The following is a 72,089-nucleotide window of genomic DNA, read 5'->3' on the forward strand; positions in this document are numbered from 1 at the left end:
AAAAAAAAAAAAAACAGACATGAGGCGCCTTGGGGGCTGGCGCCTCACTTGTGCTATGGGCCGCCCCAGGGGCTGGCGCCCCATGGAGAATTTTGGGCCGCCCTGGACCCAGGCGGTCAGGGCATTTTTAAAAAAAAATGGGGAACAGGGGCATTTTTAAAATTTTGATTTTTTTTTAGGGATATTAATAAAAATGGCCGCAATCTACGGTTTGCCAAAAATATAATAATAAGAAATTAAACCCGAAACCATGCATCTTCGGTTTGACAAATAACAAAACCGGATATCATCCACGATTTGATTTTAAATATAATTTATATTGTGTAGCATTCAATACCGTGAATGATGGCCGATTTTCAAAATTCATACCGGAGATCATCTTCGGTGGAGATGATTTAAAAAAAATTATAATCAATTTTCAAAAAAAATTATTACATGAATCTAAATTTAAATTCAATAAGCACCTAACCAAATTCGACTAATCGTTCGATCTATATCTAGATTTGTAAGAACTTGATCTACATGAATCTAAATTTATTCTTATAAATTCTTAATGCTGATTAAATAGTTCTAACCGAGTACCAGATCACATTTGATCCAATACTTATCGTACGCCCCTCCAGCCAACCACAATTCTACACGCGAGAACGAATGAAACATCAATTTATAAAACAAGCAACACAGAAGGCAGCATAAATCACAGCGCTTAAAAATCTGAACTTAATTTTGCCTCGGCCAAGAAAAAGAGGAATTCTATTTTTTCCTTAGAAATTGATGGTTAGCTCTGCTTTGATCCTTCTCTTTTGAGGGCTCATGCCACTTCTTTCTATAAGGATCTGTTGGGATCCACATCAACTAGTGATATCTCACTTAATCCAAATTTGTGGTCTTTTTCCGAGAAGCTTTCGGTTTCTCAATATATAAGTCTTGAAGCCCCATTCACATTAAATGGAATTAAGTTGACATTATTTGATTGTAATCCTAATAAGTCTCCTGGACCGGATGGACTGTCATTTCTCTTTTATCAAACGTTTTGGGATACAGTTCAATTTGATTTGTTTAATTTATTTCAAGCTTTTTTCTCCAATTCTCTGGATCTCTCTAAGCTGAACCTTGCCTCTATTTGCCTCATTCCGAAGAAGGATGATCCCAAATTAGTGACTAATTATAGGCCGATTAGTCTTATCAATTGCTCTTTTAAATTGATTACAAAACTGCTCACAAATAGATTAGGTCAAGTTATGCCATCTCTGATTGATGAATCACAATCAGCTTTTATTAAGGGACGTTTAGTTACCGATCATATTGCAAGTGCGCATGAGCTTTTACACCACATTCATCAGAAGAAATTAAACAGTCTTCTTTTTAAACTTGATTATGAGAAAGCATTTGATAGGGTTAATTGGGATTTTTTGATTGAGGTACTTAAGGCAAGAGGGTTTGATAATCTTTTCATCACTTGGATAAAATCTATCCTCCATAGCGGACAAACATGTATTAATTTTAATGGTGTTTTAGGACCTTATTTTAAGTGTAAGAGAGGCTTGAGACAAGGTGATCCCTTGTCTCCATTATTATTTAACCTAGTGGCCGATGTACTTAACAAATCTTTACAACAAATTCAATTTGCTGGATTTATTTCTGGTGTAGGCAATTTGGCATCTATTGGTCCAGTTCTCAATTTGCAATTTGCAGATGATACACTTTTATTTCTTCAAGCTGATCCTAAAATGGTTGCAGCTCTTAAATTGCATCTTATTGCCTTTGAAAATCTTTCGGGTACGAAAATTAATTATAGTAAATCTGAAATGGTACCCTTCAATTTAACTGAACAAGAAGGTAATCATTTGGCTCAACTTTTTGGTTGTAAGGTGTCTTCTTTACCTATTACATATCTTGGTCTACCTTTGCATTATAAAAAACCAAGCATTCTTGATTGGCAATTAGTTATCGATAAAATTGAATCTCGGATTCAAGGTTGGAAAGATAAGCTTCTTTCTTATGGTGGTAGGGTAACCCTCTTGAACTCAGTTTTATCAGCCATACCAACTTATTGGTTATCTGTGTTTGTTATGCCATCTAAGATTCGAAGGAGAATTGACCAATTACGTAGACGATTTTTGTGGTTTGGTGGTAGTACAGTGCGAAAAAGATACTATTTGGTTTCATGGGATACTGTGTGTAAAAGCAAAAATCAAGGTGGTTTAGGGCTTTTGGATTTAAAAAGACTTAATCAAGCCTTATTGGCCAAATGGTGGGTTAGATTTCAGGATCCCACAGTTGTTGGGAAATGAAAGTTAATTGTCCTAGCCAAATATGGTCCTACTGGATTTTCTTCTAGAAGTTCACCCTTCTGGAAGGGTATTCTTAAGGGATCAGCTGTGGTTGAGGTTGGTTTTGCTAGGAAATTAGGTAACGGATCAACTATTCAATTCTGGCATGATAGATGGATTTCTGATCATTCTTTATCTAATTTGTTTCCTAATTTATATAATATTTCAACTGATCCTGATTTGCTTGTAATTGAAGCCTTCTCGCACGGTTCTTTACATCTTTCTTTTACTAGACAGCTAACTGGTATGTTACTTAATGATTGGACTGCATTATCTTCTTTATTACATGATTGCAACCCTGACTCTAGTTTAGCGGATTCTTTATTATGGCGATGGTCCTCTAACGGGACATTTTCTGTGCATTCTTATTATCTTTGGCTTGAGTATGGTGGGATGGTCAATACTGAATTTACTGCGATTTGGTCTTCCAAAATCCCTCTTAAAATTAAGATTTTCCTTTATTTGCTCAAACGAAACAAGGTTTTAACTAAGGAAAATCTGATTTCGAAAGGGTGGACTGGTGATACCTCATGTGTCTTTTTGTGGTGCTTTTGAATCCACTGATCATCTCTTTGTCCATTGCCCTTTCACTATTCAAATTTGGCGATGGATTTCAGCACATAACAACTTTATTTTTGAAGGTTATACAATGGAAGATATTTGGTATATTAATGCTTGTACCCCTCTCAAGAACAAGCCATTAGTCGAGCTTGTCCGTGGGGCTGTTCTATGGTGTATTTGGGTTGTGCGAAATCAAATATGTTTTCAAAATGTTTCAATTCCTTCTTTGCAGGCGGTGGGTTCTAAGATAATATCCTTATCTACCTTTTGGTGTAAATCATTGTATGATGGTTCTTTACTGCCTTTATCTTTAATTTTACCTTTACATACTAATGACATTCCCTGTCAGGTCATAATTCCCTTAGAGGAAGAGGTGGATTCATTAGAAGTGGATACAATCGAGAGGGATTCAATGGTGGCAGATTCAACGGTAGATATAACCCATATTCTTGGGTTAGAGCTCCTAAATAGTCTGTAGGCTGTTTGTTTTGGGTAGTTTTATGGTGTTGCATCACATGTTTAGTTTTCCTTTATTTTGGATACTTGTTAGGTGTACTGTGTTTTTGGTAGATGTGGTTGCTTTGGCTGTGATAAGGCTATTTTGTTGTACTGTTTTTAGTTTGACTGCTGGCTTGTCCCAGCTATTGTATCTGTTCTAGTTCCAATTTTTTGGAATTGGCACAGTAAGACAATTTGATTTCTAATGAAATCGGTGGGAATTATCCACTTTCTTAAAAAAAAAAAAATTTGCCGAGGCCCGAGTGGCATGAGACAAGTGAACCATTAGCACGAACAATGTTTTGTGGAACCCACCACGCCGATAATGCGGGAAACCGATGATGCTTTTCTAATTTCAGTGTAGTTACGCGGGAATCTCAACTTGGTTGTATGGCTCTGAGAACTGAGATGCAAAGGTTGGCACTGTTTTGGATTTATACCGGACTTTAAAGTTTATAGATTTGACGAGGAATAGTTTGTAAATTTTTCTGTCCAAGCAAACAAAAGGAAACGGGAGTGGAATCCCAATTTGATTTCACCAATAAATCATGATACATGTTTGAAATATTTTTAAGTCCTTTGATTTACTATTCGCGATACTTTGCTTAACCAAACTTCGCACTTTCATCAAGTCCAATGGCTATATATGTGGCTGAAAGTTTTTTAAGATGATGCTCAATAGTAAAAAACAGTTTATTGGATACAACGGTCTTTTTGGTGAATTGAAAAATTGAGGCTGTGTTGAAACATCATAATTTTGATCGGTTCATGCTCATACCAGTATTTACCAGCTGAAAACTTGTCCTATTGGGGTGAAAAACTTATCTCATCACAACCGTTTGATTAACGATTCAATCTAATCAACCCCGTTAATCTGTATTAAATCCGATAAGCAAACAGCTAGGAGGTGCAAGTTTGAAAACCTTTCAGCCTTATTGCCAGTCTTTTAGAATTAAATGCTCTTTTATTGCCTTAACCTGTTGTTTACATTGAATAAAGGAGACGAGAAAAAAATAGTTTGAAGCAATGGTATTATGCATAGCGCAGATAACGGATCAATATTTTTTTATTTTTAAAATTCTTACGATCAATTCAAACTGTTTAACATGGTCTCATCATGAAAAAAATATTACTATTTTTTAGATGGGTAGAAAATACTTAGTAATTTTAAAAAAAAACTATAAACTTAGTTTAGAAGTACATATTCATATATCGACTATGTTGAACATTTTGGATTGATCTTTAGAAATTTATAAATAAAAATATTGATACTATGGAATCCACGCTATGCATAGCACATTAACCACTCTCAAATAATTTTAAATTGAACAATGCAAAGAAGAATAAAGTGTCCTATATTAAATTTATATGCAAGTAAAGAATGATAAAAAACTAAGCATATATGACATATACATGCATATGTCCGAAACTTTATGCTTTAAGAGGGGCAGAATATTCTTAAATTGCGTTTGTTGTTGTCTGCATTCTGCAAAACACACACATTTTCAGGGCCTGTATCAGTAGTTTGGCACTGGCTAAATGGTTTCATGTGAATGAAATCGGTTGGATTGCCATTTTTATAAAAAAAAAAAAAATGCGTTTGTTGTTTGGAAACACCTTCTATCCTATTTGGGCCATGAGTGGTACTGATCCAGTCCAGTCTCCTTAAAATATGGACCTAAGACTTTTAAGCCTATTATGGGCTTCATTGGGCCTGATTCTGATAGAAACTCAAGAACCATCACTGTAATTCATCAAGAAAATTTTGGAAAAAATAAATAAATTAATGATATACACTGATAAAATGTACATCAACAAAGACTGGTTTTTATTTCATGTTCAAAAGAAGAAGCAAGTACGTTATTAGTTCATCCTCACATGGCACTGTAAGTGGACCCCGAATTCCAGTCCCAATCTCCTCCTCTGCCATCTCCAACAAAACTTGAAATATTGGATGGTGTAGGAATGTCAATGGCACCACAAATCGCTTGCCTCCTTTTGAATACACAACAAAATGCTCCTTGTCTCTTCTCCTGCTGCCACATGTCCCAAGCCTCAGCCAATTTGCAAAAGTTAGGTTGCTCATTTTTGGTCGTGTATGTTGTCGCTTTGTATGCGGTATATTTATATAGGGGGTTGGAGCGGGAATTATTTAATGTGATATGGCAGGATGAGTGAATGAGCGTATAGTCATGTTTTCTGTGTTATTCTAATTAATTGAGCATATAGTAATGTTTTTTGTTCGGGTATGAGGTGAATTAAACTTTAGTCATGTTTTCCCTCTTTCACACTATCACACCACGCCACGCAGGGATGGAGGGAAAGAAGATGTACGAGGTCATTTGATCTCTATGTTTTTTAATATATTTTGTATGATTTTTTATATAATTTAGAGTAAAATGTTATAAAATTATAAAAATAACTCCTATGTTCCGTACAAAAATTGTATATGACTAATTATTATATATATTTAATCCTTATAATTCGAAAATTTGAGTCCGCTTCTGACACTAGTCACACTACAAACTACACATGATTTGCAACTAAAGTTTCAAGTCATCTCATATTTTCTATCCTTGTTGTTTTTGTAAGAAAAAGAAATAAGAAACAATTAATCCGATTCCTGGAAAATTGTTTTTTTTTTTCTAAAATAAAGAAAATTGATATATGTTGGGTTGTACAGACTAAAAATAGTTTGGCGAGGCAGGAGGGGATGCACCTATGAAGGTGTCCGAATATGTTAAAATTCCAAGCATGATGATTTGATGAGAGAGAAAGAAGAGAGATGAGAGAGATAGGCAGAGAATGGGATTGTAGGTTCTGAACGGATGTGAATTCCCTATGAATTCCGAAGAATGACAACAACAAATAAAGAAACGGTCATTAAGAGATTTACTAACAAAGAAGAAAAATAAAAGCATGCACAGAAGAATTTTGAGGGACAAATTTGTCCACAAAATTTAAATTTTGAAATGTATTGTGTTAGTAACAAGTTTTGTTGTGTGAATATGATCCCGGGGCCTTTTGTTGCTAAATTTGTTCAACAAATATTGTTGGTAGTTTACAAATATAATACATAACTATTTAGATAAGCACAATATTGAAGTTGAAGAAGGTAAGTATCTTATATCCTTATACGAACTAATTCAATAATCAATAATATCCATAAAACAGTTTACATTTGCTTAGCATTTTAGTTTTTTTCTCAATATCAAATAAGTAGCAATTCTAAAATTTTGTTTCTATGTGGATGATTGTTTCTATCAGTGCAGAGATTTCTCTTTAGTAGTTTAGTTGGAAGCTTTATTTTTGAACATTTGCAATTTGCATGTGAATTTATTCGTACAATATTTACAGAGTGAGTCTATGGTACTATGCATGTGAATTTATTCGTACAATATTTGGTCTCCAAACACATTTGCAATTTGCATGTGGTTTAGAGTTTAGGGTTTAGGGTTTAGGGTTGTTACCGTGCTACGGCTCTATATTCGAGTTTTCAAATCCTAACGGTCGATCCGAACCGTTCATCTTGTTCTCCATATTAATATGTGTTTGGAGACCAAATTTTACATTTTTTGAAATTTTTTTACTATTTTTTTAGATATTTAGAAAATCACTTGATCTGAAAATTCTGGACCATCCAAAAACAGTGATTTTCAATAAATCTAAAAAAATAGTAAAAAAATTTCAAAAAATGTAAAATTTGGTCTCCAAACACATATTAATATGGAGAACAAGATGAACGGTTCGGATCGACCGTTAGGATTTGAAAACTCGAATATAGAGCCGTAGCACAGTGCCAAATCATAATATGCATAGAAAAGATGGAAATAGAGTTGAATATATTAAAAGAAATTTTAATCGGTTGGGAAAGGAACTACTCTCCGGTACCAAATCGAATAATATTAAGTTCACTTTGGTTGAAGCTGCTACCTCGTTGTTTTCAAAGAAGATTATAAGTATTGTACTTATGGGCCGTAAACGAATCAAACCGAATCAAATTTACCTTAGTTTGAGTTTGAGTTTGAATAAGATTCGAATCGAACTGGTTTGATTTGTTTCAAATTGAACTAATTTCGAATCGAATTAATTACGAACTACAAATTTTTCGAATCAAAGTCAATCGAATTACGAACTACAATTTTTTTTGACAACCCTAGTTATACCGATAATTTATGCAATAGTTTTCGGAACAAAATTCACACGGTTTCATTTTACCTTTCACGAATTCACACTAATAGATTATGGATCCGTTCAAGATTTTATTATCTTTTACGCTGCTGGATTGATTAAAATCACACCATGAATCTAGTCAAATATTACTTATTTCATTGTTAATTTGCTACGCTGCTGAAACATTTTCTTATTATAAGTGATCATTATATTAACAATTTTGAGCTATGATATAAGTGGTTCATGCATTATTAAAGGAGAAAAGGTTCCTGTCCATCATGTTTTGTCCACCATCTGTCCACAAACATTATCCACTCCCAATTTAACTGTCTATAACTATCTTCGTTCCCCACTGTTAGACCACCTTCTAACGGACTCTCATGCCTATTTAAACCTCTCCTTCCCCGATCGTTTATTTTCAATTTTTGAATCGATGAGATCAGATCGAGTCTCTCATCTACCTTTAGCTCTCCGATCAAACTCACGCTACCACAGTTTCCTCCTCTCTCCCTCTCTCTCTTTCTTTTCTCCTTGCTCTCCGATCTGATATGGTCCGGATCTATTATTTTGTGGGTGATATTATCGCCAGACGTCAGGTGGAGATTTTTTTATTTATAGAATTATTATTAAATAATAAAGGTAATAGAAAGAATATCTTGATTTTTGGATGTCATAGATAGATTCTTTTCCGGATCCAATTTTTTTTTCCCGAATGCCACATCTTTGAAATCATTCCTTTCTTTTCTCCTTGCTCGTTGTTTCCAGTTCGGCCACTTGCATCTCGCAACAGCATCGACGAACTTGATCCAGAAGACAGATCCGACAATCGGTCGGCTCGGATGTCGTGGAGCACGATCGAATAGAAGTTGTTTTTGTTGAAGAGCACGGCAAAATTCAAATTTAGTAATTATTTCTGTTGAATTTGTTGTTTTTGTTGTATGCAGTAACAGATCTAGCATTTCAAATAAAATCTGGAGGAAAGAGATGATAGTGAGGCGATATGGAGTATTGATCTGTTAATTTTACTGTATTGCCCTGTTAATTTTACTGTATTGCCCTGTTAATTTTACAGTATTCATCTTGTGAAAATCTGGAGGAAATAGATGATAGAGAGGCGATATGGAGTATTGATATGTTAATTTTACAATATTGCCTTGTTAATTTTACAGTATTCATCTTGTCATTTTTCAGTATTCATCTTGTGAAAATCTGGAAGAAAGAGATGATTTGTTAATTTTACAGTATTTATTTTGTAATTTTACAGTATTCATCTTGTAATTTTATAGTATTCATCTTGTGAAAATCTGGAGGAAAGAGACGATAGAGAGGCTTCTTACTCATCCGAACAATGAACACAAGAGGTTTTTAATGTAAAAGTTATTTGTCCATAGTTTTTGTTGTTGCTATTATGCTATTCTGAATGTTGCAGATATTTTTATCTTGTGTTGAACAGATGTTGTTTGTAGTGAACATATGTTGTTTTGTGGTGAACAGATTTTTTGTGCGATGATGGATATATGTATAGATTTAGCAATTTTAGAGTATACATGGTATTATTTTATGGTTTATATTTTTTTCATTTTTACAGTATACATGATTCTTTGTAGGTTGTAGTTTAAACTGAAATGTAGCATTTGTTACATTTTATCTTACAGTATAGATGGTATTATTTTATGATTTAGTTTTAGAAATTTTACAGTATACAAGATTCAATTGAAAATTTACAGTATTATGTGAAAATTTTACAGTATACAAGATTCAATTGAAAATTTACAGTATTATTTGAAAATTTTACAGTATACAAGATTCAATTTTACAGTATATATTTTACAGTATACAAGATAATTGAAAATTCTACTGTATACAAGATTTAATTTTTACAGTATACAAGATTCAATTGAAAATTCTACTGTATATAAGATTCAATTTTATAGTTCTGCTAATTCAATTTTACTGTATACAAGATTCAATTGTAAATTTTACTAGTGTAAAAGATTCAATTTTACAGTATACAAGATTCAATTGAAAATTTTACTATATACAAGATTCAATTTTACAGTATACAAGATTCAATCCAGTGCGGACGCTAATAATTAACTCTAACTGCCAATAACTTTCTATAACTGTAATTTTCAAAAGTACAGTTTGAAAGTATATTTATTTTGTCATGTTGTGCAAGTTGCAATCTTTTTCTAATTATTATGGGACCACTTCAAATAGTTGCTGGATGTTCTGTGATTAACTGATATATTTTATGTGATATATTGTATAATTATACAGTATGTAGAAGTAACAGGCAAGATTGTAACAGGACCGCTTTGCGTCAGGCCTGTGGGGAAATTGGTGGAGACGAGAGGAAGAGGAGGGAAATGAGAGCAGATGGCGACAGAGGGAGGGGAAGATTTTTGGAGCCATTTGAGGAAAGTGGATAGATGTATTTATGCGAGGAAAGTTTAGATAGCGAAGAGGATGAGGGAGGGAGTAAACAGGTGGTCAGAGGCGGAGGCTGGATAATTTGGAATGATATAAGCATACGTCAGCGAAGCACATACTGATCCTTTCATTTTCCATCAGACAGCACAAAAACGGAGTGCTACTGTTGATTTCACTTTCTGTCCTCTTGCTAGCAACTAACAAATTTTTCAACAAAAAAAAAATAATCCAAGTCTTCATCTTTCTTAATCTACGGGCTGCGCTGCGCCATCGTATTTAATTTCTTGCTTTGTGTAGACCAACGGAGGCACGTGCACGGAGCTGTCCAATTAATGTCTAAGCAATCGTCTTTGCCTTGCTTTCTTTTTTATTTTATTTAAAAAAATTTAGATAAATCCATCAATTTATTGTCAATAGAACTACAACCTGGTGGCTGGTGCTCGTTAATAGTTAGAGCAAGATACTAGATTAAAACACACAAAATTAACAAACCAGTTAAATCATAACCTGCCAATATGATATATAACATGGTAGGTATAAAAATCCAACTAACACAAAAACATCATTTCTGCTTAAACCCTCCAATTCATTTTGAACGGCTCGGATCTAAATGTAAATCCAATGAATTCAACACTGATGATGATCAGTCAATTCTAAATGACAAAATTTCTTTTAAGAACATGAACAAAACATGAGAAAGAGACTGAGAAAAGCAAAAGCAAGGATGATTATGTCGTTAGAAAAGCATCTCCATGACTCCATGTCACAATACTAGCGGTTAATAAATTGGATTGTTGCCACTTTTTCTTTTAAAATTGTCGTTTCATATTTCAAACCAGGACCAGCTTCTAGATATCGTTGAAATACATCGCTTCTTTTTATCTATATTTATTTGAAGGTCGATTTTACCTATATTTAAGTACATCTTTTTGTTCGTTTCTCTTATATGTTGCTTTTTGATTTTGGTGGAGTTTGTCTAGATCGAATGAAGACAGCATAATTTATTTATTTTTTAAAATATATTCCAAAGCCCCACAGCTAGTGAAATGTTTCAATTTAAGTTAAGCTTCATTTGACAAAATGCACCGATGATTAAATTATCTGTTCAATCACGGGCTTGCACAAAATTTACTTTACATCAAATAAATTTAAGTTGAATATATTAAGAGAAATTTTAATCGGTCGGGAAAGGAACTACTCTCTGGTACTAAATCGAATAAGAGGAGAGATGAAGTTACAACAATTTTGGAGTTACAACAAGTTACCACAATTATTTTCTATATTTTTAAAGTTTAAATCGTCGATTCAAACTGTTCAACATGATCTCTACAATAAAATGTGCTTCCATATCAAATTTTACATTTTTTTTTAATTTTTTTACTATTTATTAAGATGGGTACAAAATTCAATGGTCTAAATTTGACTAGTTTTTGTACCCATCTGAATAAATAGTAAAAAAATTCCAAAAATGTAACATTTGGTCTCCAAGCACATTTTATTGTAGAGATCACATCTAACGGTTTGGATCGACGATTTGGACTTTAAAAATGTAAAAAATAGTTGTGGTAACTTGTTGTAACTTGATCCCTCCTCATCGAATAATATTAAGTTCACTTTGGTTGAAGCTGCTACCTCGTTGTTTTCAAAGAAGATTATCAGTATTGTACTTATGGGCTGTAAATGAATCAAACCGAATCAAACTTACCTCAGTTTGAGTTTAAATAAGATTCGAATCGAACTGGTTTGATTTGTTTCAAATCAAACTAATTTCGAATTGAATTAATTGTGAACTACAAATTTTTCAAATCAAAGTGAATTGAATTACGAACTACAATTTTTTTTGACAACCCTAGTTATATCGATAGTTTATGTAATAGTTTTCTTCTTGCAGAACAAAATTCACACGATTTCCTTTTACCTTTCACGAATTCACACTAATAGATTATGGACCCGTTCAAGATTTCCTTATCTTTTATGCTGTTGGATTGATTAAAATCACAGCATGAACCTAGTCAAATATAACTTATTTCATTGTTAATTTGTTACGTTGCTGAAACATTTTTCTATTATAAGTAATCATTATATTAACAATTTTGAGCTGTGATATAAGTGGTTCTTGCATTATTAAAGATTAATGGTTGCACCCATTAGTTGCATTATTTGAGATCCGAACCTAAATAGTTCGTGAATCAATTTTCGAAAGAATTATACTCAGTTTGAGTTTGATTTAAATAAGATTCGAACATAATTGGTTTGATTTGTTTCAGAATGAACTAATTTCAAATCGAATTAAACTCAAATCGAATCACAAACTACGAATTGTTTTGCCACTCCTAATTGGACATGAGTTTTTTAAATGTAACTTTTATACAGAGCTGGTAATTGTAGGTAGAATATAGGGGAAGCGTTTCTATAATGGTAATCAGTGTACCTACCAGTATCCCCGCAGTTTAGTGATCTTAGAGCATCTATATCCCTAAAACTCAAAATGATTTCTAAATAACTGTTAACTACTTTTTAAAAATTATGGCCTTTAAAATTTCTAACTCTCACATCCCTAAAACTCATTTTAGAGTTTCTATTAAGCCACGTCGCAACAAATTAAAAAAGAGAAACAATTTGAGCCAATCATTTGGCCAGCATAGAGTTTATAAACAGTTTCTTAATAAGAAACTTTTCTGCATAGTTTCTATATAAGAAACTCTCCCACATCCCTGAAACTGGATTAGAAACTGCCACGTCAGTTTAGAAACTCTAATAGTTTCAGGGATGTAGATGCTCTTATCCCGACATTTTTATTTTTACCCAATTAAAAAATTATTTTAATAATAATAACTAAGGTGTAGGAATAATTTTAAAAATACTCAAACCGTGGAATTTTAATTCCAAACCGTGAAAAAAATCCACAGTTCCAAGCCTTTTAAAAAAAAAAAAAGAAATTTGTATTTATTTTTTATTTTTTGTATTGAAATATTAGAAATGTTGGATATATTTCTTTGAAAATAGATGGAATATAATATAATTTGATTTATTAGAAAGACTGTAACAAATAATCCGAATGAACATTTTGCCGGATTTTTAGCGGCTGTAAGAAAAATTAATATATTTCATTATGTGTTATTGTAAAAAAATAAAAATGCTTGGATTATGAGTTATTGATCCCGGTTCAAAAGTCACTTCTAGGTAATACAAAAAATATTGTCATCCTTCTAGTACATTTAATTTATAAAAAGTTGTATCCATTTCGAGAATTCTTTTTGAATAACAATCATTAAATAACTTAAAGTTTTTGTTTTTTTTCAAAAATAGATACAACTTTTTATAAATTAAATGCACTAGAAGGATGACAATATTTTCTGTATTACCTAGAAGTGACTTTTGAACCGGGATCAATAACTTCAGAATCCAACCATTTTTTTTTATAATAACAAATAATGAAATATATTAATTTTTCTTACAACCACGAAAAATCTGACTTGAAAAATATTGATCCGAGTTATTTGTTACAGTCTTTCTAATAAATCAAATTATATTATATTCCATTTATGTTCAAAGAAATATATCCAACATTTCTAATATTTCAATACAAAAAATAAAAAATAACTATAAATTTCTGTTTTGTAAAAAAAAAAAAGGCTTGCAACCTTTTTAAAATTATTCTTAAACCTTGCTTATTATTATTGAAATAATTTTTTAATTGAGTAAAAATAAAAATTTCGGGATCTTATCGGCCTGTAATGCTTCGTTGAAATTAATACATTGCTTCTTTTTATCTATATTTATTTGAAGGTCGATTTTATCTATATTTTAAGTACATCTTTTTGTTCGCTTCTCTTATATGTTGCTTTTTGATTTTGGTGGAGTTTGTCTAGATCGAATGAGACTGCATACATTATTTATTTTTGAAAATATATTCCAAAGCCCCAAAGCTAGTGAAATGTTTCAGTTTAAGTTAAGCTTCATTTTGACAAAATGCACCAATGATTAAATTATCTGTTCAACCACGGGCATGAACAAAATTTACTTTACATCAAATAGAACAAAATTTACTTTACATCAAATAAAACAAAATTATAGTGGCAGGAGTTATTTAAGATGGATAGAAAATAAATTTATTTTTGAATAAGAATGAGCATTCCAATACCTCATCATACTTCATATTTTATATTTTCGTTTTCAAAATTCAAATTGTCGATTCGAACCGCTCAACATGATATTTATACTAAAATATGCATGAGGACGAAATTTTATAATTTTTGAAATTTTTTTACTATTTTTAAATAGGTACAAAATCATTATTTTTGAATCGTTAAAAAAACAACGATTTTCCACATATCCTAAAAATTAGTAAAAAAATTTCAAAAATTATAAAATTTCATCCCAACTAAATTTTAGTATGGATTTCGTGTTGAACGGTTCGGATCGATAAGTTAGACTTTGAAAGTGAAGATATAAAATATGAGGTATGATGAGGCATGAAAGACTTAGACATTAGAACCCTTCTCCTTTCTTATATTCTTTTCCAAAATTTCTAGGAATATTAAGTTTCAAATATGTAGTTTTCTCCACAAAAAAAAAAAATCACGTTTACGTACTAACTATACTAAATATAGTTCTAGGATTAAAACAAAAATTACCCCGCATAAATTATAGACACCTTTAGTTGTGACTTGTGACAAATTGACAATACTTGAAAGAGTTATCACTGTCTTGTAGCATTATTTGTGCATTTGTGATGAGAAAATTCAACACATCCAGTGTTGTCAGTTGTCACAATATTGAATGCATTAAAATAATATGGCAGCTCATATAATAGAGTACAAAGTTTACTTAAAAATATTTAAGGCTGAGACAGTCACTACATTATAATGAATGCATTAAAATTAAAGAAATACAGTAAAAATATAAAAAAATATAAAAAGGGAAAAGAGCTTACGGCCCTTAATAGAAACTAGCATCGTAGCGTGCGTTGCAACGGAAACATATTATTTTATTATAAAATATTATAAAATGAAGAAGATCAAGCGTTTCATTATTTCATTATTTGCGTGATCTTTTTTAAAATTAACCGTTCAAATACGTGTTGCACAAATCTCAAAGCAATAATAATACTGATACGATACGGATACGGCGATACGGCAATTTTCAAAAATGAAAGATATGATACGGCTATTAATATATATATATATATTATTCTATATATAATATTTATATAATTATAATTTAAATCAAATTTGTAGAGAAAAGTAGTTAAATACTATATTTATCTATAAGATAACACATGTGAACTCTATTGTAGTGGTAAGAATTTTGACACCAACAGAACCCAACTGGGTTCGAATCCCACCTTCAGCAGAAAAAAAGGGTGCGCGGTGCACAGGCTCGGTCCGCAGGTGCCGTGCGTGGTTCAGAGGCACAGTCCACGGGTGCGGCGCGCGGTCTACGGGCGCTGGGATCATATGCGGCGCGACCAGTGCATGCTTAAGTGTTAAAGTGCATAATTTGGAAAATTTATCTATGTGCGATATGAAAATTCAACGGCTGAGCATCATTCTGAAAAAAAAAATAGTAAATCAGTACCCTTGCAGAATCTAGACATTAAGCTCCTTAATAAGAAGGAGAGATACACATCATTCATCCAGACATCAACTATGGCGTAAGGATAAAATAAAGTCTCAGCTGAGCAATAAAAAATGAGAGCTAGCCTGTTTGAAGTATACGGAGCTAACTTTAAGATTCGTGTACGAAAATTTACATTGACCAATTCGGATCTAATCTGAGCTTGTCAAGTATATGAATTCATTAAAACATGTGCGGTTTTCCTTTCTTTGAATCCAGAGAATTAGTCCAAATGTGAATGGTTTTCAAGCCCTCTTTTAAGAAAGCTATTTGGTTTTAAAGAATTAAGCGCCGTCTGGGGCTAATGACATGACTATTAGAAATGATTATTCGGTTAACTGGAGGACCGCTGTGTTTGGTAATAATTTTTTGTTGACAATTAATATGACTAACAATCTTGAACCGGTGTGTTGTTGTCGTTGTCGTTGTCGTTGTGATCACATTAGTGTTATTACTTGTTATTGCGATAGTAATTTCAAATTTAATAAATTTGGATGGTCTGGATTGACACTTAAATTATTATTTTATCAATGATATTAAGATGTTAACATGTTATATACTTATATTTAAGCATCAACTCTTACACAAAATATTAATCTTGATACTTTTTAACTGTGAAATTAATTACCTTTATAAACTTAATTATCACATTCTTTTGATTATTAACATAATGACATCACTATGTTTTCAGAAACTTAATCGCTATTAACTGATCATTTAGAATTGACTGATCATCATCAGTGTTGAATTAAGAGATGTAATTAATGAACACATATATGTGAAATTCAGAGAAAAATAAAAGGCTGCTAATTAATAATTGCTACAAAAAAATAATAATTACAGTTCCAGTAGAGAACCGGCGTTAATATTCTTGTTTTAATACACCAACGGTCTTGGTAGTCACTACCAAAGTTTTCAAAAAAAATACACCAACGGAATTCTAGTCATCTAATGCGGCTCAATTTTGGAATTCAAAATTTTGATTAACTAACCAACTGCCACGAGTCCATGACAAAGGCCCTGCTGCACATTTGACCCTGACATTAATTACCGTACAATATTTTCAAACTTTATTTAATGTTCGAATCTTTCAAAAGCAAAAGATCAAATGAGGTGCTTAAAAATGGCATCTGATCGCATGTGGCAAATGTGCGCTCAGATGCAAATTTTAGGGAAATAAATCAGCTGAAATTCTGAAATCGGATACTGTTCAGTCTGAAATTCTTGCAATCCGAAATTCAGCCATTAATTTTTTTCGAGAACGCATCTCGAAATAGCTGGTTTTTCCTTACACGTATCTCGAAACAGTTCGATGACTGGATTCGGATTGCAGAGATTTCAGAGTGAACAGTAATGACCTCGGATTTCAGCAGATTCGGATCCATATTTTAGTATACTTCAAAGATTTCTAAAATTTTAATTGTATATATATTAAAAGAGGAGGGATCCACTTACAATATTTGAAAGTTACAATATTTTATAACAATTAAATTTTGTGATTTCTTAAAGTTCAAATAGTCGATTCAAACCATTTAACATGTAATCTGTACTAAAATGTGCTTGAAGATCAAATTTTACATTTTTTTAATTTTGTTTACTATTTATTAAGTATTTATAAAACTATTGTTTTTAAATAATTATGGACCACTGAAAAATATCAGCTTTGTAAAATACAAGATCTACACACTTAGACTAAAATAACCAAATAGATAGTCATACCACTCCACGTGTGGAGGTGAGAGGCTTTCCTGCACCAATGTCACCCTTGTGCCTTCTTATATCAAATCTCTTGATCGCATGAGAGTTCCAAATAGCTGAAGACCGGCAAGCGAGCGACAGAGCGGGTAAGAGTTGAAACGACACAAAGAGAGTAAAAGCGAGTAAGACGTGAAGACCTGCGAGCGAGCGACATAGAGAGAAAATCAGCGAGTCAACTCAATAAGCAAGTTAAGAACTAAAAAAAATATTTCTCTTTTCAGTGCTTGCAAGAATGCTTATTCTCGCTACTCAGTACTCTCAAAATTTTTATTAATACTATTCTCACAAAAAAAATCACAAATTTTGGAGAATTCAAAAAATACCAGGATAGCAATGACAAATGGTGGTTCTATTCTTGGGGGCCATCATTTGTCGTTGTGGCCCCTCAAAAACCAAAAAATTCATTGTAATATGCTTATATGCTGAGGTATTTTGTTTTTGTTTTTGAGGGGCCACAATGATAAATGACGGCCTTCAAGAATAGAATCACCATTTGTTATTGCCGCCTGATATTTTTTGAATTTCTTAGTTTCAATCGTCTTTTTTTTTTTTTTTTTGACAGTGGTTTATTAAAAATTTCGGCTCAGTACTCACTATGTCATAAATGACCCGCTACATGATTTGGTTCGTTTGTAGCCACAGACGACTTGATTTTATCAACTAGACATGGGATTTTGGAGGCTTGTATTTATGAATGACATATATAGTTTCTCAGCAGCCTAGTGATAGGGTTAGTTATAGTCAATTGCCATGGAGCACAACCGCACAAGTCAATTTTGGTGGTCCTTTTCACATACATCTCCCCTACAAAATATGAAATTATGTATTTGGAAAATTTAGATTGTATGCACGCATATCTCCATTATATTATTAAGCACGTTGGGTGTCCGATCCGCCAACAGCTACAATTGAAAGATAAAATTTCAGATTTAATCTCAGTCTTCCAATCAAACAATTTGTCTTCTTTTGATTAAATATATCTTTTTTACGTGTAGAAGTCTAAATATAGTTAAAAATATACTCATCACACATATGGTCACACAATATGTTACAATTAAAATTAAATATACTACATTTTAGTGATTTTTTATTAGTTTCATTTTTTTCTTATTTTGCCTTATTTGTATAGAATCAAACTTTTCTCTGTTTCTTTATTTCGACATAATGGAAAAAATTAAGGCCTCCACAAAACAAATCAACTCTTTTTTTTTATATCACTTGGTAAGTAAATTAAGTTATATTTAAGGGGTCTATATCCAGCCAAATTGTACGTTTACTGTTATGTTCAAACTCAATTCATATAGGTCGTGACTATAGTTGCATATTAGCATCATTTATCAAAACTTATTTACATAAATTTCTAATACTCATATAGACCTACTCCTTCGTGATATTTGCACAAGTCACAAAAACCAACATCTACATTTATCATCCATCCGAATATGGTAAATTAAGTGCATTTTTTGAATTTCTCTTGAAACTTATTGCATTTCAAAATTTAAAACATAAAATGTTGAAAACATAAAATCTAAAGCATAACCAGATTACCAGAATCATACTGGCCAATTGTGATTTCAACCTTCAAAATCTCTTGATTGAAAATCTCAAAATGCAACAAAATAATTGGAAGAAAATGATAGAATTTACTATAGTTTCACTCATCTTATTTCAACAACAATTTATGTTCATCTTTATTAAGTTAGCTTTAATAACCAATACTTATTTGGTATAAATAAATAAAAATATATTTTTTCACCATTAGTGTTGAAGAAATAAAACAATTATTTGTTCCTTCTTCGAATTTAGTATACATGGATTATTTGTGTTGCAAATAATCTTGCAAAAAAAATTGTGTATGCTATCTTCTACTGCTATTTTTTATTTATTTATCTATATGTTCAATTTTAAAGTTTAATCTTATAATATAACTCCGTTGCAACGCACGGACACGATACTAGTATTATGTAATGTATGCAGAAGATAACACACAACATGATTAATTTCTTTTCTTCTGAATATTAATTTTGAAAGCATAAATGGTGTAAATATTTATTGTTTGTTTTGTCCCGATAGATAAATAAATTCACGTTATCAAAAAATAATAATTTATGTGATAAAATCACTCACCAATAAGAACAATGTTCAATTAAATCCTAATCTTACAAATTCTAGTGTGTATAGATATTAAACTCACTGTGGAATTTAAAACAGTGTTCAAAATATATTCAAACATGAGGAATATAAAAATGACTTCTACTGAAAATTTAGTCAATAGCGTATTTACACAGTATGTAGTTATGTACACATTCACTGAAAACATGTGACCTTAATTTTATTATTATATCATTACATGCACACAGTTTATATACATAGATTTCACTATAACATCGATTCATTTTTATTACTTTGTATTGGTTCAATTGAGGGCCTAAAAAATAAACACCTTAATCCAATATCTAGTCTCTTTCTCATAAAAAGAAAGGTCAACTAGTTGTGATACAACGTTACCAAATTTTATGTAATAAAAAAAAAAGAATTAAAGGAAGAGAAAGAACACACAAATTTCGAAATTTTGCGTTTCGGGATGTGTCTTTTATTATTTTAAGAACAAAAGAATTTTGTAACATTCAATAAATTGTACGTTATATTTTTTTTTATGAAAAAATTGTACGTTATATTAATTAAATATGTTGCAATTGACATTAATTGAGGAATACAAACTTAAAAAAATAATTGTGCAAGACTTGTAACATTCAAACATTCAAAATATGCTCAGTGCAATACAATCACATTTTTTGTACTTCAATTATTTTCTCTTGTTCTATGGAAAGAACTAGCCATTGAATTATTTATGTGCTTACAAAATAGCTGTTGAACTTTGAGCGTTTACAAAATAGTCGTTGAATTTTTTGGACGTTTACAAAATACCAAATAGTTACATGACACAATGCCTTATAATACGAGTAAAATTAAAGATGTTCTTAAGCTCACTAATTTCTTTGTGAGTTTAACATCAAAATCTATCAAATTGACCTTAAACAACAAATTCAAACCATTAATTGGAACTAATCTACTTTAAAAGTGATTCGTTTACATATCAAATTTATAAATTAGTTTAGTATTAAATTAAGCAGTAAAAAAAATATATTAAAATTAACTTATAATTTTTTTTACGCTTGAATTTATACTAATTAATTTTGTGTTTGGAAAATTACCACATAAAAATCAATCAATTGTGTGTTTGAAGATCGGGAGCAAGAAATCGGATTTTTCCGTAAATATTGTTCAATGTTTTCCGTAAAAAATTTACTGCTAAGACCAATTTGACCGACTGGTTGGTTAATAACTTTAATTAATTAGCCGATATCTTTCGTCGTCCGGTTCTTAAAACATTACTTTAATTAATTATGCAAATTTAAAGGTTACGAGGGACAAAACAGAAAACCTAACGAGTCCTAAAACATATTTTTTATTATAAAAATTATTTAAAAGTAATATAGGATAATAGATAGATTTCATAAAATTTTGATTCATAGAACCAAAAATTTATAGAAAGAACCGAAATTTTATTTTGGTTTCTTTAGTTTAGGAATATACTTTTTGTGACAAGAGATAGGAGAGATGCCTGCTCATAAAAGAAATTCTAAAAGATCCAAAAAAAAAAAATTGTTCCATTTATGAAATCAAAATTTATATACAATTTATCTATTATTCTCTATTATTTTTATATTAGTTCTATCTACAAATAAAAAAGTCTGGTCATAAAAGGCACCCAAATAAGATGATCCACCAACCATCTCCTCAATTCTCCACCAAACCATTCCATTCCAATTTCCATGCATTGACTATTTGACTTCAAATTAAGTCTTTAAAACCATATATAATTATATATACAACTCCAAATAAACCCCATTACAAACCTCCACATAGCCTTCACAATATCATCCTCTCAAGTTGCATCCATCATGTCTATAGAAGTGAATGAAATCAATTCTGTCCCCGCGACACCGAGACCGGAGGCTGCCACCCCTATTGTCTCGGCTCCACCATCCCAGATTCATTCTCCATATGTAATTCGTTCACCACGACCACAGTCGGCCACCCCTCGAACACCTCGAACGCCTCGAACACCTCGAACACCACGGTTTATGACCCCACTCGCTAGCCCAATCAGACATGCCATAGTGACTATGAAGGGTCATCTAGAGGAGTTGGGTCACTTGACCAAATTAGACCCGAAAGATGCCTGGCTTCCGATCACCGAGTCGAGAAGTGGGAATTCGTATTATGCGGCATTTCATAACCTCAGCTGCGGAATCGGCTTCCAAGCGCTTGTGTTGCCTGTTGCATTCACCTACCTTGGCTGGTATGTACATGTAAAAAAAAAAATCTGATGTTTGCAGTACCAGACAGAGACAGTGACATCCACCAATTGTGTGACTAAAGAAATTACAACATACTAGTATTATTTTTTTTCAAGAGATGAAATTTCAGACAATGATGTTTTAATTTTTTATTACGGCGTCATTTAATGATTGTCTGGCTAACTAATTAAAGCATGTTTTTATTATTATTTGAATTAAACTACGGTTTTCACTTTTGATAATGATATAGATACAGTATGTTCTAACTTTCTCTTTTATTAACAGGAATGTTATTTTTTTTTATTTCATGGACCTATATTTTTTACCTGTAAGTTGACTTCAGCATAGAAAATTTACAAAACAACACTTCATTAGTAAGGTTACCAAAGTGTTAAGCAAATCCAAAAAATTTGAATATCCAAAGTGTTATGCGTGAATCACTGACGCTAAAATTTCAAGTGGTTAAGTATCAGATTTAAGGAGAAAAAAAGGGGAAAAGCAAAGTCAAAATGTTTTACATTAATATATATCAAGGCTAATAATTAACAATTGTTCTTGGCGTGCCACAAAAGAAGGTAATAAACAGAGTAAAGAAATAAAGTAGTTTGAATAATTATTGAGCTGTTTTAATCAATCTTAATATTAATTTTTACCAATAAATTTCATTTACAGGACGTGGGCAACAATTAGTCTTACAGTAGCTTTCATATGGCAAATGTACACTCTCTGGTTACTGATACAAATGCATGAAGCAGTTCCAGGGATCCGCTACAGTCGATACATGCATCTCGCGATGAGCGTCTTTGGTAATTAAACTTTGATCCAACATTATTTTTATTATTTTTTGTTTTTTTATTAAAGCCCGTAGGCAGAGCCCAACATTACTTGAGCAAGTTATACAAAAAAAATCATTTAAATTTATGAAGTATCTATTTTACTCTTTATTAAGAAAATTAAAATAATATATATAGCATGTAAGAAAAATGTCAGTTTTCTAATTGGTCAATTTTTGAGAGCAAATGGGTTATGTTTCTATACAAGCATGTATCTAAATGTCACAGTGTATGCGTCAAAAGTAGAGAAATAATCTATTTATCCTACAAAATTGATCAATTAGAAGACCGACATTTTTCTTAAAGAAATCAATACTGTTTTTGAGGGATAAATATTATGAATTTTAGACGAATTTTGAGGAATATACATGAAATCCCCCCCCTAGTAAAATCAATACTGACTCTGAGATTATTCTGTACTATACTAGTTATCAATGATCTAACAAATGCACTTTTGTATTCTGTCCAGGTCCAAAATTGGGAAAGTTCCTCACTCTGTTTCCGATCATGTACCTGTCAGCTGGTATATGCTCGGCACTGATCATCGTAGGAGGAAGTTGCATGAAATTATTTTTCCAACTGGTGTGTGGTACCGGGTGTAGCTCACAGCCGCTTACATCAATCGAGTGGTACCTAGTATTCATCTGTCTGGCAACAGTTCTGGCACAGTTGCCAAACCTGAATTCGATTGCGGGTGTCTCTCTGGTTGGTGGGACCACAGCCGTAGTGTATTGCACCTTGATATGGGTCTTGTCAGTGATCAAAGGACAGGTGGCCGGTGTGTCGTATGATTCTCCTGCCAAGTCTGATTTAGATAGAGTTCTTGATATACTTAATGGACTTGGTATCATTGCTTTTGCATTTAGGGGCCATAATCTTGTGCTTGAGATACAGGTAGATACTATTAATTAATACTGCTGTTGTTATTCTTTGGAAATTAATTAACCTTCCTAACATCATGACTTAATTTTCATTATCCAGTCTACTATGCCATCAAGTCTAAAGCATCCGTCAAGTGTTCCAATGTGGAAAGGTGTCAAAGTAGCTTATGTAATTGTCGCGTGTTGTCTCTATCCCATGGCCATAGGTGGATTTTGGGCATATGGAAATAAGGTACAATTATACAATTACTATACCATCGAAGAATTCAATAATTGATTACTGAAGATGAGCGAAGCTATGATACTAGCATAGCTCAGATTGGTGCGTATTACGGATCAATATTTTTTTCTTAGTTCACTTAAAATCATTTAGTGTGATTTTTCATATGAAAATATATTTGTATACTAAATTTTATATTTTTTAATATTTTTTTACTATTTTTTAGATACGTAGAAAATCACTAATTTTGAATGGTCTAGAATCTTTAGATCAAGTGATTTTCTACCTATCTAAAGAAATAGTAAAATAAATTCAAGAAAAATGTAAAATTTGAGCTACAAGTACATTTTATATGAACATCATGTTAAACGGTTTAGATCGATTGTTGGGAGTTTATAAATAGAGATAATGATTCCTATTACGGACCAATATGTGCTACGCAATAGTACATAACCTCACTCACAGAAGATTGGTTTACATAACCCCTGATTCCTAGATAAATGTTTTACATAACCCCTGATTGTGCATTTCAGGTACCTTCTTCAAATGGGCTCTTGAGTGCTCTCTATGCATTCCACATGACTGACCTTCCCCGGTCGGTGCTCGGTTTGACAATATTTCTAGTCATCATAAATTGTTTAGCATCTTTCCAACTCTATGCAATGCCAGTATTTGACCAAATGGAGGCTGGGTATGTAGACAAGCACAACAAACCGTGCCCGAAATGGCTCCGTAGCGGGTTTCGGATCTTATTTTCAGGGATTGGTTTTCTCATAGCCGTTGCATTTCCCTTTTTGTCAAGTCTAGCAGCTCTCATTGGTGGAATTGCACTTCCTATTACCCTGGCATATCCGTCCTTTATGTGGATTTCAGTTACAAAACCTAAACAAAAAAATGCATCCTGGTACCTGAATTGGGTTCTGGGTAGCCTTGGCATGGGATTGAGTGTTGTGCTTACAGTCGGAGCCCTTTGGAGTCTAATAAAGCAAGGCGTAGATCTGCATTTCTTCAAGGCGGCGTCATAGTGAGAGATTAGAACAACAGTTTACCAGTGAGCAAAAAATTGAAGCTTTCCTGTTGTACAAGCTCTCTTTTGATTATAGAATATAATGAGTGGATTTTCCCAATTATTTTGAGCAAATGAACACGAATTTGGGTCAATGCACTCATCAATACCAATTTTTGTTTGGCTTAAATTGGGATGACACCTAACGATTTCTGTTGAAATCAACTACTGTTTCAGGTCTGGTACCAAACAGCAGGGACAAAAAACCATTATTTTATTATTTACAAACCCTATTACATCAAAATACCAGAATTACATCAAGCTTAAACTAAACCAACTACAAATAGCTATCCAAAAAGACCTGCCAAAATAAGTAAACGGACATCAAGTTTGTATCACAAAAACAAGCAAGGTACCAGTTACAGTAAACAAAAAAGCAAATCAGCCCTTGGAAACTTCTCAAATTTCTTCAATTGCTAGAACGGGCACTCATTAATACAAATTACTCCCACTAAAAAGAGTAATAGTCATTGTTTACCAGAACATGAACCTAAGAAACATCAAATAGGATAAAAAAAAGACACAAAAAAAAGTTGAAGGTCTCGTACTTAATGAGCAGGTATGTGAAAGATGAAATATTTAAAATTGGTAAGTAAAAGCCAACTGAATTTTCTCTTTGCAATACTTGTACACTAAATATGTGGGAGTTGCAACAATGTTAGAATAAAACAAACAAATCAAAGACAAGAATTGCTAAACCCAAAACAACATTTGCACATAATACAGTCAAGCCATGGGTGAGATGCTGCCCGGTTTTGTAGCTCCTCTGCAGAGGGAATAGGTTCTAGGAGATACGACTTCTTACTTGATAAGCAAAACATATACAAATTACGGCAAATGCCCTGGCTGAATGGTTGAACTTTTTCAGAAAAACCCCTGTAAAAAGAAATAATTTGTAAAATCATACATATAAAAGATAAAAGAATATCAGAGAGGTATCAACGAGTGCATCGCATACCTCAAATACGGAACACGTCTCCTCCTTGCAAGCTCATAAGTTGTTTGGTTTGTCATGGCAAGATAACTAAAATTAACAAAAAAAAATTGTCTTATATATTTTCGTCTTTCTGATGGTGGAAATAGCAAGTGGTTTGATATAAAGAGTTTTATTCAACATACCTATGAAAAATACATAGGAGGAAGAGAAAGATGAAAATTAAAGTCAATATGACAAGTGCAAGTATGGCAAGAAAATCCTTCCACCTGAAAATAAAAATATCCTAATAAGATTCTAGTAACAAATATTACTATTAAAAGGTACTACTACAAGAAGCCAAAGAAAACACTTTACCAGATAATCCATACCAGTAGCGAATAAACTCAAAGAAGAACCAAACCCACAAAATAAACATATTAGAAACTGAGTGAGGCTATAGTACTATCCATAGCACGGGTCGGTCTGTACTACGGATCAATATTTTTGTTTACATAGTCCAAATAGTCGATCTGAACCTCAACATGATTTTAATATGAAAATGTACTTGCAGACAAAATTTTACATGTTTTAGAACTTTTTAACTATTTATTTAGATAGGTAGAAAATCACTACTTTCCAATGGTTTAGAATCTTTAGATCTAGTGATTTTCTGCCTATCCAAATAAATAGTAAAAAAATTCTAAAAAAATGTAAATTTAGTCTGCAAGTACATTTTCACATCAAGATCATGTTGAACGGTTCAGATCGGTTGTTTGGACTTTGAAAATGGAGATAATGATCCATAGTACGGACCAATATGCGCTATGTAGTACCGTAGCCTCACTCTTACAAACTTACCAGGCCATAGGGATCTTTTGTCGCAAGAAATAAAAGTATAAGATGATAGTCCAGGCAGATATGCTTGTTTGTAACAATAAATACCACCTGTAAAACTACCCCGTTAGTTTTTTTCTAAGCAATGCAATATAATACAGCAGAGGTTACAAGACAAACAAAAAGATGAAACAGATAGAAACCAAAATCGGCAGTGGTTCTTCAGGCCAATGCAAGTGCCAAGCCAGACACAGTGATGGTCGAATTGGAGCACACATTTATCACACTCGTGGCAATGTTTGGACCGTGGTGGCTGTAGAGAAATTCCAAAATAATATAATTTGTTAACTATTAGAGAAGCCCTTGCATAAAATCATAAAACATGCATGTTCCTACAAATGCTGCTTTTTATGCCCCCATCATGTCCCAATTCTACAGTTATGTCAAATGCTCAAAATTCATATTCCAATTTTTTTTTTTAAAAAAAAACATCTCGTTCCAATTTTGGCATGTGGTCTGGTACCAAAAAAACACTAAATTTTAATTGTGGCATAGAACAGAACAATGGTTCAGATTTTCCATTGTGCAATTTAGAATTTTAAATTAACTACAATACAAAAGAACAACTTGGGTATAATAGGTTACTAAAAAGGTTGGTATATGACCCTTATTTTTTTCGAAATAGTATATCAGCATGTAGCATGTATGCTTGATTGTGCATAAAGACATTAACTTTTTTAATTCTGGCAGTTGAACCCTCTACTGCCGAAAATAATATATTTAAAATCCTCATTTGTTATACAAGTAATTACAATGAGTTATATAATTTATTCGTCTAAATGCCTAATTTACTCAAGGCAGTACAGCCTCGTACGATAAAAGCTAAAGAGTAATTTATCATCATTTCATTTAACATATACACTTACGTTTATCTCAAAAAACATATACACTTACATACCTATCTACTCATCATAGAACTACAAAACACCTAGCATGTCCTATGCACTTAATCAACCTGTGTATGTATGTATGTATGTATGTATGTATGGAGTAGCTCTAACTTGAATAATTATCAATATTGTTGAGAATTATTAGATCTTGTCTAAGGTATATGGAATTTTACATGTATGTTTTCCAGTGGTATACTTGGATTACATCATTTTAGAGAGGTGAACTTAAACCACATTAAACCATTTAAGTTTCACCTGGTAGATATTGCAGTATGGACAAGTCCACTCCCTATAAGATAAGAGAAGAACAGCAATACAGTCATATTTCAAACAGAATAAACCTTAATACATAAAACAAAAAAGAAATTGATATGTTAAAGAAGAATACAAAAGAAAACCTTTCGGATGTGCCCGGAGGGTGCAGATCTGACACTATTTTAAACCAGTGAGAAGAATTTGAGTTTGGATTCTCTGATTGACCTAAATTTCCTCCTCTTGATGATGATTGTCTTTTCTTAACCATCAAAAATAGGTATAAAAATAGCATAAAAATCTAGCTAGGCAAATTGGTACAGTAATACTTAAAAGGAAATGAGAGAGATGCTACCATACTTGGAGATTGTGCGTGTTAACAAAGGTGGCATGCATTTCATTACCATCTCGCATTGCATCAATTACAAACCTATATAATAAGAAAAAAATAAAGATAACCAAGTTCAAGAAAACAAACTACAAAATAGAACCCACCTTGATATTATGTAAAACTGTTATGAATACCAGTGCTATTCCGCGCGAAAGGAGTTGCCATACACAAATTTGCTATTCATTGCCATCTTGCATTAGAATTAGCATTTTTGTCCTTTGTATTTTATAATTTGTATAAGTATTTATATCCCTCCTTATAAAATAAATTTACACTACAATAACTTTATTCAACCCTCCCTACAGATCTCAATTTTGTAGTTCCACCCTGAGAGAAAGGACACTCTTTTCCAGTAGCATTCCATGTTGCCAAACACACTAAGCACTGTTACCAATAGCACCCTGACAAGTGTCAACAACCGATCTTTTACTGCACTTTTCCTACTATCGATCATGTCAAGCCCTATTCTATGTCTGTCAGAGAAAAGAAAATATATAGGCTTGATAAATCATAAGAGAAACTAACCCTGGTTGAGAGTAGGCTGTATAGAAATATTGGACAATGGTTGCTAAAAGAAGTGCCAGATATATTATAGTCCACCTGTAATTGTAAAATTAGTATTGAATGAGTAACATCAAAATCATGCATGCATCTGCCATTGAGGATAATCAATAGAAAACAAAAGATTGATGTGAAAATGAAGTCTACTATGAATACATATCAGTAAATAAAATACCAGAATTTATTTAAAACCCAAAATCTCACAGTTTGTAATTGAAAAAATGAACAAAACCTCACTTCAAAAAAGCTTTATGTTATTTTTTTCTATCTGATGATTCATTATATATATATTTTTTCTAGCTGAAAGACACCCAGATTTTTCCTTACACTGGTGGAGCATCTGTGGCAGAAGAAGAGTAAAGGAATTTAGAGAGAGTGTTCCTTTTTTGAAATGCCTGTATTCCGTAAATAATGATATTAGCTACTATGTTTTTTCTTCCTTAGTACTAGGGCTCTTTCAGCCATAAGTAGGATTATATTACGGTTGATGTAATTTGAGGGAAGAACTGATCTGCTTTTGATCTGAGATGAGCTCATCTCATATAGTTAATTTGTAAGACTATGTTAATGAAACAGGGCGTATGCCTTTCATAAAAAAAAAAATTCACTTCTATTGCAAGATTTCATAGATAAATTCCTAATGCATTTCAATTTGAGCTCAACTCTAAAATTTCTACTAAGTTGCATAATTCATGCTTATAGACAAATTTATGCGACCTACCGAAATTAAAATAACAATAAAATTAAAAGACCAACAGAAGAGAACATGATAGTACCATGGCATGCCATTGTTTTTCCATAGCAAATCCGGATCCAGGACAAAAATCAAACCCACAAATATTACATGAAGCAAGACCAGCATCACTTTGGCGCTCCATTTAGATTTCTTCTCTGAAATTACCCCAAATTCACCAAAGAAAGAAACTTTATCAACAGGGAAAAAAATGAAGATCCAAAGCGGGACAGAGATAGAAGAAAGCTAGAATCAATCCGAACCTCGATCGGACATTTCAGAACATCGATCGGAGATCCTGTCATGCGTGTCACGGATTCGCACGCATAGATTATCTGCGGTCGCCATCAAAACCGGAGCATAGAGAACAAAAAAAGAAAGAGAAAGAGAAACGGCGCCAAATAGAGAAAAGGGAAGAAATTTTTTTTGAGGAAAAAAAGGGAAGAAATAGGAAGAGGAGAAGAACGGGGTTAGTTCGTTACTCCGGGAGTCCAACTTACCGGCGTTACCGCACACTGCGCAAGTCCTGACCCTCTGAAGATGCTCAAATTTTGAGTTTAGATCTGACTGTCCGATCAGAATCCGACCCACCAGTCCGAGGTTAAATGCATGGTGCTACTTTAATATTCGTGCGAATTCTGATCGAACGGTCTAGATCTAAAAGGAAATATTTTGTTACCTAAGGTGATATGAATTCACACTGCGCTGCGCACGTCTAATTTTCCTCAACTTGAAAGCTAGGCAAGGTAGATCTGCTATATGAAACCACGGAAAAATGGTTTTGGATTAGGATTATCTTTGTGGATCCCACTTTGAAGTGACGAATAATAATAACGCAAATATGGAGTTCGCTATTTTTTTTTTTTTTTGTTTGTAAAAGTTATTGGCTTTAAATAATGGAGTTCGCTATTCGTTGCTATGTTGAATATTGAAATCAATGTCCCACTACAGCGGATTGTGGCAAAGTCTCGATAGATCTCAGCCTCTGTGAGTCTGGGAGTCCAGATTCTCCGGGAAGAGTCTCCTGTAAAAAATTATCTTTAGGTTTGAGATTTGCTTTCAACTGTTTTGAGATTCGAATTAGTGCATGGGCAGTATTATTTCAGCTTTGAGATTCATACAAAGTTAAAACAACAGTACGACTCCACTAATTCTAAAAGATTATTTGGGAAGTATTATTTGATCTGTTATTTTTAATCTTCTTCTACTATCTTATATTAGTTTACTAGTTATCTTTCATATTTTATTAGTTGTCTTTTATCTATTATTGGTTGCATTTTATTTTCTTTTAGTTGTATTTTATATTATTCTAGTTATATTTTATTTTCTTCTAGTTGTATTTTTGATGGACAAAAATGATACTATTACTTTTAAATATTTATAAACTCTAATTTTTACTTACGTTCAGATCACAAGTGCATGATTCTATCATGTATTATGATTGGGGTGTCGATCCACAGAGTTAGTGTATTGGTTTTTTAATAATTTTTACTAGTTTAGGTTATCGGATTTTTGAAATTGAGGTGGTGGTGATAAATGCAATCAAGATATTATAACTAGTAAAGCTTGACTAATAGATAGAGAGTCTCTAGGGTTCAGATTTCCTATCATTCTAATCATGCAAAATATAAGTTTCGACGTATCTCTATGTCGCATACGGCACTATCACTGTTGTATACAACATAGATTTGTAGTCCCTAATGTCACTTAGAGGAGGCTTTAAGGAAGTTTTAGAAACTCTTTAACGTTTTAAAATAAATCCTCTAAATTAACAAGTCAAGTGGTGTGTACCTGTAGGGCGCAGAAAGTTGCACGGCATCAGGTTAGCTAACGGTGCGGGTTTTATGTGTGGGTGAGTGGAGATGCTCCCAGCTAGGTTCAGTGCTCTGGTCCATGAGCAGGTCACTGAACTCAGGGGAAGGCATCCACTGGTTATTTATTTATGCATTCCTTCTGGTTCACCCCTTGTGACAACCTACGTTCATGATCAATTGTCGGAGGTTTTATTATTTTCGATTGTGAGGACGTTTAAACTTCCGACGGGCGCAAGCTCTCGCCGTTAATTACATCAGAAAGACCTTTTGGGTCAGACTGAACACATCACGCATTCCAGGATTTGTGCCTATTTGGGTTGAATCGAATAATGGGGCTAAAAAGGGGGCTCATGTATGATTTACTTTGGTCATGCGGTTGGTTCTCATTTAACTTTGGACTTCTTTTTGGTCAGTTACCATGATATATGTATGAAAATATGGATTTCACATTTAAAATATGAGAATATGTATGAGGAATGTCATTTATATGTTTTTAATTTGAAAGGAACATTTAAATATCGTTTTTATAAAAATATGTCAGGAGAGGGGCATTTTGGTCATTTCAAATTATAACTGAGACATGGATATGTTCAAATGTCATTTGGAATTATAAAGGATTGAATTTGAGTTCATTTCGGACTGATTTGAGTTGATTTGGACTTAGTATGAAAAAGTTATGGTTGAAAAGGACTTGAAAGGACTTATTTGTAAAGGTTTTATATCTCCAGGGACTTGTTTGTAATTTCTGAAGGACCTGAGGCTGTGATTTGGGCTTTTGATAGGGTCTGGATTGTAAAATGGGCCTTTAATGGCTTATTTGAGGAGGTTTTATGCTGACAGGGATCTTTTTGTAAATTTACAGGGGCTTCTCTACATATATTTTAAATAAACAGAGGGGTTTATATGTAAAAAGAGATCTTTTGGTCACATGTGGACTTTAAGATTGGTGCAGAGCCTTGAGATTTGGGCTTTTGGGCCTTTGAGATGTTGTAATACTCCGTCACGTTAATTTTTATTTGTTTATTATTATTTATCAAGAAACCTAGAAACGAATATTTAATACTCATACTTTATGTATAGAACCTAAGATACAAATATATATATATATATATGGAAGTATTATATTCCTTTTGTTAGTCATTTGATATAGCCACAGATGATAAAGCAAAGTATATAATTGCTCAATTAAACTTTGTGAAACAAAATACATAAAAGCCCAAAGTTATTCTTTTGAACCAATCAAAGTGGTAGGTTGTAAACATGCACGTACTCAAATCCACAAACATTTCAGCAGTGGTTTCCGAGTCGGTCAGAAATATAGTGCTCATGATTTCATTTCAAATATAGATTAAAAAGGCATATCATTAATCACTCCTTAATTCTATAAAATTCCATAATTACTCTAATTGAACTTGGCCACTTACACACCTAGATGCATCGAGTAAATTCTCTACAAATAATGATGCAATATGCTGCCATTTCATTCGCAGCCTAGCACCATAAAAGCTCCTTCCCTCCCAGTCTTGCATACGATAACTAACCCTAGCAGCCTTCAACTCTCTTTGTCTCTCTTCCTACTCCCTATAAATTTGCAACCATCCGAGGCACACAAGGATCCATCATGACAGCCGTTGCCGCGCACTGGCCCCCTCCTCTTCGCCACGTACCAGCCACTGCCAAGGCAGACGGCCACCCGGCAGCCACTATGGCCCATGCGTCACCCCCTTGTCTTTTCTCGTACGTGCCTTACTTGCAAGGTAACTCCAAATCAAAAATTAAGGATTTGATCATTGTATAAATGATGATAAATTAATGATTTTATCACTGTATGATGATTTCTTGTTCGGATGAATTTATTAAATAATAAATTAGTAGTAAATGGTAGTTAGTTAACAATATTATATGTTAACGTTACATCGGTTCTCATTTTTCTGTTTTACATGTATTAATTGAATCGTATCTGCACATTATTATTTTCCGATTAATCTTTTAAATAATGTCGTACAGTATGTTTATTTTTGTATCAAACGCGAGCTTATAATTAAATATCTATCTTAGATCTCATATATTTTATCTTTATGCTTTACGATCTCATTCATTCACTTCTAAATCTTTGTTGAGATAAATTATATTTATTTTTATTAATTACTCTAATTATTTCCAACAGTGAGGATAAATAAAATTATCAATCACTAAATAGCTATATTTTCAAGAACTAAATTAGATAAAGTTATGATGCATTATGTACTATTTCGTTAAGATTTGCAACCAACCCTTGATTTTATTTTCGGTTCTTATTTAGAAAAAATAAATTAGGTTACAATGACCTATATATATGTTGAAGTCTTTATTTGCTTTTTTCTACTTTCAATTCTTAAACAGATTTTCAAGTAGGTTGTAAATGACTAAAGCATATGAAGTATTGTAAACAAGTAATGTCAAGCCATGTTAATTAGAGTTATGTTTACGTAATTTAGGTTCGAATTCCAAAGTATTAGAAGAGTAGAAGAACAAATAAGAAATTACTACAATAACAGGTACGGGTTTCCTAGACTTTATAAAACTATTTTACTTTCCTATTGTCATTCAATTGTTTATTATTATCGCATTAGTTGGATTTATGCATGTTGTTTTCGAACCATTCGTATGACTTGAGTAGTACACAAATGAATTGCATGAAATGATAGGATTCATATGTTAACCAATGAACTTGCATGATAGGATGTGTTGAGCATGGCATGGATTGTATGATTGAATGAATATATGTGAAATGAACGGAAAATTAAAGTGAACAGGGGCCGATATGCTTGCATATCGGGATGTATACATTGGGTCTAGTGTTCGACTGGACCTCTCGTTAACGTGACTGTAGGCGAAAGCGGTCTTGTCACGGGTCAAGATCTAGCGTCTGGCGGGAGTTTCGCGGTTAGTGAGACAGCCTCCCGCTGTTGGTTGGACTTCCCAGCGGGTTGGCGGCCTTTCAAATGTTGGTTGAACTTCTCATTGGTTTAGCAAGTAAATGGTTAAGTACGGAAAGAGAAAAGATTATGAAAGTAAACGTAATAGCAATAGATGCATTGCATTAGGAACACATATGCATTTTATTTCTTATCATATTTGTGAATATAAGTAAAGGTTTTATAAGCTCTGGGCTGGAACTAAATCCCGCACTGAGAGAAGTTTTGATCTCTCACCCGTTCCACTTTTATGTGGGTTCCAGGTAATGAAGAGGAAGGATTCGAGCAATGATAAGAGTGAGACTAAGCGGGAAGACATATTATTGATAGAATGCCACATGTTGTTTAGTTTTGTTTTCATAATTCTATATTGATACATTGAGCAGGCATGGCAGTGTCTGTGTTACTAGTCATGTCTGTCATGATTGTTTGTTTAACTCGTTTAATTTTGAAATAATATGTGGCTTTATTATGTTATATTTGATAATGTATGTGATGTGAATACGCCTTACGTAGAAATACGTGGCGGGTTGTCTTGGAGTGTGACAACTAAGTTGGTATCATAGCCAAGTTATACAATATCAATAAATTCCCGCTAAGAGTGCGTATTAAGGCACATATTATTTCAAAATATAATAGAATTCCAATAATAGAATTTAAATACATATATAATTTTTTGAAAAATAGTGGTATTACCACCGATTTCATAGAAATCAAAGCATACCTGATATGGTACCTAAAATAGGTACCAAAATCAAATATGAAAAGTCATACATCAAGTCATCATCAACAAACATAAAAGCATACAAGGAGAGATAGTACTACATCAAAAGCTAAACTGGAAACAAAATGAATACTAAGCAAAATAAAAGTCTCAAAAAGCAATCATATCATAGGAGACTAGTAATCCAAGAGATCCTCATCCGACATCGCGTCTCCAGACATATGATCTGGGGGGTTGCCAGCTCCAAGAGCTTGAATGGATACCTCTTCTTTCTCCAGTATCTGATCTGGAAGGTCCTTAACATCACATGGAAGCATTAGACTTAATTTTAAGTATGAATTATCAGAGCTAGACTTACACCAAAAAGTAGCTAAAGAGATTATCTTAAACCCTAATGATTTAGCAGAAATGGGAGTAGTATTATCATTAAAAATAACTCTATTTCTTTCTAACCATACATTCCATAATATAGCTCCCCTTAATAATTCCACAAGGAGTCTATCCTTTAAGGGAATAGAAGCATCAAGTAACCATAAATCATCTACAGAATTACAGGTAAAAGGGAATGAATTGTATGTGGCAATCCAATTCCATATCAAGCGTACATATGAACAATGTATAAATAAATGGTCAGCGCTCTCATGTTGGTCACAAAATGCACAAGTAAGATTTCCTGGCCAACCTTTTTTTGCCAAATTAACCTTAGTAAGAATTTTATCACGTCGGACGAGCCAAAGAAAGATTTTGATTTTTAAAGGGATATGAGATTTCCAAATGGTATCATATTCAGAATTTGGAATACCACCATATTCTAACCATTTATAAAAAGAATGAACAGTGAAATGATCATCTTGTGACCATCGCCATATCAATCTATCATCCAAATGAGAAGACAAAGTAAAATGTTGAAACGTGTGATGCAATGTAATCAATTCATTCCTATAAATACCAGTTATTTGCCTTTGAAAGGACAGACTTAAATGAGAAGTAGAAAATGCCTCGGCTACAGAAATAAACCTATCAGTAACAATAGAAAAAAGGTTTGGAAATTGATTCTTTAAGGTATGTTCACTACACCATCTATCTAACCAAAAAGAAGTTGTTTTACCGTTACCTATTTCTTTATTTAGCCCTAAATTGATAACCACATGATCTTTTAGGGTTGATCGCCAAAAAGGTGAACAAAGAGAAGGAGTAGTTCTAGTTCCATATTTACTAAGTAAAATATTTTTCCATCTACCAGAAACAGAATTATCTAGAAACCGATACCACCATTTGGCCAGAAGGGCCTTATTCATAAGCTTAAGGTCTAAAACCCCCAAACCTCCCTGATCTTTACTTTTGCACACAATTCTCCATGAGACTAAAGAATATTTTCTTCTAGTAGAGTTACCTCCATGCCATAAGAATTTACGTACGTAGAAATAAGTGTTAAGGTCTTGTCTTTAGAATTTTAAACTGAACAATTTCTATTCGAAATTTAATTTTTGTTTTCATTTAATATCCCACAATTGTATCCCCGAATTTGAATAGTTATCAAAGTTTAGAAATTCTGAAAATGATATTTCTATATATATAATATTCCCCTAAATTTCGGTTTTAAGGTCTTTATTACACGAATCATTAATTTGTTAATATTAGAGCAAAGAAACTTGACTATTTTAGTCTAATTTTCAGATTAAATGTTTTTCTATTAAATAGAGAACTTTATAATTAAGGTATACAAATATTTTTTTTAATGCAATATAAATTTTTGATATTAAGACGACTGCGACCACAGATTTTGAATGATTAGTCGATTAACATCATCTAATCTAACCTCATACGATTTTCGGTAAATATCATTTTCAATAAATTTGCTGTCAAGATCTCATTTAAATTATTTTGAAATAATATGGTAATTTTATCAGAGTAGCGCAGCAGATGAAAGTATTTATAGTTTTATACTTGAATTTTGCGGACAAAATTCATTTTAAGGGGGAGAGGATATAACGTTCTGTCATGTCAACTTTTTTTAGTCATTATCATAAATCATCTCGAGAGAACGTAACGACTATTATAAGTATCTATATATAACACTTCATCACGACTAGGTACATGTAATAATCTGCTGCCAATTTTATTATTATTATTATTATTATTATTATTATTATTATTATTATATTGTATATTGTTTTATTTTATCATTATAAATCTAGGAACAAATAATATTGATACTTTATATATATATATATATATATATATATAGGGATAGACTACCATACATTGCAATGCATGGAGGGGTCTGTGCATTGCATTGTCAGCCGTTGGATCGCCTTTAAGATTCGTGCAGATCTGATAGATGGGAGAGGCAAAATATGTCGCTGGCAATTCAAATTTTCGGAAATGGAACCTCCATTTCGCAAGCAGACCCTCCATTTTTCGCCAAGGGCATGTCTCTTCTTTCTCTCTTAACCTCAATAGGCAACCCTAGGCGAAAAATGGCGCTCCTCTCCTCTCCTGTCGGCGCCAACACCAGCGACTCCGCCTGACCAGCCCTTGGCGAAACCGACGGTCACCAGCCCTAGGCGAAACTGACTGACCAGCCCTAGGCAAAACCAACGATCAGCAGCCCTAGGCGACGGGAAATGTAAGCCCTAGGCGAGTACCAATTTCCACCGCTCAGGTACTGTGCAATGTTAGCATTATTCTTCAATTTGACTTTTAACTTTTTTATATTTATTAACTTTTTCTTCTAAATTTTGGTTTTCATATGAAGGGCGAAGAACTGAGGAAGTTAATAGGAGCTGCTGCATACATTGAGTGCAGCTCAAAGACCCAATAAGTACTTGCCTGTTTACTTTCTCTTCTGTTTTTTTTATTAAAAACCAATTCTAATTTCATTGTACCAGTTCTTGATTGGTTCTTAAAATTTATCCAAATTATTTGTAATTTGTTGGAGATGCCTTTCACTATATTAGATGACAAGGAATTAAGCACTACAATTCCATATAGTTGCATTTGCTCACAAATCAAACATCCATAATTTCCGACCAATATAGATTTGAACCCATGTCCACATGATTTCTGACTATTAAATGAAGGTTTGTCAGCAAAAAGTGAGCAAACTGCCCTAAAATTTCAGTTTCTTATTAAAAAAAGAAAATATGTTTGGTATTGATGAAATATTGGGCCTTTCTTTCTATAAGACCAAGGTAACTTTTTTTGTTAGATGTCAATTTTGTTGATGTTGCTACTGTCATGTTCCATTTTTTTATGTTGGGACTATTCTAGCATTTAATATGCATCTATCATTTTTTTTGTGGATTTAAATTGTTTAACAGTATTGAAAACCACAGCTTTTATTCTCCCCTGACTTGTACATATCATGCAGAAATATCATCAAAAAGTTCTTATCATAAGCAATGTAATTCTTAAGTTTGGCTGTGCTTACTGTCACACCCCGCGGCCACGGGTCGTAACAGTCCCCCGCCGTAAGCATACAACGCCGTGTATGCTTACAAGGCTACTCACATTTCAAACCAAACAACAAGCAATTCAAACAAGTTTCTAATATATATATCAGAGTACACAGTCTGGTCAGCATATAATACAACAAAAGTATCTCATCCGGATACCAACCACGAGGCCTACCCTAAATCTATACAACAAAAGATATCTAGGGTCATATACTGGTAAGCTACTAAGGCCTACTACTCTCGTGCCTCTCCGGAATCAGTCGCACCAATACCTGTAAAATAACGGGGAAGGTGGGGGTGAGAATAAATTCTCAGTGCGAATTTGCCACATTTGAATTATTGGACTTGCAATCAAACTCTATATTCAATAATGAAACCCAAACAACAACAATGCAAACAGTTATATAAGAAAACATAAATAACAGAATGCCACTACTCGACAACAGTTAATCAACCTGAAACACAGTTTACGGAATTTCCAAGATGAATCTCAAACACAACATATATTTTGGCTTAACTCGATTCCTAACTCAGTTCAGTAGGGCTTGTAGCAATTACAGATGTTCTTTCGAGCTGAACCTTTATCAAACCCACATCTGTAGGGTTACTGACACCTACAGATGGCCAACCGCTGGACCCTTTATCTGACACCCATCTGCAACCGCTTGGCTTAACAGTTTATTAAGGTCTGGTTCAAATCATGTAAAGAAAATCCACTTTAGAATCGTTTCCAATATTCGTCATATTCAATCGACCGTTCAAATGCATTAACACGTAGGAAAATGCTACCGAGCCATAGACGTTACACAAGTCAACCACGATTTCCAATCACACATCTCATAACATAATCACCCTCCCTCGTCCCAACCGGTACTGGGAATATCGAGGGCCGTTCACCTAAGGCCATTTAGGATCCTGGGAATCCAAGTCAGCATACAGCCCGACTTGGCAAATTCATTGGATCCAAGTGCTTAACTTCGTAAATCCATTCACATACATATCAAATCAAATCGTGGTGACTTTCAATCAAATCAGATCATAATAGATCGACACAACCTACAACCATACCAGCATGCAAATCACTCAAGTCACATCAATTCGAGTTTAATTTGATTGGGCTATGCAAATGCTTTACACAATTCAATGATGCAATCAATGAGATTCAACATGACAAACGAATAACAGTTTAATTCCTGAAAATAAAGTATCAAACAAGTCCAAGAATCCCGCACCTTAGTATGCCGAGCGTACCGCTTAATTTAAGGATCGGACGTCTCGTATTGTCTCGCAAGTTCTTGCTCGACCGAGCCTACACCTATATTATACGTATACTTGGTTTAACATTGGTTCAGGATCGAGAGGTTTACTCGAGTTACCTCTAGGGCTTATACCTTCTCTAATCAATTCCTATGTTTTTGGTATCAATTCGTTCGGTTCCTTATTTCTTACCAAAATCCTCTAAAACCACACAAGATCTCATCTAGGTCCTCTGGACCATACAAACTCTCCATTTGGTAACCATCAATCACCGTTTCACTACTTTGGTTCTCGGTTCAATTCAATCCACCGTTTGGTTAACCCTAATTTGGTCAAAACCTCAAATCAGCCGTTAAATGTTCTAAAAATTCACGATCAGGAGGCAACCCTACCGATTACAAGTCTAATTGGTCGGGTTAAGCAACTCAAATCACGATTATGCCAACTTTCAATTTTGGCACGAAACCCTAGAAATCAGATTTCATAAATCGGAAGAAATCGGGAAAAAGATTGGCAAACAAACTAGTAAGGAGTGTAGAGGAACTAGTCCTCGAGCAATTCGAACACAAATCTCGGGTTTAAAACGAGAATCCGAGAAATCGAGAAAATTCGAGGTTTCGAAAGAAAAAAGGAGAGAAAGAAATACCAAATAGAAGGGTTCGGAGAGATCCTCAGCTGCTTTCTCGGTTCCAGACTCGATTTCTCGCAACAATCGGGAGTCTGAACGAAACGGAAACTCACGGGATCTTTTCCTTCTCTCTTAACCGAAATTCACTTGAAAATGGGGAAAATGGTGAAGTGAGAGAGAGAGAAGGTTTAATTTGGGTTTTAGGGTTAAAATTACCCTGAATGCGGATTAACCAATCCGCACTGCGGGTTACCTAATCCGCACTCGAGACTTAGTCGGTTGTCAGCCGAATCCAGGAAAAGTCCGAGCCTACTGCGGATGAACCTGATCCGCACTGCGGTTCAACCTCATCCGCACTCACTACTTAGCCGATTTCAGGAAAATTCAGTGCAATACAGAAATTCATGAGTGCGGCTAAACTAATCCGCACTGCGGATCCCTCACCCGCACTCACTACTTAGTCATATTTTTGTCAAAATTTCAGAAAAATCCTGAGCCACTGCGGATGAGGTTGATCCGCACTGCGGTCAATCTAATCCGCACTGAGCCCATAAGGTTCCGAAATCTCGAAATTTCGACGCGGTTTCAATTCACAATTAACTTACTTATTTAGGGAAACCTTAATTAAGGTTTAAACTTCCATTTTATTAACACAATTTATCGGTTCTTCCTTTTAAATCATTTCAATTTAATTGTAAAAATTTCGTAACGTAACACTTACAATCAGAATTTTATGATTATTGTGTTAGGATGTTAGCATGTGATGTTCTTGATAGTGTAGAGGTAGGCTCAAATGACCTTTATGATGATGGAGATGAAGATGAAAATAATTCGAGAATTCAGATGCAGGTAATCTTTGTTATTTTTCATTTTTAAAGCATTTACAATTGCAACTTAAACAAGAATGTTTAGTGATTACGGTTTGCTTATTTGTAACAGTCAGATATCAACGATCCCTACATCCATTATTATGAAGCAACACAAGCGGATGAGCCTTTGTCAAATGATACAACTAAGCCGTATGTCGGTATGGAGTTCAATACACCTGAAGAGGCATACACTTTCTACAACAATTATGCATGTTTTGTTGGATTTAGCGTTTGCAAAAATGCTTCAACAACTAATAAGAATGGGTTGTCATCGGTTCGGTATGTTTGTTCCAAAGAAGGAAAATCAGATTGGCATAAAAGAAAAGAGATGCGTATCGGATGCTCGACGGATGTTGCTGCACCTGAGAAAGAACATGGGATTATGAGGGTTGAATGCAAGGCCTCATTTAGAATTAGAAAAATGGCAAGTGAAAAATGGAAAGTGAGCGTTTTTGAGGAGGATCACAACCATGAGCTGATCACGAGCCCTTCGAAGATTCGAAATTTGCGATCCCATAAGCTCATGACGGCAGGTCAGAAGCACACCATCCGTAAATTGAGTGCTCAAAATGTGGGAACAACTCAAATTATGGAAATTATAGGTACCGAAAATGATGGTAAGGGGAATGTTCGGTTCAAGAAGAAAGATATAACCAATCTGATAGCGGGAGATAATGCAAAGCTCATAGGGGTTGATGTTCACAATACTTTGATGTATTTCAAACAGAAGCAAGAGGATCCCGAGTTCTTTTATTCAGTATTGGCAGATGAGGATGGTGTTGTGAAGAATATTTTTTGGGTTGACGGTAGAGGAAGGAGAGCTTACAAAGAGTTTGGTGATGCTGTGACTTTTGACACCACCTATCAAAAAAAACAAGTACAACATGCCTTTCGCACCATTCATTGGAGTCAACCACCACCGTCAATCCATCTTATTTGGCATGGCTCTTCTCAAATGCGAGACGGCAGACAACTTTTGTTGGTTGTTCAAAACCATCTTAGAGGCAATGTACGACAAGCATCCTCTGCCATTATTACCGACCAAGATCCTGCGATGAAGAAGGCAATTGAGTTGATTTTTCCAACAACTGTCCACAGATGCTGCCAGTGGCATATAATGAGAAAGGCAAGGGAACGCTTTGCGAAGCTGTACCATGAGAAGCCCAGTTTCGAGGATGAATTAAAGGCTACAATCAGCCGTAGTAAGACGGTTTCAGAGTTTGAGAAACGTTGGAAAGCTATGTGTGAGACGTACAATGTGCACAATTCTAACTACATCAAGGTGATGTACAGAAATCGGGAGCAATGGGTGCCAGCCTATTTTCGAGACACTTTTATGGCCAACATGTCAACTACTTAGAGGAGTGAGAGTATGAATGCTCTTTTTAAGCTATTCGTAAACAACCACAAATCTATTTATCAATTCGTATTGCAGATTGAGAAGCTAATTGAGGGTATTTGGCAAAAGGAGAGTGGTGAGGATATAAAAACCATCAATGAGGTGCAACAACTATGGTCAAGATACACAATAGAGGTCAAAGCACGCCAAGTTTATACACGGCAAATATTCTTGTTGTTCAAAGAGATGGTACAAGATAGTACACTTGGTGTTGTTCTCGAAGTCGAGAGAGGTGCCTCTTATAAGGTTAATATTTTCGAACATCCTGAAATTTATAATTATGTACCCGAGTCATACACGGTAAAAGTGGACAAGGAAAGGTGTTGGGTTTCTTGCGATTACAAGGGGTATAATGCAAGTGGAATTCTTTGCCCATATGCAATAAAAGTAATGCAATACGTGGGTATAACAGATCTACCCGACCATTAAATTTTGAGACGGTGGACTAAAGGGGTTAATGCAAGTGCCAAGAGACCCATTAGTGAGAGAAGTATGGATTCGGGAGAGTCGGCAAAGTTGCTGACATTGAGGAAAGCTTCTTTAAAATTAGATTGGATGGAGCTTACCGAACTAGGGGCTGTTAGTGCAGAGGCTTTTATTTGTATGAAGGAGATAATTGCAAGTGGAAAACAGAAATTGTTGTCGGTACTAGATAAGCAAGCGCAAGGAGGTGCCAACTTCTTTGAAAAAGTGCAGGGAGATGCCTCCTTTGAAGAAGCGCATGCCAATCCCATATTTCATGACCCACGAGAGTCGCAATGTAAAGGTAGAAAGAAGATTTCGACACGAATGGTGCCTCCTTCTTTGAAGAAGCTCAGAACTTGTAGCATATGTGGCGAAAAAGAGGGCCACAACGCAAGAACTTGCCCAATGGTTCAATTCTATTTACATCTTTTTCCTTAATTTTAAATTTATTTTAAAATGCATATTATGGAGCTCACTGCTCAATGTTTATCCTTATGCATAGTATAAATTGGTCCGTACTATGTAAGAGTAGAATAAAATTGTTACTGGCAAGCACCAATTGCTCACTGTTTTCTTATGCATATTATAAATTGGTAGATGCATATTAAATGCATAGTATAAATTGAACCTTGAATAACTTGATAGATGCATATTAAATGGATAGTATAAATTCGTCTGTACTATATATGTACCTAATGCATAGTATAAAGTAGTACTACCAGTGTTGTAAAGGCAAACGAAAGGTTATTGCTTAGTATAAAGTACTTAATGCATAGTATAAAGCACCAATTACATATTTTTTTAACTCAATTTTAATTCATGAATTGCTCATTGTGATAGCTGAAAAAAAATGAAAAAGGCAAACGAAAGGTGGTTAATGATGAGGAGAGTGGTGTTCAACAGATGGAAGAGGCAAACGAATATGATGAAGAAGGCTTATGAAGACGAGAAGAAATGCTTTATGCTATTTTTGCCAAGTCTTATTGATTTTCCCTTTTTATGAGATTGTGGATAGGTTGTTGGTTAATCCCATTTATATCAGCCATGTTACAATGACATGGGTTAATTTGAGATTTATGTAATATTGGAGTGCTATCTAAGTACTATGTTATAATGGCATGCTTATGTTTTTATGTAAGTGCTATGTTATATCAGCCATGTTACGATCCCATTTATTATTATGTAAGTGCTCTGTTATATCAGCCATGTTATAATATTGGAGTGCTATGTAAGTCCTATATGTGCTATACATGCTTATGTTTTGCTATATGTGCGCTATATATGTGCTATATGCACAAAACAGAAGTACATAATTAACAACCATATACACAAAATTACAAAGTTCTTACACATACGCAATTCATGTAAATGAAATAACATGCACCATAAGCACAAGGTTCTTACACAAAAGTACAATTAACAAAATTATACTAATTAACAACCACAATTAGCATACAAAGTACACACATCAATACACAAACTATAATTAATCCGACTAGTATTTTCTTGAGTATTAAAATGATTTCCGCTTCAAATAAATTTCTTGAACGATTTTTGTGATTTTGCATCTGAGATCTATTCTTGGTATTGGTAGTGATGTCGCACCAACCATTCCACTCATTGCAATTTTGACAACTATAAAATTGTCTTCCGTAGTTCTGCGGGGTCCATGCAAACTTCACAACCGTAGGCTTATAGCATCTCTTGCAAGAAGGATTTGATGAAGAACGGCTATTTTGGCTACTCATTTGACCTACACAAACAAAATTAAAAAATGTTAGATATTAAGATTTCTGTTAATATCATAATAGCTAAATTAAGACTTATAGCATCTCTTGGCCTACTCATTTCTGTTATATATTAAGGCTTATAGCATCTCTTGACAACTATGTATGATTTCTGTTATGTCATTCAGATTTCTGTTATGTCTATTATGATCATATCATAATAGCTAAATTACTCTCCTTTAAGGCATAAATCTCACAACCAAACAACCAAATATGTAGTAATAATGATCAACTAAAACCACCTATTGATAATGAGAATCCAATTACCATTAGTAATATAACTTATTGCATGATTACAATACATGCTAAAATTACATAAATTTAGTGCATAAATTCAGCCACCAATTTAAATTTTCTAATTCAGCTCATGTCAAAACAGTCCCGAGTCAAACTACAGAGCAAGGAACTGAATTTAATTTACCCTATATTGTTACAATGAGAAATTATTTTGAGAGACCAGATTTTTCATCATAAGTACAGAAATTGATGAGGCTTGGAATCGATCACTATATATCACTATAGATCCAAAATAAGTACAAAATTTTTGTCAAAACAGCAAACCTCTGACAATAGTGTCGCTGGAGGTGGTGCCGGCGGGAGAGGAGAGGAGCGGATCGCCTAGGGTTGGTGCCGACAGGAGTGGAGAGGAGAGGATCGGGTCACCTAGGGTTGGCACCGACTGAAGAGGAGGGTCCCTCCATTGGCGCCGACGGCAGAGGAGATGAGAGATTTTTGCCTAGGGTTGGCTTGGAGCGTAAGAGAGAAAGAGGGACTGGGTGGGGTTGGCTTGGGGCGTAAGAGAGAAAGAGGAATTGGGAAGGGAAGGGTCTGCGAAATGGAAGGTCCATTTCCGCCTATTTTGCCTCTTCCATCTATCAGATCTGCACGAATCTTAAAGGCGATCCAACGGCTGACAATGCAATGCACAGACCCCTCCATGCATTGCAATATATGGTAGCCTATCCCTATATACCCCTCCATGCATTGCGAAATTGATGGTTTTTATATCCTCACCACTCTCCTTTTGCCAAATACCCTCAATTAGCTTCTCAATCTGCAATACGAATTGATAAATAGATTTGTGGTTGTTTACGAATAGCTTAAAAAGAGCATTCATACTCTCACTCCTCTAAGTAGTTGACATGTCGGCCATAAAAGTGTCTCGAAAATAGGCTGGCACCCATTGCTCCCGATTTCTGTACATCACCTTGATGTAGTTAGAATTGTGCACATTGTACGTCTCACACATAGCTTTCCAACGTTTCTCAAACTCTGAAACCGTCTTACTACGGCTGATTGTAGCCTTTAATTCATCCTCGAAACCGGGCTTCTCATGGTACAGCTTCGCAAAGCGTTCCCTTACCTTTCTCATTATATGCCACTGGCAGCATCTGTGGACAGTTGTTGGAAAAATCAACTCAATTGCCTTCTTCATCGCAGGATCTTGGTCGGTAATAATGGCAGAGGATGCTTGTCGTACATTGCCTCTAAGAAGGTTTTGAACAACCAACAAAAGTTGTCTGCCGTCTCGCATTTGAGAAGAGCCATGCCAAATAAGATGGATTGACGGTGGTGGTTGACTCCAATGAACGGTGCGAAAGGCATGTTGTACTTGTTTTTTTTGATAGGTGGTGTCAAAAGTCACAGCATCACCAAACTCTTTGTAAGCTCTCCTTCCTCTACCGTCAACCCAAAAAATATTCTTCACAACACCATCCTCATCTGCCAATACTGAATAAAAGAACTCGGGATCCTCTTGCTTCTGTTTGAAATACATCAAAGTATTGTGAACATCAACCCCTATGAGCTTTGCATTATCTCCCGCTATCAGATTGGTTATATCTTTCTTCTTGAACCGAACATTCCCCTTACCATCATTTTCGGTACCTATAATTTCCATAATTTGAGTTGTTCCCACATTTTGAGCACTCAATTTACGGATGGTGTGCTTCTGACCTGCCGTCATGAGCTTATGGGATCGCAAATTTCGAATCTTCGAAGGGCTCGTGATCAGCTCATGGTTGTGATCCTCCACAAAAACGCTCACTTTCCATTTTTCACTTGCCATTTTTCTAATTCTAAATGAGGCCTTGCATTCAACCCTCGTAATCCCATGTTCTTTCTCAGGTGCAGCAACATCCGTCAAGCATCCGATACGCATATCTTTTCTTTTATGCCAATCTGATTTTCCTTCTTTGGAACAAACATACCGAACCGATGACAACCCATTCTTATTAGTTGTTGAAGCATTTTTGCGAACGCTAAATCCAACAAAACATGCATAATTGTTGTAGAAAGTGTATGCCTCTTCAGGTGTTTTGAACTCCATACCGACATACGGCTTAGTTGTATCATTTGACAAAGGCTCATCCGCTTGTGTTGCTTCATAATAATGGATGTAGGGATCGTTGATATCTGACTGTTACAAATAAGCAAATTGTAATCACTAAACATTCTTGTTTAAGTTGCAATTGTAAATGTTTTAAAAATGAAAAATAACAAAGATTACCTGCATCTGAATTCTCGGATTATTTTCATCTCCATCTCCATCGTCATAAAGGTCATTTGAGCCTATCTCTACACTATCAAGAACATCACATGCTAACATCCTAACACAATAATCATAAAATTCTGATTGTAAGCACAGCCAAACTTAAGAATTACATTGCTTATGATAAGAACTTTTTGATGATATTTCTGCATGATATGTACAAGTCAGGGGAGAATAAAAGCTGTGGTTTTCAATACTGTTAAACAATTTAAATCCACAAAAAAAATGATAGATGCATATTAAATGCTAGAATAGTCCCAACATAAAAAAAAGGGAACATGACAGTAGCAACATCAACAAAATTGACATCTAACAAAAGAAGTTACCTTGGTCTTATAGAAAGAAAGGCCCAATATTTCATCAATACCAAACATATTTTCTTTTTTTAATAAGAAACTAAAATTTTAGGGCAGTTTGCTCACTTTTTGCTGACAAACCTTCATTTAATAGTCAGAAATCATGTGGACATGGGTTCAAATCTATATTGGTCGGAAATTATGGATGTTTGATTTGTGAGCAGATGCAACTATATGGAATTGTAGTGCTTAATTCCTTGTCATCTAATATAGTGAAAGGCATCTCCAACAAATTACAAATAATTTGGATAAATTTTAAGAACCAATCAAGAACTGGTACAATGAAATTAGAATTGGTTTTTAATAAAAAAATAGAAGAGAAAGTAAACAGGCAAGTACTTATTGGGTCTTTGAGGTGCACTCAATGTATGCAGCAGCTCCTATTAACTTCCTCAGTTCTTCGCCCTTCATATGAAAACCAAAATTTAGAAGAAAAAGTTAATAAATATAAAAAAGTTAAAAGTCAAATTGAAGAATAATGCTAACATTGCACAGTACCTGAGCGGTGGAAATTGGTACTCGCCTAGGGCTTGCATTTCCCGTCACCTAGGGCTGGTGATCGTTGGTTTCACCTAGGGCTGGTCAGTCAGTTTCGCCTAGGGCTGGTCACCGTCGGTTTCGCCAAGGGCTGGTTAGGTGGAGTCGCTGGTGTTGGCGCCGACGGGAGAGGAGAGGAGCGCCATTTTTCGCCTAGGGTTGCCTATTGAGGTTAAGAGAGAAAGAAGAGACGGGCCCTTGGCGAAAAATGGAGGGTCTGCTTGCGAAAATGGAGGGTCCATTTCTGAAAATTTGAATTCCCAGCGACATATTTTGCCTCTCCCATCTATTAGATCTGCACGAATCTTAAAGGCGATCCAACGGCTGACAATACAATGCACAGACCCCTCCATGCATTGCAATGTATGGTAGCCTATCTAGAAGATAAGTCTAGTGGATTTGAGTCTGTTGAGAAGATATCGAAGTTACAGTTCACTCAACAATGGAAACTATCAAGAGTTGCAAATTAATGCATTTTGAAATGTGGGAGGCAGCTAGCTTGAAGAATCTGAAGTGAAATAACTCTTTTTATAGTGGAGAATTCAGATTCATCAAGATCCATTCTAACAGGCAAAAACCCATCATCTCAGATTGTACGGATAATGAAGTTTGGGTTTTTGCATTTTAATTCAAATTGATATTAATCGTTCTGAGCATTTAGGCCCGTCCAAAATGGTCGATATAATTAAAACTTGATAAGCTTAACCATACGGATAACATTCATCTTGGTTGGAACCAAATTGAAACATGTTGACTTGTCATTTGAATTGGTTCCACATCTGTTCCATTCAAGATGAATGCTCCAGAAATCAACAAGGCTCAAATATACTTAACTATTTATTACACAAATTCATAGCTTCGTAAAGATCTTGTTAACTCCTCATGTTCATGTAAAGAATCTTGAAATTGAGCACTTCATGAACCTTGGTTCTTTATTATGAATCTTGAAAATAAAGTTGTGAATCTATTACTGGTTCTTCATTTAAATCTTGTAATTAAAGCAAACCTGCAAACTCACTAAATCATGTAAATAGTTAAATTCAATTAGTGTACGTTTTGCAAATTTAGTCAAATAAAGTAATAGAAGATTGCATACAACCAACAATGTCCTTCTTTTGATGATTTGCAAAACATACACATAAGTAAGTGCATAAACCGATCGAACCCATTTTTTATTTTTCCAATGTTTTGTGTTTATGTGTCTTGCTTTTTCTCTCTCTTTTGAAAATTGATGAAAGGGAGTAGAACAGAACAATAAAAGAGTGCTCTCCCTCAATTTATGCACCCCCTTAATATAATATACATTTATAATTCAGGACATGTTTCAATTTAATAATTGAGGAGAATATAATTATCTTTCACACCACTCAAAATGAATCCAAACAAGATGGATTCACTTCAGCAACTTAACATTTTGTCTTTGATGTGAAAAATGACACATTGGGTACACACATGTAATTTTGGACAGCTCATGAGAATTTTCCTTTGAATTTGACAATTATAGATGAATAATTACTTATTCATAATAATTGATTTAATATATTAAGATTAGTAACAATTTAAGCACAAAGACTATATTTTATGGCAATCTTAATCAAATAGACAAATAGTCCCCTACCATCATATCTAAGTATGAATGAAATATCCACATTTAAGCGTTAGGAGATCCAACTTGTAGTAACATTAACTACATGTACTGGTGTAGGGCGCTGAGAGTTGCACTAAGAAAAAGGAGGGAAAAATCAGTTTTGAATACATGTGTTGATCCCTTTAGTGCAATACGGAATAGAGTTTCGAGATATCTATCAGCATATCTTCCGGTTCACTCTTGTGATAGGCCTATAATTCATAATCGGCCAATCAGAGTTTTATTATTTGATCGTGAGAACATTTAACTCCCGATGGGCACAAGCCACCGCGGTTAATTACATCAGACGACCTTTCGAGTCAGTACTGAATACCTCGTTCATTCCAGGATTTATGCCTATTTTGGTGTAAACTGGGTAATCAGGGCTAAAAGAGAGCTCACGTAAGGTTCACTTGGTCATTTGGTAGGTTCTCGATTGATTTGGACATGATTTGGATATTTATTTTGGACATATCATGTGCATGTGCATTTATATTTTTAAGACATGTGAATATACATGAAAATGTGATTTGTATGATTTATATTTGAGAAAACACATTTAAACATTATTTTTACATTTTTATTTGTAAAAATATGTCAAGAGAGGGAGCATTTTGGTCATTTTAGGTTTTTCCTGAAGTTTGGATATGTTCAATTACTATTTAGAATTGTAGAGAATTAAATTTGGGTTCATTTGGAACTAGTTTGAGTCGATTTGGACTTAAAACAAAGAAGTTATGGCAAAAAAAGTACTGAAAAGGGCCTTTCTGTGAAGTTTTTGTACTTCCAGGGACCTATTTATAAATTTTCAGGGACTTGGGAATATAATTTGGGCTTTCGGCAAGGTCTGGAGTGCAATTTAGGTTTCCAAGGACCTATTTGAAGGGATCTTAAGTCAATAAGGGCCTTTCTTATAAAATTATGAGGACTGTGTTGTGATTTGGTTTTGTCGAGAAGGGTTATATGCAAATTAGACTTCGGGTTCTGTCGAGACTAGGGCCTGACTCAACTAATTGGGTTTGGCTCGATCAACTGGGGTCTTTGAAATGTTGGGATTTTGTTCCGACGCTCCCTTTTAAACATTTCATCAAGATTCGTGAATTTGTTTAAAATTTCATTTGCGTAGAGATTTGGAGCATCCCCTGCTTTGAGGTTCATGCTAGTCTGATGCAAATCAGATTTCTCTCTCTAGCAGACGGGCCCTACTTCCTCCAATGGGATTCCGACCAGAATTAGGCCAGAGGAGGGTATGGCTAGCATCGCCTTGATGAGAGGGGTCTATTGCGCTACTTGCCGGTCTCCGGCGATCATCGAGGTAGGCCAATTTTGGTACTGGTTCATACCTCAGTACCGATCGATTTCTTTACGTTCCAATCAATTTCCTTCATGAATTTGATTGATTTCTTCACTATTTGTTCACCACCTTTTTAGAGGTCTCACACTAGCAATGCAATTGTCAGGGGTCAAATGTCCATTTTTCATATAAAGAACACAAAATTTGGTATAGCCAATTCCCGTCAATTGGCTATACCAAATTTTGTGTTCTTTACATGAAAATCTTACTTGAGTCATGATATGTATGCATGTAAAACAGTTTTGTTAAACTCAATCTAGAGCTATATAAAACATGTGTTTTTGTACATGGGAGTTTGCTGGTAAATGGTTGCTATTACCACGCTGATAGCCAACTTTAAAAATTCATTCCAAGAGTTCTGCTAAGACAAATTTCATGTTCTTTATATGAAAATTCTCAGGACAGAGTGCTCTATATTCTAGTAAAATTTCATGAATTTTGGAGGTTTCTAACTGTACCAGACAAAGGGTTAAACACAAGGATAGGAATAAAACAGTACTGGTATTATGAAATTTGCGTGTTTGTGAATGCTCTACATGATGGTATAATTATTTTTACAATTTAGTCCTTGTATCAATCCAGACTTGTTGTTTTATCAGTAGAGGTCAAAAATGGGTGTTTTGAGGCATTGCATTTGTACCAATGCTATTTGTTATACATTTTGTTGCTGAGTGTAGGTCCAGTGACATGCTATTGATCATTTTAATACATAATGGTCATAGTCAGAGGTCGAGTTCGGATCATAACATGGTTTTAATAGCTTTAAGCTACTGTTTTGACATAAGTAAGCATAGGGACAAGATCAAAACTCCAAGAAAGCTATATGCATCAAAATTTGAGTATTTTAAAATATCAATAGAGATCAGATTTCATAAAGAGGTCCCTGGTTTCATCAAAATCACATTTTGAGCCTTCTCACTTGATTGAAATGGGCAGATGCATCAACATCAGTTGCTGTCTTTTTACATTTTAGACCTTAGTCTTTCATTAATTGCAAATAAGTCCTCAAGAATAGCAAGAGTTAGCATTTTGGTAGCATAACCCCTTATATTCTTGATTCCTTTCTTTGCAATTCGGCCCATCAAGTGATCATTAGGTTGAGGAACTGCAAAGGATACCAGCTAGCTTAACTTTAAACAGCCCTTGTGTGTTAATTTTTTGATTAGTCACTTTATTCCCTTAAATGAAAGTTTTAAATAAAATAACTAGAGGATCTGATGTGCAAGGATGCCATCGGTTCTACTACACACATCTTAGCCAATAGTTACTTTACTAAAGCTTCCAAGGGAGGCAAAGAAGAAGAGATCAAAATAAAAAAAAAGGGGAATGAACATTCATAGCTCAATTGGTAATATGGTGCATAAGAACACATATTTTTGTATTTTCTTACAAAAAGGGCAGCAAGCAACTAAAGGGAAAAAAACATTTTATCATCTTTTTTAAGAATTATGAGAAAATATATTGTCAACTATTCAAGTTGTATTTTATTTCATTTCTTCATCTCAATTATATGTATTTCTGTTTAGAACATCATCTTATTGTTGCATTGATGGCTACATGAGAGATTATCATTTATTGAAAAGTTCAGATCTTTGATTATAAACAAACCAAAATCTAAATATTATTTGAACATTCACAAACAAAACATAAAAGAAAGAAAGAAAAAGAGGCTGAAGAAACCAAACCAACTCGGACTCGAATTCAGACTCAAACTCGGACTCAGTACAAGTTAATTGTTATTTAATTTTCTTGAATGACTAAGTACAAGTTCCAAGAAGGGGGTCCCACAGGTTCATCATTTCCTATGAAGAATAATTGCAATATTAAAGTATGTGGTGTTTTCTATAATACTTTATTATATTACTATTTTTTAGGTTTGATTATTTATATTTTCCATGTCATTTTAATTGTGTTAGAGTTTCCAAGAGTCAGTCATTATGTGTTGTTAGTTTCTAAGTTGGACTTTTATATTTTCTATGTGATGGATGTACTATAAGAAGAGATGGCATGTCATATTCTTCTTCATGCTTTTGATAATATATGAATGTTTCTTATCTTCTCTCTTGTAATTTCTTTCTTCTTGTCTTGATTCTTTTTTTTTTCTAAATTGTTTAATATCTCACTAAACCAAACAAAACCTATACACATGGAGTAGAGTTTGGGACGTGCTCTTGTCAAGTGGTATCAGAGCAAGGTTCAAAACCACCTTCGCGCTTGCGTGAAGTTGTATCTCCATCAACTGCCAAATTCGACAACCATTTTCGCACTTGTGTGAAGCCGTATCTCTATCAATCCTTTAAACCAACATTATCCTCACAACAACCATCTTCCACCCAAACCTTGTCGCCATCCTCGCCAAACTTCAACAAAATCAGGAACAAATGCAACAAACCCAAAATGCGTTAGCAGAATGCTTAGCTGATCTCATGGAGCGCCTCAACCCAAACGAAAATCGCCAACATCAGAATGACCCACCCGTCAATAACAACAATTTGTCTCGAAATAACCAACCTCTAACCATGACCGGTGGGATAGTTGACTTCACGTCGAAATTTCTGATTATTCGGGAAGCCTTAAGCCTAAGGAATTTCTTGATTGGACCAACACTGTGGAAGAAGTTTTTGAGTTAAAAGAAATACCTCCCGACAAGCAAGTCCCAATGGTGACCATCCGTTTCAAAGAACAGGTAGCGGCTTGGTGGCAGAACTTTAATATCGTTGCTACCTTAACAACCTTCTTCTTCTCAATGATTGGAATGAATTGAAGCGTGAGATGACTACCGAATTCTTACCACTCAACTACTGACAGACCATATATCGTAAATTTCAATCTATCACGCAAGGATCAAGAAGTGTTGAGGATTATACACTTGAGTTCTATAAACTCGAAGCCCGCAATCAACTTAATGAGACGGAGGATCAAAGAGTTGAACGGTTTCTTAACAGTCTTCGCATTTTTATTCAAGATGCATTAATTGTGCACTCTTTCAATAATGTATCAGATGCACAATTCAAAGCCAAGGCTATAGAACAACAACAGTCTCGAAACCAAAATTTTAATCCGAGAAATAATCCTCTTCAAGGCCGAACCCAAACCGAGCCAACTTCCAACCTAAGCCAAATTATACCAAAATCAAACACAATTCCTTCATCTGCTCAAAATCGTACACCTCCCCTCCTTCCAACTCCCAATAATTTAATTTCACCAAATAATCGCAAAGCCAATATTTGATGCCACCAATGTCATAATTTGGGCCATTACATAAATGAATGCCCTCAAACTCGAGCCCAATTCTTGACAGAACAAGAGTACGAAGATGATGAAGAAGGAGATTGGTATGAAAATGAGAATAATGAGATTTATGAAGCTAATCCTGATGATGTGTCTGGTGAAAGCCTAGTCATGAGGCGACTATGTCTTGCTCCACCCAGCAAAGAAAACTGGAAGTGACACGCCATTTTCAAGACTGTGTACTATTGGTGGAAATAAATGTAATGTGATAATTGACTCAAGCAGTTGGAAAAATATCATATCCGAAAAAGTCGTAAAGAAGCTCAACCTCGAGACAACCAATCACTCTCACCCATACAAATTGGGTTGGGTCAGCAAAGATGCCGAGATACAAGTCGAAAAACAGTGTCAACTTGAATTCTCTATTGGGCCAAACTACACCAACACCATTCGTACTGATGTCGTACTGATGGATGCTTCTCATCTCTTATTGGGTCGACCCTGGCAATTTGATAACAAGGCAATTTATGATGGAAGAAACCACACATATATCGTGCAAGTTAAAGAAAATAAGGTATTGTTAACCTCGATCCAAAAATATTTTTCTAAGAAAATGAGATTTTGCATACCGTTTGAAGAGTTTGAACACGAGTTTGAACAAGAAGGGGTGTGTTTTGCTTTGGCTTCAACAACCTTTGCAAAAATTGAGCAAAGTTCAGATGACCACGATTTGGCCGGTCCTATTTTGGCCGCTTACAAAGATGTGCTGAGTGATGATTTACCTGACGGACTCCCACCTCTTCGCGACATACAACATCAAATTGATCTAGTGCCCGGCTCAAGTCTTTCGAATAAGGCTCATTACTACATGTCGCCACAACAACACGAGGAATTAAGGTGTCAAGTGCAAGAACTCCTTGACAAAGGGTTTGTGCGAGAAAGCATAAGAGATTATCTTGTGTTGCATTTAAGGCACTAAGAAAAAAAAGGAGGCAAAACCCTTTTTCATAGGGGTAAAAACAAAAGGGGCATTTAGTATGGGGTCCCTTACAGTGAAACAGCAAGGAAAATTTGTCATTCTAGGCAATTTACCAACCAAATCACTCTTTAATATTTGAAAGAGGGGTCAGAATTTGTGAGCTATGTATAGCTTGTATTTTGTGCGGTTCACGGGGCACACGAAATAGCCTTTGGTCCTCTTCCCTTAGGTATGGGCTCCTTAGTTTGACCAGCTCTTGCACCTTGGTCTAAACCTGATACTATGATATTTTGGAAAGATCAAATGGAAAGAAAGTTTTTCAACGAGTACTTTGTATTTACATGATACAATGCTGTGTTTTTTTGTGTAGATCAATAACTTGAGCTTGACTTTTAAGGATATTATATTCAACTACAGAAAGGAACCACAATGTAAATCTCAGTTGTTTCGTAGTGTCTTCATTCACTGGCCTTCTCGAAGCAATGGTGGGGTATATACCTTATGGACTTTGAATATGTTAGATTTACTACAAACTATAACAAACACGATAACTGTTTAACACCTATTGAAATAAAAAAATAAAATTGTTGATATGTTCTCTATTGTTTAGATAGGCCACACACTAAATTTGGTGTAGTTTGAAAGTCTTTTGGTCATTCTTCAAGTGAATTGAACGACTCAATCTATCAGCATTTGATCAGTTGCCAAATGATTCTCAAATTGCATGAAATTTATTTCAATTTAGATTAATTTGGTTGTTGGTTATTAAAGTTGTTAAATAAGTTTGGTTGCCAATGTTTAGCGACAGCTTCTTGCTGAGAAATCGAAGGTTTATGATCCATTTTCGTGGGGAGGAGAGATTGAACCAAATCTGTAATGAGAGGTGTCTTCTATCGGAACCACCACCTCAGAGAGAAAGAGAGTAATTTGTTGAAAGGGGCCTGCCAAGATTTTCAAAAGAGAGAGAGAGAGAGAGCGTATTAATGGAAACATCAAATCCCAGCTTCGGAAATAGCTCAAATAAACTTGCATTATGGTACCTCTATATCTTCTAATTTATTTTTTTTATAATAATTTCAAGTAAAATAAACTTTGTATTTGACCGGAAAGGATTGCGGTTTTAGGCCAATAAATTAAAATTTGTATTTCGTGTTGGTATAATAATTTTATAATCAATTACTATAATTTTGGTCACTTTAAACATATTTCGATAATTGCTACAGAAATTAACAGTTAAAATAATACTAAGTAAGTAGTAAACATTAGAAATTTTTAGACCATGGCGACTTTTGAAACCTTCTTCCCTTCACCTAGCCACACACTCTTCTCCCTCTCTAATACTACCAATGTAATGCCCTATGTTCTTGTGGGTTCGATTGCTATCCTGTCTCCCACAGTGGTCGGTACTATGCCAATTTATCATGCTCTGTCTTATGTAGCTTGCGCTCCACTTAATAACCTACCCTCTCAAACGTATTATACAAACTCTCTCTGTCTCTTTCAAAACAGAGGCCTTAGCCAAGACCTCTCCAACATTGCTTTTTCTCTGTCTCATACAAGGGAGAATGCTAGTGGTGGCTGGTCCATAGACCCTCCTCAAGCTCCAGGTCCAGGCCGGCATGCTAGCTGTCTAAGGAAGGTGACTGTTTCTAAGGCGGGGTTGGTTTCCAAAACAGAGGGGTTGCACATTTCTAAACATGGCTCCTCTGATTTACTTTCTCAAAATAACCCTGCTATGCAAATGGAAAAAATGTGGGCTCTGTTTACACGGTAAAAAAGGGTATAAATGATTGTGAGGGTCCCACAGGGAATTCTTTTAGGAGACATCAGAGTGATTTTTCTGAGGCGGATCCTAAACATGCGCTATCAGGTAATGAATTGGAGGTGGATTCAAATAGAGATTCTCTAGGGGAAACTTCTATTCTAAAAAGTAGTAACAAATTTGTCTCAAAATCAACACTGAGGAGATATTTCCATAATACACATAGCCAACGCAAAAACCCTGTTTTTTCACTTAAACCCACAAATTCTCAACCCTCTATTCTAGGCCCCCATCCTTTCTCTCTGAACCCAAGTCACATTCCACAAACACTAAACATTGCTCTTCTTGCCACAGTAGAACTACCTCAAAAAAATCCACCAAAATTACTACCCATCAGTCAGGGATGTCTCTCCTCACTGAAGATGATGAGGCGTTTATTCAACAGTTTGTAGGGCTTAGTATGGCGACCTTGAAAGTGCGGTGGTAGCGGTACCTAAAAAAGCGACCTCAAGCACGAATTGGGATTTGTGTCTCTTAGCCCAAATTGTGACTGATAGAATGGTTCTTGATGGTCCTTTTGCTAAAGCAATGATTACTGCATGGGGAGCGAATCTGACAACCACGGTTAGGCAGTGACAAAAAACTATTATTTGTTTGAATTTAATAGTATTAAGGACCTTCATATGGCCCAACTAGGTGTGTGGACCTACCGAGGGGACCTGGTTGTGCTTAAACAAGTCACATCAGATTCGGACCTTAACCCGACGATGGTTGATCAAGCAGCAGTATGAGTGTTGTTTATCAATTTTCTGGTGAATATAAAGATGAGGGGCTATTAATTATAGCTCAGGATGTTGGGGCACCGGTATCGGATCCGGTCAAGGGGTTTGTACAGGGGAGGAGGTTTGTCAAGGTAAAGGTGCTGATTCCGGTAGATGAGCCGGTAAAAGATTTTGTCAAGGTAACACACCCCACCCTTGGAGTTATTAAGGCCTACTGCTCTTACAAAAAGATTTCTTGAATTTGCGTGTTCTGTGGTAAAATTGGGCACGAAATGGTTGGGTGCCAAGACCATGCAAGACTCGCTTTGTTGCTCAAAAAGCCGGGTCAAGAAGAAAGGTTTAAGGGATCAGATATTTTGGCACCAAAGAAGGGGTCATGGCTAGTGAATCCGGCACTTGCTCCTGGGTTTTGTGTGAGAAAGGGTTCAGCTGCTGCAAGTTCGGTTCCTAGGAAAGGAGCAGCTAAGACCGGACATAAGAGGTCTTTTGAGAAATCAGTGAATGAAGATGAGTTAAATTTTTCGGACATGGAAGCAAATTTGGATGAACAGCAAGCTAATTTTGGAGAAGGGCAAATGATTATGCATAAAGAAGATAAGGTTATGGTTTATAATAAAAGGCCAAAGTCGGCGGGGCATAACGCGCCGGCACCCCATCCATGAATATCATGTTGTGGAATTGTCGAGGTAGCGGAGGCGCGACAATATCCACGTTAAAAAGATACCTACGCTGCACAAAGGCCGTAATTGCATTTATTTCTGAAACAAGGTGTAATTTGGATGTAGCCATTAAAAGAGTTGCTGAGTTGCCTTTGTGTAATTTCTTCGGTGTACCGTCTGTAGGGATGTCGGGTGGTCTATGGCTATTGTGGGGAGATGATGTGTCTGTTAAAGTGTGTAGGTCGAGCAAGTTTTTTATTTTTGCTGAGGTGAATGGAAAGGATGGTCAGAAGCCGTGGGGTTTAATAGCAGTCTACGGTGATCCTGCTAGGAGTCAAAATGTGCGAATTTGGGAGGAGATTGAAGAGTTCATTGATCAGTGTGATGGATATGCTTGTTTATTTGGTGACTTTAATGCAATTAGGTCTCTGGATGAGAAGAGTGGAGGTTCACAGGATTTGGGGTCTTCAAACAGACTATTCGATGATTGGGTTCGGCAAATGGGGCTGCTAGATCTAGGATATCACGGTCCGGCTTTTACTTGGTCGAATAGCCAAGGAGGGGCTGCAAATATTTCACAGAGGTTGGATAGGGCTATGTCTACTGTCTCTTGGACCATGTCATATCATGAAACAACTGTGTTTAATTTACTTAGATTTAGTAGTGATCACTCCCCATTACTCATCCGTACCAAGCCGAAACCTTTGCGCTCTAGGAGAACTTTTCGGTGCGAAGACTGGTGGGGGTTAAAAGAAGGTTTCACTAGAGTCTGCCAAAAAGCGGGTTCTCAAGGAAACTCGGTTTGGAGTGAGACTAAGAAATGTTTTAAAAAAGAAGTCAAATAGTGGTTAGGCAAAAATACAACTCCTGATGCACTATTGTCCAAAATTGAAGAGGAAATGAAGGTGTTAAATTCTGAGCAGCAGTCCGAACTAATAATTGAGAAAGAAAATCAATTGCAATTAGAGCATCAAAAGGTTTTATTAATGCAAGAAAGGTATTGGCATCAAAGAGCCCGGTTGAACTGGGCCTTATTTGGGGATAATAACACGAGATTTTTTCACGTGTCGGCAGTCACTAAGAAACGAAGAAATTCGATTCGAGCGCTTAGAGGGCTGGATGGAGATCGAATGGGTTTCAGAAGAGAAAGGAATTAGAAATATGTTTATTAGTCATTTTAAACCGATTTCAATGTTTACCCACAATTTTCACTGGAATCCCAGCAGCAGCTCACAATTTTCTTGAATCATCCCCCTCTGATCAAGAAATTTTCCGAGCTCTAATGACACTCGGTCCGAACAAAGCGGCCGGTCCAGATGGTTTTAATGCAGGGATTATTCAAGAGAACTGGCCCCATTTCGGGCCTTCAATTCTGAATGAGGTTCGCAAGTTTTTCGATACGGGTCATATGCCTTCTAGCATAGCAAGGTCTAGTTTGGTGCTTATACCGAAAAAAGATGAAGCAGTGCAGGTTACGGATTTCCGTCCAATTTCAGTTTGTAATGTGCTTTATAAGCTAATTTCAAAAATTCTAACTTTGAGATTAAAACCTTATATTGGTATGTGCATCTCTAGAGCACAAAGTGCTTTTCTCCTAGGTCGGGAAATTTCTGAAAATGCCATATTACTAATGGAAGTTCTTCATTCTTTTGGTTTACCAGATTATAAGAATAAGAAATTTTGCCTCAAGGTTGATTTATCGAAAGCTTTTGATAGAATAGATTGGGAGTTTATTAAATCCTTAATGCCAATTTACAATTTTCCTCCAAAATTTGCAAATTGGATTATGGGATGCGTGAAGTCTGTTCACTTTTTTCTTTGTAGCCACACATCATCTATATATAGAGTTTTGCAATTATGCCCATTGTTTGTACTACTCGCAGAAAGTACTTAATTATCTCCATATTATTATTATAAAACCTTAATTTTGGATGCGGAATGAACAGTGTCACGCCTTCTCTTTACCGTCTGATATAAGAGGGATGGCTCAGATTATTTCCCAGCTGACGTCAGCTAACGTAATTCGGCAGAAACGAAAATGAAAACCAATTTGGGCCTGGGCTGTTGTCGCTGTGGCGTTAAAAAAAAAAAAAAATCCTCAAATATCAGACCGTCTTTCTCCGCAATAAGAAAACCACACTGCTTCCTCAGCTCTCTGTCAACTCGCGTAGGCCCCACTTGGCTTCCACCTCTCACTCCGTTTTTCTCCTATAGTAAGCCGATTGTCTATACCTCACACTACTCTGGAAGGAGGCCACGCTTCTCATTGCCGTCGGTCCTCTCTTTCTCCATCAATATCTCTTTCTGTGATATCCTTATTTCTCACAATTTGTCCTCTCTTTCTCTTCTTTTCCTCTCTAGTCGGCTTCGTTCTTCTCCGCGACGCTTCCTTCCGCCACAAGCCGTACACTCGCTTTTCTTCAGATTCTTCCACCTCTTGCAACGTCAGGTGCGTTAATTTCTTACCCTTGCGAAAATTTAATTCCCATTATGAATGATTTTAAGGTTTGTAGTGCCCGACAGTGCTAGATTCCAGTTTAGTTTTGTAATGCACGCAGCTGTGATTTCAGATTTTGGGAGCATCAGTTCTTTTTTTATTCCCCAAATCTCAGAATTTGTTGGAGAATTTGTGGATTTTTTAGGTTTATATCAATGATTAATTCAAGTATTCAAGTTAAATATTACTAAACTGAAAGTTTGATATTGAGTAAAGTCAAGGAATTAACTTCAAGTTTTGCATTCTTTATTCTGACAACCGAACTTTTTAGAAAGCACTAGTCCATTGTGGACCCTGTACCAGTCTCTAGGTGTACTCTACCAGCATTGGAAATCCATGTACCAAGTTCTGGTACTAGCTTACCAGTCCAAACACCAAGCTGGTACTGGTGTTGGTTATCAGAAAAAAACTAATGTTTAAAAAATTAATAAAATTCCAAAGGTCCCAAATTAAATCCCCAAAATTATTTTTACGTATAGAATAATCTACAATTCTGCATAGCCTCTTCTTTAACTGATGTTTCATACCAATCCAATAATGCCACAAAAAGAAATTGAATTCACAAAATGCTACCCTGTAAATTTCTGTACAGTAGTTATAAAAAATTATGTAAATTTCTCTGATTTGTTCCAAAAAATATACACGTTATTATAGTATGATATATATATATATTTTTTTTGTAAATCAGAGCAAATGTGGTCATTTAAATGTCAAGTTCTCTTTAGAAGCCCGATAAAATTAATATATGAGTAGAAGCAATATATAGAAGCACTATATAGTAGAACTTATGAGTAGAAGCACTATATATGAGTAATTTCACTTTTTTTGCACAACTTATGAGTAGAAGCACTATATAGTATCTCTCTATTTCTTGCGAGATTTATGTATTTCTCAATCTGATTCTGAATTTTGGATATCCCTGATTTGTAATTATAAATTATTAAAAAGAAATTCATTCCTTTGGCCAATAATTTCATTGATTTTGGAATAAGTTAACGCCCAATTAATTGTTAAATCTTTCATAATCTAATAATAGGAGATATAGCAAGCCTAATGGAGAGAAGGAAGCTACTGACCTTGCCGAGAAAGTTGAAGAACTTGAATAACAATGTCAGAAGAAAGTAATGTGTGGGTTTGAGTTCAGCTAAAGAGGAGATTAATGCTACTTCCAATTCTAATGGAGTAGGCGATGATGAGGGTTATGATCAAGCCCAGTCTCAAGATGCTAACGCTGGTAGTTTATTCGAAAGAAAACATGACCAATGCATTTAGTTTTACATCATAATTGATATTTCTTACTGTATCTTACTTGCCGAATTGTTTACTTACAACAGGAGCTGCAGCTACATTTTCAAAGTCCAAATTCTCTATCCAAACCGTTAGATGTGATCTCTACAATAAAATGTGCTTGGAGACCAAATTTTACATTTTTTGAAATTTTTTTACTATTTATTAAGATGGGTACAAAATTCAATGGTATAAATTTGACTAGTTTTTGTACCCACCTTAATAAATAGTAAAAAAATTTCAAAAAATGTAAAATTTGGTCTCTAAGCACATTTTATTGTAGAGATCACATCTAACAGTTTGGATCGACGATTTAGACTTTGAAAATGTAAATAATGCTTGTTGTAACTTGTTGTACCTCAAAAAATGTTGTAACTTGATCCCTCCTCATATATTATATAGTTTAATATATATTATGAAAAAAAATTATGTTATTCACTATTATAAAAAACGGATATATGTATCCGTATCTGTCTAATATCCGATCCATATCCGTATTCGTATTCGGAAAATAAAAACGGATACGGATATAGTTTTACCACTATCTGATCCGTTTGCACCCCTAGGGTGAATCTAAGAAATTTTCAACAGTGGCGTTATGTATCCTATTTTTGTAAGAATTTTCTTTTATTAAAAAAACTAATTAAATATAATGAAACCCTAATTGTTATTTTTTAAAGTTTAGGGAGTAAGAAACTAAGAATACATTTATACACGTATGCAGATGCAGGACAAAAACGGAAGGAATATTTTTTCCAGGTCATCCACGTCCATATCCGCAACTTACCTGCAAATAAATATTTCATATTGATAAAATAAATTATCAATATACATATCCATATATGCACAAAATAATGTGTCTAATATACAAATAATTTATATATATTTTTCTTTAAAAAAATGGTTATTCGGATTATTTAAATCTAATATTTTTATGTATAGACGAAGTCAAATTATTAAAGTTTCTAGAATCTCAAGAGTGAAAGATAATATAAGATTTCAATTATAAAAAAAAAAAGACTTTCTAAAGGAATGATTGTATTTTTCATATATGGTAGAACATATACGTTGATAGAAATAAGTACTAACAATATACAATGTAAATTCTACCATATAAAGTTTTAAGTTTATTCTTTTTTTTTGTCAAATTAAATTTCTTAATTTTTTTCATGTTAGTTTTTCATATTGAGGAGGGTTCAAATGCACCCAAATTTTTGTGCACCCAAATGCACCCTATCCTTTTTCTCCGTTTTCAAAGTCTGAATAGTCAATCCGAACCGTTAGATGCGATATATATATTAAGATGTGCTTGGAGGCCAAATTTTACATTTTTTGGAATTTTTTTACTATTTATTAAGCCACTTTGAATAATCGCTGATCCAATGGTCCAGAAAATGTAAAATCAGCGATTTTCAAAGTGGCTTAATAAATAGTAAAAAAATTCCAAAAAATGTAAAATTTGGCCTCCAAGCACATCTTAATATATAGATCGCATCTAATGGTTCGGATTGACTATTCGGACTTTGAAAACGGAGAAAAATGATTTGAAAGATAGAGTGCATTTGGGTGCACAAAAATTTGGGTGCATTTGAACCCTCCTCATATAAAATTATTTAGGGAAAATTCTAGTGTACCCATGAAATCTCTTAAAATATCCATTTTTCCCATGACAACATCTTAATTTCTTATATCCTAATTGAAATTTAACATTCTTTCTTTTGTCCCCTTCTATTCATTAAATTTGTTTTCTAGAAAAACATACACCTTCCTTTCAAATAGAAATGTCCCTTTAAATAAGTAACATAATTGAATTGAAGTTATTTTGGAATGGAAACCACCCTTTATCTCTAGATAGGAAGAGTATTAAAAGAAAGAATGTGAAAGCATCTACATCTTAGCAACTCAAATGAGTTTCTAAATAACAGTTAACTATTTTTTAGAAATTGTAGTCTCTAAAGTTTTTAACTTTCACATTTCTGAAATTACTTTTAAAGTTTTTATTAAGTCACGTCAACAATAAAATTAAAAGGAAAAATAATTTCAGCCAATCATTTAGCTAGCATAGAGTTTAACAGTTTCTTAATAATAAATTCTCTTGCATAGTTTCTAAATAAGAAACTCTTCCACATCTCTAAAATTAGATTAGAAACTGCTACATCATATTAGAAACTCTCATAGTACCAGAGATGTAGATGCTCTGACATTTCTATGGGATATATGGTATTAAGATGTTTTTACGGAGAAATTGACTATTTTAAAATTTTTATGGGTACATTAGAAATTGTCCCTTAAATTAACAATTAACTTTTTATAATTTTGGAAGAGGAAGGTTGACAAGTGACAACCTATGATTGAATTGCGACGAGTTTGGTGAATTTTTTTTATAAATCATAATTAGAAAATTCATTTTTACTAAACCAACATGATTACTTTTTTTTTTTTTACAAAAGTCACAAAAACCGAACAGCCAATACGGTCTCGAATTTTTTCCTTTTCGGAATCGAAATGTCAATTCGGTTTCCATTTATTTCACAGTTTTTCCAACACGCGGCCACAGAAAATCCAAAAACACCCTGGTCCCTTGTGTTTTAGGATTTTCTGTGGCCGCGTATTGAAAAAACTGTGATTTAGGTTTTAAGAAAAGAAAGAAGGGCGCTAAGCAGGAAGTTGTCCTTAACAATACTCGGTAAATAGGAATTGCTTTTAGTGTAATTTATGCTTTTGTAGTGTAATTATTAACTGTAGAATTTTTTAGTTCGCATGTAGAGTAATTTACCGACATTTTTAGAAATTGGAATAAGTTTCTAAATAACTCAAATTCACTGTATACATCCCAACAACTCAAATGAGTTTCTAAATAATGGTTAACAACTTTTTAAAAAGGGGAGTGCTATTTTAAGTTAAGCTTTTACAATATTAAGCGGTGAGAAAAATCTTTCTCACCAAATAACTATTGTACCCTTCTAGTCTCTCTCTTCATTATCTATCTCAATTAATTCAAAATTAACAAAGAAAACAATTAATAAAGAAAATAACTTCCTACGGAAAAACAAATATGATTTGATCCCTCATCTCTTTTCTTCCCCAATAAGATATAAAATTCAGCCCCTAATAAAACGAAACTTTTGTTTAAATTTTCTAGAAACTTATAAATCTGACAATATAAGAGAGAGAGAGATCAATCAGAAATAATATATGATTTTCTTTTGTTTAATTCCAATTCCTTTCTGCCTTTTGCATTCAGAAGTTACTTCTTCTGTTGAACACAGTGCAAAACTTAATGTTGGGAAAAGAACCAATGAAAGTCCATTTGTCAGAATAGTAATATTAAAGTTTCTTGATGGACCTGAATACAAGAAATAATTAATTTGCAGTATGCAGTGCTACAGTACTAGATACATTACCTCGTTGTCTTTTCAAAGTAGCAGTGTCATTTTCTAACAGCATGGCTCCGCTCACTTCACGGTATACATATGCATAGGATTTTCCTAAATTAGAAGCATATTTATCAATCATAATATAATAGAAAGTCAATAAAATCAACGCACATGCTCTATATGACCTTAAGCTAAGAAACCAAAAAAAAAAAAAAAAAAAAACAGAGATCAGTATTTTATTTTCCAAAATCTCTTATGATTAGAAAACAATATCCTATGCTAGAGATTTCAATCAAACAGGCAGTTCATGGAATTTTCAGTAAAGTCATAAAAACATAGGATACCGTTATGTGGGGGAGCAGCAAAAGAAAGGATGTCACCATGGCAAAGCCTGTGAGGCAAACCTTTTGTAAGCTTACTCCAGTTGAGATATGTTCCATTTGTTACTGGAATTTATAAAACAAAGCTAAACCTGTCAAATACCGCAATTGGGTCCATCAGAGATGCTCATGTCATCAGTGGCATTAGGGGTGTCAATGGGTACGGTACGGGTCGGGTGGAGCCATTTTCATACCCATACCCATTAAAATTAACCTTACCTATACCCTACCCTTACCCATTAAAAATTGGCCGTACCCTACCCTACCCTTACCCGTTATTATTATCGGGTAACGAAACGGTAGCGGTTAAATAACGGATAATACTAATGTAATAATTAGTTTTACTATATTTTACAAATATAATATAAAAAATTCATTCATTTCACACATATGTAATTGCATTACTAATAAAAATAAATATCCAATCAATTCCAACTTAATTATTTTTAATAAAGCAAGAAAATCAAAAACATGAATATCTATTCGAACAAATTCAATTATTTAAATAAATAACAAAACATAAAAATAAAAATAATATGTTTAACATTTTTCTTATAACAAAAGACATACATTACTAACTAACAAAACACATCACTAATTATTGCTCAAACTTTATTATACGAAATGTCACGCAAATCAACTTCACCATCAAGAAGAATTGATTCTGATAAGGATGAAAATGCTCCGTCAACTTCACCGGAAGATACATCTGTTCATCATATAATTAAGTTAGAAAAATTAAAAAATTAAAATTGGCTACGCATATAAGTATGTCATATGTATCAGTTATTGGTCAAAATTTCAAAAGAAGTTTAAACCACCTTTATTGATAATTTGTTTACACCAATCGTATAATAAACCTGATGTATTTTATTCTGTGTAATGTATTTGATATCTTAGCATGGTGTAGCTTTTTGTGATATTTTGTAAACAGAACTAACGCAATGGAAAACAGATGTAATTTGTAATCTAATTTAATCAATAGATATGTACCTGTAGCAATTGCTCTCAACCAATCTTGACTACAAATTAAAGCTTCTACTGCCGCTGAGCTCAGAGAACTTCTATAATCATCAAGAACCCTTCCTGCTGTGCTAAATGCAGACTCTGAGGCAACTGTCGATATGGGAGTTCCTAGAACATCACGCACTAAACTAGACAGAACTGGATATTTTGGAGCATTACACTTCCACCATGCTAAGATGTCGAAATTAGCACCATCTATACCTGGAGTGTTACGTTCCTCTAGGTACACATCTAACTCTGATTTTGTGGGTTCGCTAGGAAGTGATTCCTGAATATACATAGCAAGACTGTGTCGTACATTGCTAAATAGCCCCATTGATGATTCACCAGTACAAGAGCTAGCATTTCCTGCATTGGAATTAGACCCGTGTGATCCATTTCGATTTCTTGAATCTGTTATCAAATATTCACTGAACAACTTCTGCAAGTAGGTCACCACATTTGTCACATTGAATTTTGCTTCACCGGGTACATTGTAAATTACCCGAAAAAAAAACTGAACCGATTTCAACTTGTATCGAGGATCTAAAATAGAGGCAATAGCCAATAGCACACTGCTGCTACACCAATATTTTTGGAACTTCTCATACATTCGAGTTGCCATATTAACAACAAAAGAATGGTCGCTGCTAAGCCAACTTCTTAAACTCAAGTAAATCTCACAGAATTCATTAAAGAAGATGTTGATGGTAGGATATTTGGTTCCAGAAATTCTCATGGTGGTATTATAAAAAATCTGCAGACACCCGACTATGACAGCCGCATTATCCCAATCTTTATTAGATGGAGCGTGCTTATAGTCACGATCAATTTCAGCTAGACGAGAAAAGGCCTCACGGAACTTGAGAGCATTTACAAGCATTAAAAAGGTTGAATTCCATCTAGTCGGTACATCATAAAATAGTTTGGTTTTTGGAGCACGTACCTGTTTACACACCTTCTCAAATCTTTCTATTCTCAATTGAGAATGACGGATATATTTTACCGTCTCGCGGATATTACGAATCCCATCTCTCAAAGCATCCAAACCTTCCTGTACAATGAGATTCAAGATATGAGCACCACAACGCACATGAAATAGTTCACCATCAACAGGAAGTACACTTTTGGGTTTCATAGTATTCAACATCTCCCTAACTAGAGCATCATTGGTGGTACAGTTATCTAGAACAATGCTGAATACCTTTTTATCAATGTTCCAATCAATCAACTTTTCCATTATCACTTCACAGAGGTGTTCACTAGTGTGTGGAGATGGAACACGGACAAAGTTCAAAATTCTCTTTTGTAATTTCCAATTGTCATCAATATAATGACATGTTAAGCAAAGGAAACCTTGAACATTAGCTGAGGTCCACATGTCCGTGGTAAGGCTAACTCTACAATTAATCTTATCAAGGACATCATACAAATTCGCCTTCTCTTCTTGATACACTTGCACACAATCACTTCTAATTGTGTTTCTTTTGTTCAATCTAAATTGGGGTTGAAGGTTCTTAACAAAAACCCGAAAGTAGTGGTGATTGGCCATATTAAAAGGGTACTCATGAGCCACAACCATCCTGGCATAATCTTTCCGACTTCTTTCTTGTTTAAACTCAAAACATTCGATCTTTTTTGTACCATCTTCCTTGTTTTCATTCACTGTTAGAAGTTGTTGATGCACATCAGGCTTTTGGCGCTGTGCCCGTTTGTATGCTTCACAACTACGACTTAAATGATATTTCAAATGGCTTGTTCCATTTTTACCCCCGGCTGAGAGTATTACCTTGCAATGCTTACACTTAGCACTGTATGACCCATCAGGTAGCATCTTTTTTTCAAAATCATTCCACACTTTAGATCTCAGCTTCCTCATCTTCTTGGATGACACCTTAATGGCTGAATCTGAAGCTGGATTAGCATTAGCAGTGTTTTCTACTTGCTCTCGTGACTCCCCATCCATTTCAAGAGGCATTCTGTATTAAAGTAAAAGTGATTTAGCTTGATTTTTGCATGCTTACTGGTAGCAAAATATGACTAATAAATTCCAATTATACTACCATATACACATAAGTGCTAATCATGGTACAGTTCTTAGTTACATTTAGTGGTATTTAAAAAAGTCTAGTCCTGATAAGACCTAACTGTAATCAAAATTGAACTAAAACTGGTTGTCTTAGTTACATTTGGTTGTCTAATCCTGGCCAGTTGTTGGTTAAAAAAGTCTAGCCCTAACCGTAATCAGAACTGAATTAAAACTGTATTAAAATTATAATTAACCAGAGAAAGCTGTTGGTTTAAATTAGACCTATTGAGCCTCAGAGAAAGACACTGGTAAGATACAAGTAGAACCATTGATTCCCATCTGCCGAAGGCCGAAAGACTTCAGATTTATATGAAACATATGTACTATATATACACAGTATATGAAGTGCATGATGTAGTGTGTGCCAAAGGCAAAAATGCTTGATATTTATATAAAACATATGTACTATATATATATATATATATATATATATAGACACACACACACAGTACATGAAGTGAAGTGTAGAGTGCAGATTCATGGTACAGTTCCAAATTAATCAAGTTATCTAATTGAATTAGCTTGTCTAGCTTTGTTTTTAATTATTAATCATGTGTTTTTGTCTAGTTTGTCTAGATTGATGGTACAGTAATAAAACCAAAGTTTGAGATCACATAATTTGACTATGGCACTGTGCTAGCATACAAAGTTTTTTTTTCAAAATAAACAGAAAATTTTAATTCTTACTCGTCATCGTGGTCGAAGCTATTATATGACTCATTAGCATCTTCGGTAGATGACATTGAAATTACTGAGGGTTTGATTCACCTACATTTACAGATGAGAATGGAACAATTACTATGAGGAGAAAATACTTATTATGAAAAATAAAAAAAATGAGTATGATAGTATTTCAAACGTATAAGGATTTGGCCTAAAAAAGAACTTTCTTAACCATATGGCATAGTAGAGACAGTAAATCCAGAAAAGACAGTGTACATTAGTACATGTACTTTATCAAAAAATGAATCTAGCTTTGGTTTGGGCATTTCATCAAATACCTTAATGGCATGAATATATTCTATAAACTCACCTCAAAAATTTAGATTTTGAAGTATTTTACAAATTATATTTTACTCATTACGCTGCCGTCTAAATAGCTTTTACTAATTATAATTTTTTATGGTACCTTTATCTAAATCAATGAAAGAACACAAATTCATGGGATAAAAAAATATACTTACGTATGTGATTGTCTTCTATAATTCTGTTTCAATCCGAATTTAAAATTTGTGAGAAAAAAATGATGTGGAGGATTGAAGTAGAAAGTCAAATTGACACTCAATAAATTATAGAAGAGCCAGATTTTTACCGAATATATTTTCCATTCATACAATGGAGTAAAAAGGAAAGACAACAAGAGGCAGCAGGAAATATATCAATTATAAATACAAAAGGAGCAGTTTCAGGGGTACTCAAATGGAATATAAAAGCTGTATTAAATTGGATATATATAATTTTAGATTTTATAATTACCCTATAGGGTAACGGGTGCGAAATGGTCATTACCCATACCCGTACCCATTTGATTAACGAAAAAAAATTCTTACCCATACCCATATCCAATAAGCTAACGAAAAAAAAACCTTACCCATACCCGCCTTATCGGATACGATACGGGTCGGGTAAACGGCTAAAAAGGTACCATTGACACCCCTAAGTGGCATCATATTCTGATGAGGCTTCGTCAGAAGAGATTGAAACAACCGACAATGATTCAACAAAATTAGGATACATCCAAATCCCTGCCATTTTCCTATGAAAGACAAACAACTTCACCTCAATTTCCTAAAATTAGGTGACTTTATCAATTGTAGAGGTTAGTCCGATATCTTACAAAAGAATTTTGCAATTCTTGGACTACCTTATTTTTTTCCTTGGGGTGCCATGACCTCCTACTATAAATCATCTTTAACTCACCTGGACAAAAGAGCTTCCTTCTACTTTAATACAGCAACTAATCAGAGCCGGTTTTCTACAAAATAATATTTTCTTTCATTGAAATTTCCATTACAAATATTGCTTAAGTTTTAATTATACGTTGTAAATCTAGTATTTCTATGAAATTCCCATTAGAAGATTGGAAATTTACAGAAAAGAACATAGTACGTTGCAGAATTAATACAAAACAGTGCAGAAAACTGGAAACCATGAATTGATATAAAGACTTTACTAGAGTGCTCCAAACACCTTCAATTGGAGTGTTCTATTAGAGATGTAAATGGCCTATTATCTTTCCATCTTTAAGACACTACTATAGAGTGCTCCAAACACCTTCCATTATAGTATTGTATTATGATAAGCATAAATTATATACACATTTGATCTACATTTTATCATAAAACAACCTCAAATATCTTGTATTTTTAATATAAAGTGATTTAAATACACCTAGAATCAAGTTACTGCGGTTGTTTGGCTTTTCATTGCAGGAAATGATGAAAAATGGCGAAAATACTATGCAGTGCGGATCAGTGCAGCCGCACTGAGTACTTAGCCGCATTTCCAACATCCAAGCGCTGCACAGGAAAAGTCTGAGCCTAGTGCGGATGAAATTTCACCCGCAGTGCGGATGAGCGCAGTCGCACTCAATACTTAGCCGATTTCAGAAACTCAGAAAAGCAGTATTCACCCGCAGTGCGGATCATCCATCCGCACTCAACTAATTCGCAGAAGTTAAATAAGGAAACTTAGACTCAATGCGGATGAGACCACCCGCAGTGCGGATCAGCCATCCGCACTGGACCCGCAGAAAAGCCAAATTTACACAGTTTCAACACGGGTTCTATTTTTGGCACTTCATGGACGTGTTTTACAGCCAAATGTGGACAAGGCAACCTGGGAAATGATCCGAATATAGCGCCCACTCACCCTACCTTCTA

The 72,089-nt window shown here is 34.4% G+C and overlaps 4 protein-coding genes and 1 pseudogene across 6 annotated transcripts; 3 read left to right on the plus strand and 2 right to left on the minus strand.

Moving 5' to 3' along the window:
- Positions 1-21,145: 21,145 nt before the first annotated feature.
- On the plus strand, positions 21,146-24,796 carry LOC144557945 (lysine histidine transporter-like 8). Its single transcript, XM_078306615.1, has 5 exons — positions 21,146-21,741; positions 22,412-22,545; positions 23,042-23,466; positions 23,554-23,685; positions 24,207-24,796. Exons 1-5 carry the CDS (start codon positions 21,341-21,343, stop codon positions 24,696-24,698), a joined length of 1,584 nt encoding a protein of 527 aa, XP_078162741.1. The 5' UTR covers positions 21,146-21,340; the 3' UTR covers positions 24,699-24,796.
- A 547-nt stretch (positions 24,797-25,343) lies between these two features.
- On the minus strand, positions 25,344-29,797 carry LOC144557946 (protein S-acyltransferase 10-like). 2 transcript variants are annotated; one of them, XM_078306616.1, is made up of 11 exons: positions 29,640-29,797; positions 29,420-29,534; positions 28,608-28,682; positions 28,052-28,121; positions 27,838-27,953; positions 27,695-27,728; positions 26,693-26,802; positions 26,514-26,600; positions 25,859-25,942; positions 25,698-25,763; positions 25,344-25,615 (listed from the first exon to the last, which is right to left on the minus strand). In XM_078306616.1, exons 1-11 carry the CDS (start codon positions 29,722-29,724, stop codon positions 25,417-25,419), a joined length of 1,041 nt encoding a protein of 346 aa, XP_078162742.1. In that variant the 5' UTR covers positions 29,725-29,797; the 3' UTR covers positions 25,344-25,416. The 2 variants fall into 2 exon arrangements, with proteins under 2 accessions (XP_078162742.1, XP_078162744.1); XM_078306618.1 differs by lacking the exon at positions 26,514-26,600.
- A 7,508-nt stretch (positions 29,798-37,305) lies between these two features.
- Positions 37,306-42,911, plus strand: LOC144557984 (protein FAR1-RELATED SEQUENCE 5-like). Its single transcript, XM_078306673.1, has 5 exons — positions 37,306-37,536; positions 37,630-37,695; positions 40,964-41,063; positions 41,154-42,365; positions 42,519-42,911. The coding sequence occupies exons 3-5, from the start codon at positions 40,965-40,967 to the stop codon at positions 42,909-42,911; spliced, it is 1,704 nt and encodes a 567-aa protein (XP_078162799.1). The 5' UTR covers positions 37,306-37,536; positions 37,630-37,695; position 40,964.
- A 2,715-nt stretch (positions 42,912-45,626) lies between these two features.
- On the minus strand, positions 45,627-47,342 carry LOC144557985 (protein FAR1-RELATED SEQUENCE 5-like; annotated as a pseudogene). The gene is made up of 4 exons (XR_013512828.1): positions 47,244-47,342; positions 46,380-47,153; positions 46,091-46,345; positions 45,627-46,006 (listed from the first exon to the last, which is right to left on the minus strand). The product of XR_013512828.1 is annotated as a protein FAR1-RELATED SEQUENCE 5-like (transcript).
- Positions 47,343-58,571: 11,229 nt separating this feature from the next.
- LOC144557988 (uncharacterized) lies at positions 58,572-59,417 on the plus strand. Its single transcript, XM_078306675.1, has one exon. It carries the CDS (start codon positions 58,572-58,574, stop codon positions 59,415-59,417), a length of 846 nt encoding a protein of 281 aa, XP_078162801.1.
- Positions 59,418-72,089: the final 12,672 nt, after the last annotated feature.

Source organism: Carex rostrata, chromosome 8 (assembly GCF_964058835.1).
Source record: "Carex rostrata chromosome 8, lpCarRost1.2, whole genome shotgun sequence".
Lineage (NCBI taxonomy): Eukaryota > Viridiplantae > Streptophyta > Magnoliopsida > Poales > Cyperaceae > Carex > Carex rostrata.

Bases quoted from the DNA above. Each gene is read 5' to 3' on its own strand.
- LOC144557988 (XM_078306675.1), top strand. From the start codon at position 58,572: ATGAATATCATGTTGTGGAATTGTCGAGGTAGCGGAGGCGCGACAATA.
- LOC144557984 (XM_078306673.1), top strand. From the start codon at position 40,965: ATGTTAGCATGTGATGTTCTTGATAGTGTAGAGGTAGGCTCAAATGAC. The intron at 41,064-41,153 runs GTAATCTTTGTT...TATTTGTAACAG, and splicing joins ATTCGAGAATTCAGATGCAG to TCAGATATCAACGATCCCTA. The intron at 42,366-42,518 runs GTGATGTACAGA...TTCGTATTGCAG, and splicing joins ACAATTCTAACTACATCAAG to ATTGAGAAGCTAATTGAGGG.
- LOC144557945 (XM_078306615.1), top strand. From the start codon at position 21,341: ATGTCTATAGAAGTGAATGAAATCAATTCTGTCCCCGCGACACCGAGA. The intron at 21,742-22,411 runs GTATGTACATGT...TTTCATTTACAG, and splicing joins GCATTCACCTACCTTGGCTG to GACGTGGGCAACAATTAGTC. The intron at 22,546-23,041 runs GTAATTAAACTT...TATTCTGTCCAG, and splicing joins TCTCGCGATGAGCGTCTTTG to GTCCAAAATTGGGAAAGTTC.
- LOC144557946 (XM_078306616.1), bottom strand. From the start codon at position 29,724: ATGGCGACCGCAGATAATCTATGCGTGCGAATCCGTGACACGCATGAC. The intron at 28,683-29,419 runs GTACTATCATGT...TTACAATTACAG, and splicing joins AAAAACAATGGCATGCCATG to GTGGACTATAATATATCTGG. The intron at 25,764-25,858 runs GTATGTTGAATA...TGTTAATTTTAG, and splicing joins CTCCTATGTATTTTTCATAG to TTATCTTGCCATGACAAACC.